At 37.0% G+C, this 72,089-nt stretch overlaps 2 pseudogenes across 2 annotated transcripts; both read left to right on the plus strand.

Annotated features, from left to right (window-relative positions):
* Positions 1 to 7,074: 7,074 nt before the first annotated feature.
* LOC307064937 (olfactory receptor 5J3-like) lies at positions 7,075 to 32,051 on the plus strand (annotated as a pseudogene). Its single transcript has 2 exons — positions 7,075 to 7,975; positions 32,046 to 32,051. The product of its transcript is annotated as an olfactory receptor 5J3-like (transcript).
* Positions 32,052 to 32,062: 11 nt separating this feature from the next.
* On the plus strand, positions 32,063 to 33,015 carry LOC307064947 (olfactory receptor 5V1-like; annotated as a pseudogene). Its single transcript has one exon. The product of its transcript is annotated as an olfactory receptor 5V1-like (transcript).
* Positions 33,016 to 72,089: the final 39,074 nt, after the last annotated feature.

Below are 72,089 nucleotides of genomic sequence, written 5' to 3' on the forward strand. Positions count from 1 at the left end.
TCTGTGTTTTTTTGACTTCAGTGACTGTTTCCTTTCCCATGTTAGGGAAATTTTCAGCTATTATCTCTTCAAGTTTTTTCTCAGGTCCTTTCTCTCTCTCTTCTCCTTCTGGGACCTTTATAATGTGAATGTTGGTGTTTTAAATTTTGTCCCACAGGTCTCTTAGACTGTCTTCATTTCTTTTCATTCTTTTTTCTTCTGTTCTGTGGCAGTGATTTCCACCATTCTGCCTTCCAGTTCACTTAACTGTTCTTCTGCCTCACTTATTCTGCTGTTGACTCCTATTGTATTTTTCATTTCAGTTATTGTACTGTTCATCTCTGTTTGTTCTTTAGACCCTCTGGCTCTATATTAAAGACACCTTGTACCTTCTTAATCTGTGCCTACATTTGTTTTCTGAGATCTTGGATCATCTTCACTATCATTACTCTGAATTCTTTTTCTGGTAGATTGCCTATCTCCACTTAGTTTTTCTTCTGGGGTTTTATCTTGTTCCTTCATCTGGGACATATTCCTCTGCTGTCTCATTTTGTTTAACTTTTTGTGATTGCGGTTTCTGTTCTGTAGGCTGCAGAAGTGTAGATCTCCTTGTCCCTGCTGTCTGCCCTCTGGTGGATGAGGCTGTCTAAGAGGCTTGTGCAGAGTTCCTGGTGGGAGGGACTGATTTCTGCTCAGTGGTGAGTGGAGCTGGGTCTTGTTCCTCTGGTGGACAGGGCCATCCAACACCATTTATTTGAACGACTGCTCTTCCTCCATTAAATTTCCCTTGTACATTTGTCAAAAATCAGTTGTGTTTAGTAGTGTGAGTCTGTCTGAGTTCTCTATTGTGTTCCATTAATCTAACTCTACACCAATACAACACAGTTTAGTTATAGGGTAGAATTCTTCCCACTTTATTCTTCTTTTCAAAATATTTTAGGTATTCCAGTTCCATTTAAATTTTGGAATAATCTTATCTACATCTACAAAAAAATTCTGCTGGAATTTGATTGGAAATGCATTAAACCTGTATATCAATTTCAGGAGAATTGACATCTTTACTATGTTGAGTCTTCTAATCCATGAACACTATATGTCCCTCTATTTATTTAGATTTTTCTTTGATTTCTTTCATACACATTTTATAGTTTTCAGCATACAACTCCTTGTAAATGTTTGGTTAGGTTTACATCTAAGCATTTTTTGTGAAAAAATGCAAATGGTATTGTATTTCTAATTTTGGTTTCCACATGCTCATTGATAGTACATAAATGAACAGTTTATTTCTGTTTGTTTATCTGTGACATTGCTAATTGCACTTATTCATTGCAGGATGTTTTTGTTGACTTCTTTTTACATAGATCATTGTATTATCAGAAAATAACAATTTTTTTTCTTCTTTCCCAATATATCTGCTTTTTATTTCCTTCTCTTTCCTTACTTCACTGACTAGAACTTCCAGGAATATGTTGAATAAGAGTAGAGAGTAGACATCCTTACCTTGTGCCTGATCTTAAGAGGAAAGCATTCAATCTTTTACCACTAAGTATAATGTTAAATGTAGGGGTTTTTTTTGTAGCTTCTTATTATCACTTGATAAAGAAGAAGTTGAGTAAGCTCCACTTTATTTCTGTTTTTTTTTTCTGAGAGTTTTTATCATCCATGGGATTTGGATTTTATCAAATGCTTTTTCTGCATTGATCAATATAATCATGTAATTTTTCTTCTTAGGTGTTAATATGGTGAGTCACACAGGTTGATTTTAATATTGCATCACTAATAAACCTCACTTGGAATTAGTGTATAATTATTTTTATATATTTCTGAATTCTGTATGCTAACATGCTATTAAGGATTTTCACACCTATATTCATGAATATAGGTGTGAAAATATATTTTCACACCTATATATATAAATATATATCACCTATATTCACACCTATAATCAATTCATATTGATCTATAGTTTTCTTTTGCTGTGATGTGTTGCCTAGTGTTGGTATCAGAGTAATACTTCATAAAATGAATTGCTAAGTATTCCTTCCTCTTCTATTTTCTGAAAGAATTATATGTTAATTCTTCTTTAAAATTTTGGTGGAATCCTCCAGTGTACCCAACTGGGCATAGAGCTTTCCTATTTTGGATTTTTAGGGTTAGGAATTTGATTCCCTTAATAGTTATAGATGGGACTAATTAAATTATTTTTAAGATATCAGGTAAGCTGTGGTAGTTTGTGCTTTTTGAAGAACTGACCCATTTTATCTAAGTTGTCAAATTTATATGTTTAGAGTTATTTGTAGTATTCCCTTATTACCTATTTGATGTCTGCAGGTTCTGTAATAATGTCCCTTGTTACATCACTGATATTGGTAATTTCTGTCTTTCTTTCTTTGCCAGTCTTACTAAGTTTGTCAATTTTATCAATCTTTTCAAAGAATCAGAGTTTTTCATAGATTTTCTCTATTATTTTCTGTTTTCAATTTCACTGATTTCTGCTCTTAATTTTGTTACTTCATTCCTTCTTCTTGCTTAGGGTTTATTTTGCTCTTCTTTTTCTAGTTTGTGTGTGTGTGTGTGTGTGTGTGTGTGTAGAGTTTAGATGAATAAATTTATACTTTTCCTTTTTTCTAATGTATTTAGTGTATAAATTTCCCACTCAGCACTGCTTTAGATACATCCCAGAAAGTTTGATATATGTATTCTTATTTTCATTCCATTCAATATATTTATTAATTTCCCTTGAGACATCTACTCACAGACTATTTAGAAGTGTGTTGTTTGCTTTCCAAGTGCTTGGAAACTTTACAGTTATCCTTCTGTTATTGGTTTCTAGTGTGATCCTTTTGTGGACAGAGAACATACTATGAATGATTTCAATTCTTATAAACGTATTGAAGTTTTTTTTATACCCAGAATATAGTCTATCCTGGTATATGTTCTGTGGCACTTGAAAAGAAGGTGGTATCTGATATTGGATGGATTGTTCTATAAATGTATGTTAGATCTTGTTGGTTGATTATGTTGTTGAGTTCTTCTATATTCTTACTGACTTTCTGTCTTGTTGTTCGATCAATTGTTGAGGGATAACTATTGAAGTCTTCTACTATAATTGTGGACTTGCCTCTTTCTCCTTTTAGTATAACAGGTTTTGTTTAATATATTTCAAAGCTCTGGGGTTTTTTGGTGCATGTACATTTAGAATTACTTGGTCTTCCTGATAGATTGACTCATCATGATGTAATATTCCTCTCAACTTCTAGTAATTTTCTTTTCTCAGAAATATAATATTAATGCAGCCACTCTTGCTGCCTTTTGGTTAGTATTGGCATGGTATATTTATTTTCATTCTTTTACTTTCAGTTTCTCTTTGTTGCCACATTTAATGTAAGTTCTTGTAGACACATACAGTTAGCTTATATTTTTAAATCTACTCTACCAATATCTCTCTTCTATTGGTATATATAGACCAATAGAATTTAAATTTAATATACTTATTGATATGTTAGGGATTAAGTCTGTATTTTTTGTTTTGTAATGCTTTCTCTGTTGTTTACTTCTCTAGAGGTTTTTTTCTGTGCCTTGAACTTTTAAAAATTCCATTTTGATTGACCTATAGTGTTTTGACTGTATCACTTTGTATAATATTTTTAGTGGTTGTCTAGGTATACCATTATATATGCATAACTTATCACAGTCTACACATATCAACATTTTATCAATTCAAGTGATACAGAGAAATCTTACCATGCTTCTTATTCTTTTGCTCTCACCCATTTATTACATAATTATCTTAAATATTTCTTCTATATACATTAAGAACTACCTCAAAACCCCAGGAAAACTGCAGCCATATAGTCTGCCATGGCAGGAACCAACATACCAGTCAGCAGGCCTGCACCTGCCCTGGGACTGGCTGGCCCTGACCCCACCCACCAAGGGGCAACACAAGCTTTGGGACACCCCAAACCTTACAGCCAGCTATGTCAGGCACTGACCCAACCTAACAGTGGTCTGCATGACCTGTCGGAACTGTAGACCCTGTGCCAAGATCCCAGGACCCAGCTCTGCCCACCTGTGGGCTAGAACTAGCCCTAGGACCTGGCTTCACACAACTGGTCAACAGGCACCAACCCTGGGATCTCCTGGAACCTGACTCCACTGACCAGTGAGCCAGCACTAGCCTGGGGGCCCCCTGGGGTTCCACAGACACCTGCCTCATGATCCAGCCCCAACAAGTGGCTGGCAGCCCCACACAGGCAGGACCTGGAAACCAACTGGACCAGAGCCAGCTATGCTTTCCAGACCACTCATAGTAGCCAGCCTGTCACAAAAGAAGGACCTACACAACCCACAAAATGGACATCCCTAGAGCATATAGCTCAAATGACCAGAGGAGAGTGCACTGTTGGAGTGCATAGGATGTCTCCTACAAAAGGTCACTTCTCCAAAATTGGGAAATATAACCAACATACCAGATAAATAGAAAGAACAACAGCAAGTTAGGCAAAATGAGATGACAGAGGAGCATATTCCAAATGAAGGAACTAGATAAAACCCCAGAAGAATAACTAAGTGATGTGCAGATAGGGAATCTACCTGATAAAGAGTTGAAGGTAATGATCATAAAGATGATCAAAGAACTTCAGAGAAGAATGGATGTCCACAGTGAGAAGTTAGAATTTTGTAACAAAGAATTAGAAAATATAAATAACAACCAAAGAGAGACGAAGAATACAATACTGAAATAAAATATACACTAGAAGGAATGAACAGGAGACTAAATGATACAGAGGAATGAATCAATGAGCTGGAAAACAGAGAAGTGGAAATCACTGAAGATGAACAGAAAAAATAATCAAAATAAATGAGGGCCGTTTAAGAGACCTCTAGGACAACATCAAGTATACTGCCTTTTGCATTATAGGAATCCCAGAAGGAGAAGAAAAAGAGAAAGGGACAGGGAACATATATGAAGACATAATAGCTGAAAATGTCCCTAACCTAGGAAATTAATCAGACATCCAAGTCTATAACCAAGATTATAATGATACAAGCTTACCTCAGGAAACAAGGCAATCTCAATTAAACAACCTAACCATATACCTAAAGGAACTAGAAAAGAAAGAAAAAAACCCAAAAGTTAATAGAAGAAATCGTAAAGATCAGAGCAGAAATAAATACAGTAGAGAGTAAAAATACAATAGAAAAGATCAATGAAACTAAGAGCTGATTCTTTGAAAAGATAAACAAACTTGATAAACCTAGAGCCAGACTCATCAAGAAATAAGAGGGCCCAAATCAATAAAATCGGAAATGCAAAAGGGGAAGTTACAACTGATAACACAGAAATACAAAGGATCATAAGAGATTACTACAAAGACATATATGCCAATAAAATAGAAAACCTAGAGAAATGGACAAATTCCTAGAAATACACTAATCTGAGAAATACAGAAATCTCCTAAGACTGAATCAGGAAGAGATAGAAAATATGAAAAGACCAATCACCAGTAATGAAATTGAACCAGTAATAACAAACAAAAACAAACAAACAAACAAAAACTTCCAACAAACAAAAGTCCAGGACCAGATAGCTTCACGGGTGAATTCTAACAAACATTTAGAGAAAAGTTAATGACTATCCTTCTCAAAATATTCCAAAAAATGGCAGAGGAAGGAATGAACACATTCTATGAGGCCAATGTCACCCTGATACTGAAACCAGGCAAAGATATCACAAGAAAAAGAAAATTATAGGCCAATATTACTGATGAACATAGATGCAAAAATCCTTAACAAAATATTAGCAAACTAAATCCAACAATACATTAAAAGGATCATATACCTGGATCAAGTGAGATTTGTCACAGGGCTGCAAGGATGGTTCAATATCTGAAAATCAATCAATGTGATACACCACCTTAAAAAACTGAAGAAGAAAAACCACCTGATCATCTCAATCGATACAGAAAAAATTTTTGATAAAATTCAACATCCATTTACAATTTAAAAAAACTCTTAACAAAGTGTATATAGAGGGAACACAACTCAACATAATAAAGACCTTATATGAGAAGCCCATAGCTAACATCATACTCAAAGGTGAAAAGCTGAAAACATTTCCTTTTAAAGCACTTACTTATTATCTCACAGTTTTGTGGGTCAGAAGACCAGGCACAGCATGGCTCAGCTGGGTGCTCTGCCTCACTGAAGTACAGGCACAGCATGAGCCTAGCTCAAACCTGAAATCATGGTGTGTCATCTGGACTGGGTTCTTATCTAGAGACTCTGGGGAAGATTCCACCTTCACGTTTATTCAGGTTATTAGAAAAAATTAGTTTCTTATGATTTTAGGACCAACCATTAAACTGTTACCTTAACACATGGCCCCCTTCATCCTCAAGCCAAAAATGACACATAAAATTCAACTTGTGATTTGAATCTCTGAATTCATCTTCTGCTCTGCTTTTAAGGGCTCATGTAGTTAGATAAGGCACACTTGAATAATACAGGATAATCTCTGTATTTTAAAGTCAGGTGATTAATAACCTTAACTACATCTGCAAATTCCCTTCTGCCACAGAATGTAACAAATTCTCATGAATAACACCAGGGAGCAAAGGTCATGGAGGCTATTTCATACCCAGTAAATTAGAATTTGATATTGTGACTTCTTCCCAGGGTAGAAAGAGGTTTGGAGGAAAAATATTTTGGTTCTAGTTTAATTCATCAATTGCTATTTTTCAATGTCAGTGCTTAAGACTGAATTTCCTTCCTTCCTTAATTCTAACAAAAGTTTTATAGAGTACATATGGATTAATGAGAGAGATAAATCCCTCACCTAATAGAAATTATAGACTGATAGGGGAGTCAAACGAACTAATAGGTAATAGTGAAAGCATGACAGGTAAACACAGGGGCAAAGGAGCATGGGAATGAGGTGGAATGCATATATCCTAGTCTCAAAGTGTCAAACTACACTATCTAGAAGAGATGTAATTTAATCCATGAAATAAAGGATGAGTGTTAGTTCTCCCAGTGTTTGTCCCTGTATCTAGTTGTATTTTCATTTCAATTGAGAAAGAACTCAAAGAAATGGAAAATCAAGGTGTGGTTGCTGTATTCATCTTCCTAGGACATTCCAACCATCCTGAATTATAAGGGTCATTCTTCCTGGTCTTCTTGATCATTTATCTGATAACTCTTCTGGGAAATACTTTCACATTAACAATGGTCAGAGACAATCCTGCCCTCCCTAGTCCAATGTATTATTTTCTCAGCACTTTGAGTTTCTTGGACATCTGCTACTCATCTACCACCATTTTGGTCATGCTGGTGAACTTATTCTAGGAGAAGAAAACCAACTTGTATGAGCTCTGTCTTTCCCAGATCTTACTCCTTGTGACCTGTGCTGGTGCTGGTGCTGACGCTGTCTTGTTGGCTGCTGTGACCTGACTAATATGTAACCATTTGCCACGTTCTTCAATATCTTCTCCTCATGAGTCTGAAGGTCTGTGTATATTTGTTGAGTTGAACTTAACTGTGTGGGCTAGAGAATTCTGTGAAACACACAGTGCTGACACTTTCTGTGGGCCCAACCAGGTCAGCCACTTTCTCTGTGACATCCCATTGCTCCTAAAGCTCTCCTGCTCAGACACCTCTCTCAATGAGTCTATGTTCCATATGGCCAGCACCACCACTGGCCTGAGCTCCTGCCTATTTACTGCAGTGTCCTACATGCTCATCATCTCTGAAATCCTTAGCATTCTCTCTCTCAGGGCAGGAGTAAGGTCTTCTCTACCTGTGCATCCACCTCCCTGTGGTGGTGGTCTTCTTTGGAACAGCCAACTTTAACTATTACAGACCCAATATAGGCTACATCCTGGACATCCTGGTCTCTGTGCCATTCTGTGTTGTGACCCCTGTGTTTAACCCTGTCATCTACAGCCTGAGAAAAAAGGAGATCAAGGGGGCCCTGAGGAAGTGGATGGAAAAGGTGAATTCTCTAGTAATATCAGTGAATAGATCAATATTTTTCATTCTGGAGAATTTCTTTTTGTCTTTTCGTTTTCTCTTTTTCCCTTTTTCCAGTTGGTCACATTTATTTGTATGATAACTTTTTAATTTACTAAAATATCATTTTAAATAATTCTTTTTAACCATTTTTAAATTGTGTATATTTAAGGTGTACAACATGTTGATTTGATATGGATATACATATCATATCATATCATATGAAATAGTTATTACAGTCAAGCAAATTAACATACCATCTCCTCAAAAAGGGAATCCCCCTATACTGTTGGGAATGAAAACTGGTGCAGTCACTATGGAAAACAGTATGGAGGTTCCTCAACAAAACTAAAAATAGAGTTGTTATGCCAGCAATCCCACTCCTGGGCATATATCTGGAAAAAAACTATCATTTAAAAAAGATACACGCACCCCTATGTTCACAGCAGCACTATTCACAATAGCCAAGACATGAAAACAACCTAAATGTCCATCAACAGATGAATGAATAAAGCATATGTGGTACATATATACAATGGAATACTACTCAGCCATAAAAAAGAATGAAATAATGCCATTTGCAGCAACATGGATGAATCTAGAGATTATTATACTAAGTGAAGTAAGTCAGAAAGACAAAGATGGATACCATATGATATCACTTATATGTGGAATCTAAAATATGACACAAATGAACTTATCTATGAAACAAACAGATTCACAGACATAAAAAACAGACTTATGGTTGCCTAGGGGAAGGAAGGGAGGGGAGGGATGGATTGGAAGTCTGGGATTAGCAGATGCAAATTATATATAGAATGGATAAAGAACAAGGTCTTACTGTATAGCAGAGGGAACTATATTCAATATCCTGTGATTAACCATAATGGAAAAAATTTGAAAAAGAATGTACACATATGTATAACTGAACCACTTTGCTGTACAGCAAAAATTAATACATCACTGTAAATCAACTATACTTCAATAAAATAAATTTTAAAAACATATCATCTCCTCACAGTTACCAAATTTTTGTGATAAGAGCACCTGAAATCTACTCTCTTAGCATACTTTCAGTATTCAATACAGTATTATTACCTATAATCATGATGAAGTACATTAGATCTCCAAACTTATTCATCCAAACTATATAACTACAACTTTGCACTCTTTGACAAACATCTCCCTGTTTTGCCCACCACACATTCCCCAGCTCCTGGTAACCATCATTCTATTCTCAGCATCTATGAGTTTAACTTTTTTAGATTCCACATATATGTGAGATCATGCAGTATTTGTCTTTCTGTGCCTGGTTTATTTCATAGCATAATGTCCTCCAGGTTCATCTATGTTGTCACAAATGACACAATTTTCTTCCTTTTTTAAGGCTGACTATATCCATTATACATATATATCAAATTTTCTTTATTCATCTGCTCATGAACACTTAAGTTGATTCCATATTTGGCTATTGTGAATGTTTCAATGAACATAGAATATCTCTTATAGACTCTTTTCATTTCCTTGGGATATAGACCCAGCAGTGGGATTACTGGGTCTTATAGTAGTTCTATTTTTAATTTTTTGAGGAACCTCCATACTGTTTTCCATGATGGCTATATCAATTTACATTTCTACCAACAGTGCACAAGTATTTCCTTTTCTCCACATTCCTGCCAACAATTGTTATCTTTTGTCTTCCTGATAATAGCCATTCTAACAGACATGAGGTGGTATATCACTTTTATTTTGATGTGCATTTCTCTGATGAATAGTAATGTTTAACATTTTTTCATATACCTGTTGGCCATTTGTATGTCTTCTTTTGAGAAATGTCTATTCAGGTCCTTTACCTATTTTTTAATCAGGTTTTTTTTCTCAGTATTGTGTTCTATGAGTTCCTTATATATTTTGGATATGAGCTTCTTAATCATATGTATGGTTTGAAAATATTTTCTCTTATTCCATAAATTTCTCTCCACTCTATGGATTGTTTCCTTTGCTGTGCAGAAGTGTATTTAGCTTAATGTAATCCCATCTGTCTATTTTGCTTTTGTTGCTTGTGCTTCTGGAGCCATATCTAAAAATCATTGCCCAGACCAATGTCAAGAAGTTTTTGCCCTATGTTTTCCTCTAGTAGTTTTAGTTTCAGATTTGACATTTAAGTTTTTAATCATTTTTAGTTGATTTTTATATACAGAGTGAGATGTGTCCAGTTTCATTCTTCTGCATGAGGATAATGTTTTCCCAATACCATTTATTGAAGATACTGTCCTTTCCCCATTTTGTGTTTTTGTACCTTTGCCAAAGATCAAGTGACCATAAATGCATGGATTTATTTCTGGGCTCTCTATTCTGTTCCGTTGGTCCATTTGTTTTATTTCATTTATGATCATGCTATTTTGGTTACTATAAATTTGTAGTCTATTTTGAGATCTGGTAGTGTGTTGCCCCCAGCTTTGTCCTTTTTGCTCAAGATTGCTTTGGCTATTTGGTGCCTTTTGTGATTCCATACAAATTCTATGATTATTTGTTCTATTTCTGTGAAAAATGCCAATGGAATTTTGGTAGGGATTGCAATGAATCTGTAGATCACTTTGCATAGTATGGACATCTTACAATATTCATTTTCCTAATTCATGAACATAAATATCTGTCCATTTATTTGTGTTTTCAATTTCTTTCATCAATGTTTTATAGTTTTTAGTGTACAGATCTTTCACCTCTTTGGTAAAATTTTTTCTAGGTATTTTTTGATGCTATTGTAAACAGAATTGTTTTCTTAATTTCTTTTTTCATATAGTTTGCTATTAGCTCATAGAAATGAAACTAATTTTGTAAACTGATTTTATATACTACATCTTTATTAAATTGTTTATTAGTTCTAACAGTTTTTTTGGTGGAGTCTTTAGGGTTTTGTGTATACAATATTATGTCATCTGCAAACAGAAACAATTTTACTTCCTCCTTTCCAATTTGGATGTCTTTTATTCCTTTTTCTTGCCTAATTGATCTGTCTAGGACTTCCAGTATTACAGTGAATAGAAGTGATGAGAGTTGGCATCATTGCCTTGTTACTGATCTTAGAAGAAAAGGGTTCAGATTTTCACTGTTGAGTATGATGTTAGCTGTGGGCTTGTCAATATATGGCCTTTATTACGTTGAGGCACATTCCTTCCATACATAATTTGTTAAGACTTTTTATCATGAAAGTGTGCTGAACTTTGTTAAATGCTTTTCCTGCACCCATTGAGATGAACATATAATTTTTATTCTTCATTCTATAATGTGGTATATCACATTTAATGATTTACATATATTGAACCAGCATTGTACCCCAGGGATGAATCCCACTTGCTCATGGAGTATGATCCTTTTTAATGTGCTGTTGGTTTGTTAGTTTTTTGTTTTTTTTTTTTTAGGGATTTTGTATCTATGTTCAGAGGGATATTGTCTTGTAATTTTCTTGTAGCATACTTGTTTAGCTCTGGTATCAGTGTAATGCTGGGAATTTGGAAGTACTCCCTCCTCTTCAATTTTTTGGAAGAGTTGAGAAGAATTGGTATTAATTCTTCTTTAATTGCTTGGCAGAATTCACCAGTGAAGCCATACTGACCTTCTCCTTGTTGGGAGATTTTTGATTACTGATTCAATCTCCTTACTTGTTGTTGGTCTCCTCAGATTTTCTTTTTCTGATTTGGTCTTAACAGATTTTATGCTCTATGAATTTATCCATTTTTTTCTAGGTTGTCCAATTTGTTGGTGTATAAATGTCTATAATGCTATCTTACAATTCTTTGTATTTCTGTGGTAACTGTTACAATGTTTCCTCTTTCATTTATAATTTTATTTGTCTTCTGTCCTTTTCTTCTTGTTAGTCTAGCAAAAGGTTTGCCAATTTTGTCTATCTTTTCAAAACCCCAACTCCTAGTTTCATTGATCTTTTCTATTTTTATCTAGTCTTTATTTCATTTATTTCTTCTCTGATCTTTGTTATTTTCTTCCTTCTGTTAACATTAGGTTTAGTTTGTTGTTTTTCAAGTTTCTTCTGGTACAAAGTTACATTACTTTTTGAGATCTTTATTTTTTTCCTAATGTAGGCATTTATCAGTAAAAATTTCCCTCTTAGAACTGCTTTTGCAGCATCCCATAAGTTTTGGTATGCTGTATTTTCATTTTTTTGATCTCAAGACATTTTTATTTCTCTTTTGATTATCTTCTTTGACCCACTGTTTACTCGAGAGTGTGTTAATTTCTACATATATATGAATTTTCATAATATTCCTCTGTTACTGATTTCTAAACATTATGGTTGGAAAAGATATTTGATATGATTTCAATCTTCTTAATTTTGCTGAGATTTGGTTTCTGACCTATTTTATGATCTATCCTGAAGAATGGTCCGTGTGCACTTAAGAAGAATGTATATTCTACTGCTGTTGGATGGAACATTATGTATATGTCTGTTAGGTCAATTTGGTCTATAGTGTTGTTCAAGTTTGCTTTTTTCTTACTGATTTTCTGTTTGGATGATCTATCCATCACTGAAAGTGACAGATAGAAATTTCCTACTATTATTGTAATACTAATTCTCCTTTCAGTTCTGTTAAAATTTGCTTTATATATTTAAGTGCCCTGACATTGAGGATATATATATTTATAACAGTTATATCATTTTGATGAACTGACCCCTTTAGCATTATACAGTTGTCTTCTTTGTCTTTTGTGACAGTTTTTGACTTAAAATCTATTTTCTCTGATATAAGTATAGCCATTCCTGCTCTCTTTTCATTGCCACTTGCATGGAATATCTTTTCTCATCCCTTCACACTCAGCCTACGTGTGTTCTGAAAACTAAAGTGAGTCTCTTGTAGACAATATATTGTTCTAGCTTTTAAAAAAAAATCCATTTAACCACTCTGTGTTTTTTGATTAGAAAATTTAATCCATTTATATTTAAAGAAAATTTTGATAAGTGAGGATTTGCTATTTCCATTTTGCAAATTTTTCTTTACATTTTGTAGTTTCTTTCTTTCTCTCTTATTGTCTTTCTTTGTGATTTGATGCTTTTTTGAGTAGAGGTATGCTTTGATTCCTTTCTCCTTATCTTTTATATGTATACTTCAAGTTTTTTATTTGTGGTTACCATGAGACTTACATAAAACGTTTTATAGTTATAACAGTCTATTCTAAGCTGATAACAACTTAACTTTAAGTGATAACACTTAACTTTGACCGCATACAACAACTTTACGCTTTTTCTCATAATTCCACGTTTTATGTTATTGACATCACAATTCAAATATTTTATATATTATATATCCATTAACAAATTATTGTAGCTATAGTTATAATGAATACTTTGTCTTTTTACTTTTATGATAGTTAAAAGTAATTTTTGGGGCTTCCCTGGTGGTGCAGTGGTTGAGAGTCCACCTGCCGATGCAGGGGACATGGGTTCGTGCCCCGGCCCAGGAGGATCCCACAAGCCATGGAGTGGCTAGGCCCGTGAGCCATGGCCACTGAGCCTGCACGACCGGAGCCTGTGCTCCGCAATGGGAGAGGCCACAACAGTGAGAGGCCCGCATATCACCAAAAAAAAAAAAAAAAAAAAAAAGTAATTTTTGTACCACTATTACAGTATGAGAGCATTTTGAATTTGACTATGAGTTTCATACTTTCATATGTTTTCATGTTGTTAGTTAGCATCCTCTCATTTCAACTTAAAGAACTCCCTTTAGCATTTCTTGTAAGGCAGGTCTAGTAGTGATGAACTTAAATATGGAGAATTTCTTGTGTGTAGAAAAAAATGGATGTTCTGGCTGACATTGCTCTCTCAATATAGTATCTCTTTACAACTGTTATGTTCCATTCTACCAGGGCAAACAATTACAACTGTGCTAAGCATTCGACACATTGCAATCTCATGTTCATTGTGTGCTTTCCAGTGAACTGATTTTCACAACCCCAAAACAAGTACCATATCCATAAGAAGTCACTCATACTTTCCCCCCAAAACCTCTAACCCTAGGCAAGTATTAATCTACTTTCTATCTCTATGGATTTGCCTATTCTGGGATTTAACATAAATGGAAATATACAATATGTGGGCTTTTGTGTCTATTTTCTTTCCTTTAGCATCATGTTTTCAAGCTTCATCCATGTTGTAGCATGTATCAGTACTTCATGCCTTTTTATGCCAAATAATATTTCACTGTGTGGATATATCACAATTTATTTATCCAATTATCAGTTGATAGACATTTGGATTGTATCCACTTTTTGGCCATTATGAATAATGCCGCTATTAACATTGTGTACAAGTTTTTGCAGATTTATATTTTTATTTCTTTTGAATATGTATCTATGAGTGGAACCGCTGGGTTTTATAGTAACTATGCATAAACTTTTGAAGAACTGCCAGGTGGTTTTCCAAAACAGCTGCATAATTTTACATTACTACTAACAGTGTTTGAGGGTTCCAATTTCTCCACACCCTCACCAACACTTGTTATTAGTTTTTTTGGTGATAGCCAAATGGCTAATGATTCTAAGGTCTTTCATAAGCACCATTTCTGTACTTCTCCTTAACATATGGAAAAACCCATGTTGCTAATGGGATTTTTTAAACTTTAGAGACTTAACTCTTCACCCTGTCTAATGTTTATATTCCAATTTTTGTGGGGTAAAATACTGCAAGATTTTCAAACGTATAGCCTTCTCCCCTTCTATGACCTACAGAGCTGTTTGATGGCTCTGCAATTTTTCCTTTAGAACTCACATCAACAGTGTCATCACCAGGTCATGAGAAATGGCAGAACCAGAAATCAGGGGACATGAAGACATAAGGATGCTGGTGAGGAAGAAAGGAAGCACCACGTCTATGTGAGCAGACTCAATTAGGAATGACTTCGTGCCAAGAGAGCAGATATGCTGTTAGTACTGTAGCTCCAGATACATGTCCAGTTGAACATGCAACATGAGGAGTCTAGTTCCAAGATCCAAGGCCATGGCTACCAGAACAAGTGGAGAAAGTTCCCTGGTGCTTTGTAAAATCCCAACTAAATGAGCCTACATCCATGCATCTCCTTTCTTTTCCTAATGGGAAGGAGGAGAAGGCAGTCTCTCAGGCTTTAGCCACCCACATCCTAACAAAAAATCTAGCACTGAAATTCACCCACAAATGTCCCAAAAGAGATGAGAAGCTGATCTCCTCATTGCATGCTGGGAGAAAATGATTGCCACGAGGTTAATGAATCACAAGAGAATCAACTGCTCTTAATTTCTACAGTTTCTATTCAGGCTTTTGCCCTTGAGTTGTGTTTGCACTCTGAGGAGTCCCGGAATAGCTGCTTAGAGAGAGATTACATGGGTACTCCCAAAAGGTCAGTCCATAGGCACTTATAAATATCCATTCTAGAAAAATGAGTTACTAGAGATATCAAAGAAGGATTTTCAACTCTTGCATTAGGAAATGAGCATGCTCAGGGCAGCTCCTAGAATGGAAGGTCCCTCTCATGATACATGGCAGTCAACAGCCTGTTTTACAAAGAGTGACCTTTCCAGTCCAGGAACTAGAGTGAGAGCACCAAGCCCTACCACCAAAGCCAGAAATTCAAGGCTTTTGGCAAGAGTCAGTGGTAAGTAGTTTAGTTACCATCACAGTTGAGAAAAACACTGCCAAGTGTCAGGATATACTTACTTCTTAAGAGCATATTATAAAATATTAAACATATTTTCATGGCATTTATGTAATGCATAGGTTTAATATCATTTTTGTGTATATCAATGCCTATAATAGTAATAATAAAACCAGAGTTGAAATTATGTTAGTGATTACCTATTTGAAAGCCTGAGGGAGGCCTGAATACCTTAAGTAAGATAATATGAGGAGAAAATTTTTCATGGTAAATAATATATAATGCACAGTATTACTCCTACTCTAATTTTGATAAGCAAGACAGAAAGAAAGCATTATCTCTCAGGCTACATTATAGTATGACATTAAAGGCACACTTGTTTAAATAAAATGTAATTAAATTTGCATAAAACATATTTGGAAACTCCCTTTGTTCACTAACTAGGGGGTTCTCATCTTTATGTTTCAACACACTGGTGTTTGGGAGATGTGTTGCAAGCAATTTTTTAACTGTAATAAAGCCTTGTAGCTTGTGAGTCATTTGCTTCTCCTACAGTTTCTTTTTAGAAATCTCATTGATTCAGGGTTATTCCTATATAATTTCATTCTCACTCATTTGCCTTTGAGATGATTTATTGATCGGGAAAGAATGAAGCAGAGTTGCTGCTCTCTGGTTGGGAACTGAGCCATAGCCACCACCTGGTCTCCACTGGAATCACTGCTCTTATGGGAAAGGAGAACAGTAAGACCACCACAGGCAAAGGGGCCATGGTGCCACATTTATAACCCCATATAATGTTATTTTTCTCTGGTCAGAAAGCTGTTTGCACCAGAACTGCTGGACAGAAATGTCCTCCTGATTCAGCTGAGATGTTTTTTCTCAATCTCTTCTTTCTCTTTGGGCCTGACTACAGTGCTGGATTTTGTATTTTCCCTTTTCCACTGACTTCAACCTGGGTTTTTTGTAAGTGGTCTCTGCACCCCAAGGCTTGGTTCTGCATTCAGCTTCAGTAGGCAGTGGGATCAGATGCCACTGAGAGTATGAGCCTCCATGATGGTGGGGTCAAGGACCTGAGATTCCCTCTCCTGGAGAGGTCATCAGTGGAGGCCAGCCCTTCTCCACTCTGACAATCACATTCATGAGAAGGAACTCAAATTTTAACAATGGCTCTCTGCTGTCCATGGGATAGGCTGGCGGACAGGTGCAGTTTCCTGTTGGATCCCTATAGAGCCACCCGTTTCTCAAACCTAAGACTAAATACACTGGTTAGGAAATGACCATCTATATCATATTTGAGGCAGAGATGTATGTTGAGAAATCCTTGTCTGATAAACACTTCCTGCTCTCATGCTGGGGCTGCCTAGGGGTAGGGATAATGGTAGAAAAGCAAGAGTCAGTCACTCAACTCTTTCTGTAAGTATAGTATAAATTCAAGAAATTGGTTTGACCGATATTACCAGTAACTCTTTTTGTTTTTATGGGGGTTTTTTAATGCTGATTTTATTGAATTGCCAGGAAATTTAAAAGGTGTAGATATTTTCCCTATTTGGTTCTCTTTTGTATTTCTTATTCCATGGAAAGTTCTAGCAGTACAATGAACTTTAGATTATAGCCTTCAAAGTCAGATAGATGGGATTAAATTCCAAGTTATGATAATAGTGGCTGTGCAACCTTAAGCATCAGTTCCTCCCTTGCAAAACCCAATAAAATACATAAATTCGTTGTGATAAATACTTGAGATTGTGTGTATAAAGCACCCTACCCAGTGCCTGGTACATCAAAAGTACTCCATAAGTAGTAGCCACTAATATATTTGGGGCTACTGTTTTTGACAATCATAGGACCTTGGGCAAAACTATGCAGGGATGGAAAGGAAGCTGGGATTATTTGTACTCTGGCTTCTTTTATATAGTCAAGCATATATTCATATTAACAAAGGACTTGAAAGACACACACAAAACTGTTTAACAGTGTTGCTGGGCAAATGGTGGTGCAAAGGTGAAGATATTCCATTTTCATTTGATATGTCTTTGACTCAGGGAAATTGCCCCATTTTGTCCTCAGGGATGGGCTTCGAATCATATTGTAAAACATTTAAAATAAGCAGGGTGCACAACTTCAGAAACCATATTTTAAAAAATCACTAAACATTTTAAAATTCACTTTTATAATTTAGCTATACACAGATGATGCATCATTTTCTCTTTGTGGAATCACTTCCATGAAAGATTTCATTTCTTTCTAAGAATAAACCTAAATATCTACCTACAAAAGAAGTTGTTTATCTATCTTTTCAATATCGTGAGTTAAGAGAAAATGCACGTTACTGATTTTTAATGAACTGAAATCCATCTATGCAGTTGATAGAGAAAACAAATAATAGTACACACATATTACATAAGGATTTTCTAAAGAACATGAAGATTGTCAGCCCAACTCTAACATTACTTTACCATGAAGGGATGCCTACAGCTAGCATGGAGAGAATGGTGAGTATCAGTAAACTATCTTGGATACATCTTCAACCAACCTTCCTGTGAACTTTTGGAGATCACAGGAGTCCCACCTTAGCCTACTTCTCTTCTTACTTTATCTATTCTCTGGTTGATTTCATGTTCAGCTATGGATTCAAAAGCTACCTTCAAGACAATGATTCCCAATCCATTTCCAAACAGGTTTAGCCTGTCTCCTGAGGTTAAATCCTTTATTTTCAACTGTCTATTGGGCATTTCCACGTGGATATCCCACAGATACCTAACACTCAACATCACTCAGATCTAATCCACTGTCTCATCTCCCTACTATACCTCATTTATTTCCTGTTTTAATTAATTACCCCAGCCTGCCCAAACTGATTCAGATCCTCACCACCCATAAACTTCAAAGTGCTCCAAGTATGTCTCCTTCTCTGTGATTGAATGCACATGGATTTTCTCCAACCTCCAAAACTCTACATCTTCAGTTACAGACATTTTCATTTTGATATGGTTTTAGTTTTCAGACTACTCTCTTGGACAACCAAAGGTGTTTAACATGAAGGCACGTGGACTATGAAGGGCTCTGGGGATGGGTTTCACAATTATATGACCCCACTGGGATTACATGGAAGATTCCGTGCATGGGTACACGTACATTTTCTGGATCTATAGAGTTTTATCAGTTTTTTAAGCTGATAATTTTCGAAAACACAGGCTATTACCTTCCAGATGTCCCCTGCTTCCAGTCTGCCCTCACCTAGTATGTGGTCTCTGGGCCATTGTTGATACCCTGCAACATTCCTGCCTATTCTCACACCAAAGTCTGGCTTCCAGGCAGCATAGGCACCTGGACTCCATGCTGCCCATGAGGAAGGAGAGGATATTTTCTGAGACCCCTGTTGGAGGACTTTTCAGTTTTTGTTTTTTCCCAATGAGCTTGCTCAGAGGGCAGGTCTAACACAGCCTCCACATGCCAGTCCTATTCCCCAAAGCAGCTGCTTCCCTAACACCTCCTCTGGGGTAGCTAATATGGTTGTGCTATAACTGAAAATCACGAGCTTCTTAGAATTAGTGATGGAGTTTGGTAGCAACCAGCCAGGGCTGACTTACCAGGTCTCTGCAACTAACAGGAATCTCCAGGGATTGGGGATGCAGCTGTAGGTGAACAGGCTGCCAGCAAAGCTCAGAATCCTGCAGTCTTCCTTCCTCTGGCAGGAGCACAGCTCTCAGGGAAGTTCACTAGTGTCCCAGAGACCTCTGGATCCTTTCTCCTGTAAACATGAGGACAACAGAAGTCCCATGGGCTTGTTTGCCCTTGGCTGGACAGACCCATGTTGTCTGTTTTACTTGAGATTTCTGCCATCAATATTGCCTGGGTTGCCAACCTACTTATGGGACAGTGTTCTCACACATGGCACCTCTCCCAGTAAAACACACATACACATACACACACACACACACACACACACTGTGAACATTACTTTTCATCTGTAGTCTAAGGCTCATGGGACTAACAACCAGGTTCACTCCAAATTAATCATTGAGGAGAGTGAATTAATCATTGTGAATCCTTAATTATTACGCTTGTATATGCCTGAAGAGGCAAGACTGTAGGCAGGGAAACAATCTAAAGGCAGTTACAATGGCCCAGATAAGAGGTGATAAGTTTCTGAACTGTAACCGTAGTAGAGGGGAAGTAGAAAGATGAGAAAATGGAAGAATATATTTAAGAGGTCTTAGTGATTGGTTGCGCTTGGCTCTGACCAATACTGAAATGAAAATTGCATGAAAAATATTTCCTGTTTTTATCTTTTTCTTACTTTATTTTTAAAAAGTGAATTATATTTCACATACAGTAAAATGCACAAAACTTAAGTTTATAGGTTGATGAATTTTTACAGATATATGCACCCATGAACCACTACTCAAATTAAGATGTAGAATATTTCCATCACCTCAGAAAATTCCTTCATACTCCTTTCCCATCAGTGTTATCCAGAGGTAACTTTGAACTTATTTTAAATGGCTACCACAGTACAAATTATTTTAAGTCTTTCTTCCTTTATTTGTTAAAAAATTTGTCTTAGATTCATCAGTGTTTATACATATATTGGTATTCTAAATAACCGTGTAGTATTCCATTGTATGACTATACCACACTTTTGTATCCATTCTCCTGTTGATAGGCATAGTGTTTATTCCTAGTTTATACTATTATGAACAAATTGGTTTTGATTATTATTATACAAGTCATTTTGTTTACATATGCACTTACTTTCCTCAGGTATGTGCCTAGGAATGGTGTTTCTGGGTCACAGAGTAACTGTATGTTTAACTTCGTTAGAAACTTTCCAAATAGTTTTCAGAAGTGGTTGTATAGACCTCCAACTTCAGCTCAGAGGTTTAGAGAGCTGGAAAGAGTGTTGCTTCTAGCATTGCAACAACAACAGTAAAGTTGGACATAACGCAAATTAATGACTTTTCTTGAACACATTAGGGAATTGAAATTGCAGGGCAAACAACTAAACAGAGAACTGGGGAGGCATAGACTCTTGCAGGGAGAAATAGGAACCAAGCATTTTTTTTTTTTTTTTACCTGGGACAGAAGCCATCGGATGCCATGTAAGCTGATAAGGCTCAACTTCTCTGTTAATTTAATGAATTACTAAACACTAAGTGTGGGCCAGAATGAGTGTGTGAAATCCCTGGGTACCATAGGCAAGAAGGTATTCACCCTCTTGCTTTCCTCCATGAACTCCATCAGATGCTCATAGCAAAGACCAACAAGTATTGAGAAAGCTTCCCTATATGGGGCTGTCTGGGGGAGGAAGGCAGAGGGAACAGCAGCGACTGCAAAAACTTCTTCCAGGTCCATTTACCATATTTTTTCCTACAGAAGTAAAGCTGTAATCTGCAGGGCAAAAGCAACAAAAAGTATCACCTTAGGACTTTGTAGAAAAACACTGCAGCTGGGAAGGGACAGGGACACAAATTCTACCACTCGGGGAGAGGTTATGTGCTAGGACCAGCACTAGAGCTGGCAGAGGGGCAGGATCACTCATGAAGGCCACACCCCCAAGACCCAGGTTCGCAGTACCTAAGACTAAGCCTTACCAGGACATCAGAGGATATCTACCCACTCCCCCGCCTCCCACCCCACCCCCCAGTTCCCCACCAGCCCACTAAAAAGCAATGAGTAAAATTAACAGTGGAATACAATTGTTACAGTGGCATCAAGAAACAGATTATCTCTGGGGATAGTAGTAGGAAAGGTAGACACAAAGCAGGCAGGGAGAGTAAAAATTGAGAAAAATAAAACTCTGGCAAACTTGCCTAACCCTAAGCACAAGAAATCAGTAGAGAAATTTGAAGCCTGTAGTGCACTGAAGGTAACGATAGCAACAACAAACTCCAAACTCAGGCCAATTCCTCTCTAGATTAACCCAAACTCCCATACTAAAGGTCTAGCAGAAGGGAAGACATGCTCATCTCCAAGCCTCATCCTCCCCAAATTTACCTCAGTCTCTACTGTCCTAACTGTTCAGTTTCAACCAAAAGTTATAAGGTATACAAAAAGGTAAAAAAAAAAAAAGCAACCCAACATTCTGAAGACACAAAACCAACATCAGAAGTAGACTCAGATATGACAAAGATGGTAAAACTACCAGACACGGAATTTAAAATAACAATGATTAATAGATTAAGGCTTTCAATGAAAAAGGTAAACAACATGCAAAATCAGAGCTAATTTCAGAAGAGAGTTGGAAACAATAAGAAAAGATCAAGTAGAAATGCTAGAAATAAACATAGTGACAGAGATAAAGAATTACATTTATGGGCTCATCAGCTGAAGAAAAGAATCCATGAACTTGAAAATATATTAAAGAAATTACCCAAACCAAAACACAAAGAGAAATAAAAGTAAAAAACCAAACCCCTCCCAAAATCCAGAGTATCTGAGAGCTATTTTACAGCACCAAACATAAACATAATTGGAATCCCAGAAGTAGGATTATTAAAAAATACGTCTCAATAGTTGTATTTAGAAAAAAAATTCAACAAAATTTAATGCCCATTCATAATAAGAGTCTTACCAAGTGAAAAATAGATGGAACTTCCTTAACTGGTAAGGGCACATTTTTAAAAACCCTATATTAACATCATATTTAATGGTAAAATGCTGCATGCCTTCCCCCCAAGGTGAGGAACAGGCAAGGATGTCCTAACCCCTCCTATTTCACATTGTTTTAATTTGCATGTTGATGTATCTTTTCTTAAGTTATTGGCCATTTAGATATAGTCTTTTGTGAAGTGTCTGTTCATGTCTCCCAGTTTTCAATTGTGCTGTTCTTTTGTCTTTTGTGTTTTTATTATTGATTTATAGACATTTAAAATATTTTGGATATGACTCTTGTGAGATAAATATAAATATTTTCACAGTCTCTACACTGCTCTTTATCCTTTAATAGTGTTTTTTGAAGAATAAAAGTTCTTAATTTTGATGAAGTAGGTTAGCAATTTTGTTCTTCAGGTAAGTTGGGAGTCAAGATTCTTTATTTTTCATACATATATTCAGTTGCTCCAGCTCCTTTTATTTAAAAATATTCCTTTAAGAGGATATGGGGAGGGGGAAGGGTAAGCTGTGACAAAGCGAGAGAGAGGCATGGACATATATACACTACCAAACGTAAGGTAGATAGGTAGTGGGAAGCAGCCACATAGCACAGGGAGATCAGCTTGGTGCTTTGTGACCACCTAGAGGGGTGGGATAGTGAGGGTGGGAGGGAGGGAGACACAAGAGGGAAGGGATATGGGAACAGATGTATATGTATAACTGATTCACTTTGTTATAAAGCAAAAACTAATAAAAAAATATATTCTTTTAACATATTGAATGGCTTTGGTAACTTCATTGAAAATCAATTGCCAGTATATGTTATGTGTCCATCTATGAGCTCTGTTTTGTCCCACTGATCTATTTGTCTTTCCTTACAATAGTGCCACACTGTCTTAATTATTTAAAGTTATTTAACTCTTGAAATATGAAATACGTTCTCCAACTTTATTTTTATTCTTCAATAATATCTTGGCTATCCTAGGTCCTTTAAATTTCCAGATAAACTTTAGAATCAGTTTGTAATTTCCTCAAAAAGAACTACTGAAATTTTTATTTGGACTGTGTTGAATCTGTAGGATGATTTTTGTCTCTAATTTCTCTAAGCAATATTTTGTGCTTTACAATGGAGAGAACTTGCAACTTGTTTGTTAAATTTATTTCTACACACTTGTTGATAAAGCTATTGCAAATAGTATTGTTTTAACTTACATATCCAGAGTTTGTCGATTATAGAAATACAATTAATCTTTGCATATTGACTTTGCTTCCTGAGATTTTCTTAAATATTACTTCATTAATTCCTCTTGATTTTCTACATACACAGTCATGACATCTGTGAATAAATGCAGGTTGACATCTGTCCTTCAAACATTTATGCCTTTTACTCTTCTCGTCTTGTTACATTAGTTAGGACTTCTAGTACAATTCTAAATATAAACTGTGAGAGTGGACATCCCTGTTTTTTTTATATGTTACACAGAATGTGTCACCATTAAGTATAATACAAACTGTAGGGTTTTTCTAAATATATTTTACCAGATTGAGGAAGTTCCCATTTATTCCCAGTTTGTTGGATGTTTATTTTTTATTATGAATGGGTATTGAATTTTGTCAAGTGCTTTTTCTGCATTTATTGAGTTGTTCACAGTTTTTCTCCTTTATTCTATTAATATAAGGATGGCAATGATTAATTTTTAAATGGTAAAACAACCTTACATTCCTGTAATAAACCATAATAAACTATGGTGTATTATCCTTTTCAAGTATCATTGGATTGGATTGGATAGTATTTTTTAGGCATTTTTGTGTCTATGTTCATGAGGGATATCAGGTGTAATTTTCTTTTTTTATAAAAAACCTTATCACATTTTGGCATCAAGATTATGCTGTTGTCATAAAACAAGCTGGGAAGTATTCCCTCTGTTTTTATTCTATGAAGAGTTTTTGTAATACTATATTATTTCTTCTTAAAATGTTTGATAGAATTCACCATGAAACAATCTGGGCCTGGAGTTTCTTTTTGGCAAGGTTTTTAATTGCAGGTTAAATTTCTTTTAATAGGGCTTCCCTGGTGGTGCAGTGGTTGAGAGTCTGCCTGCCGATGCAGGGGACACAGGTTTGTGCCCCGGTCCGGGAAGATCCCACATGCCATGGAGCAGCTAGGCCCATGAGCCATGGCCGCTGAGCCTGTGTGTCCAGAGCCTGTGCTCCACAACAGGAGAGGCCACAACAGTGAGAGGCCCACGTACCGCAAAAAAAAAAAAAAAAAAAAAAAAAAAAAAAAAAAAAAAAAAAATTCTTGTAATAGATTCACACCATTCATATATTCTGCTTCTCCTTCTGTCAATTACTTCTTACATTTTCAGAAGTTGTGTTTTTCAAGGAATTTGTCCATTTTATCTAAGTTGTCAAATTTAACAGAATAAAGTTGTTCCTTGTATTTTATTATCTTTTTAATGTTTGTAGAATCTGTAGTGGTGTCCACATTTTTCATTCCTGATTTTGGTAATTTGTGTTTTTTATTTCTTTGATCAGTCTTGCTAAGGGTATATCAGTTTTATTAAACTTTTCAAAGAACAAAATTTTGCCTTTATTGATTTCCTGTTTGTCTGTTTTCTTATTTTATTAATTTCAGGTCTGTATCATTAAAAAATTTTTTTATTTGGGTTTAATTTTATCTTCTGTTTCTAACCAATAAGTTAGAAATACTTCTACCCAATAGGGTTAAAAGCCTAGATTATTTATTTTAAACATTTATTTTCTTATATAGGCATTAAAAGCTATAAGTTTCTCTTTAAACCTTGTTTTAGCTACACCCCCCACTTTTTTTAAAAAATTTTTGGCTGGGTTGGGTCTTCGTTGCATGTGGGCATTCTCTGGTTGCTGTGAGTGGGGGCTACTCTTCGTTGCAGTGCATGGGCTCTAGGCACACAAGCTTCAGTAGTTGCAGCACATGGGCTCAGTAGTTGTGGCTCATAGGCTCTAGAGCACAGGTTCAGTAAGTTGTGGCACTTCAGCTTAGTTACTCTGTGACATGTGGGATCTTCCTGGACCAGGGTTTGAACCCATGTCCCCTGCATTGAGAGGCAGATTCTTAACCACTGCACCACCAGGGAAGTCCCCACCCCACAAATATTTATTAGCTGTGTTTTCATTATCATTACATTTAAGATATTTTCTATTTTCCTTATGACTCCTCTGACCCATAAGTTTCATGGAAATGTTTGCTACATTTCTAAATATTGGGGGATTTTTCAGATATCTTTTTGTTATTAATTTATAATTTAATTCCATCATGGTCAGGAAATATACTCCATATGAAACTTGCTTTGTAACCCAGGTCAGGAAATATACTCCATACAAAACTTGCTTTTGTATGGTCTACTTTAGTGAATATTACATTTGCATTCAACTGGAATGTTTATTCTGAAATTATTGGATATAAAGTAGTGTTAATTACATCAAGGCAATTGTGTTGTCACAAAATATATTTGTGACAAAAATCCAAAATATATTTTAATAATTAAATATTCTATATCCTTACTAAATTTTTTGTTAACTAATTTCATAATTTTCAATGAGAAAGGAGTATTAAAGTTTCCAACTATTATTGTGAACTTGTCCAACTCTTTTTTTGTCAATATTTTATTTATTTTTCAGTTATTTTAATAGATGCTTTTACACATTTGTGATTATTATGTCTTTTTGATGAACTGATCCTTTTATTATTACAAATATTCCTCTTTACTTTTGGTAATCTCTCTAACTTAAAGCCTACACATCAACTTTTTTTTTCACTTCAACTTTTTTTACATTTGGTTTTACATAGTATATTTGTCCCTATCCTTTTATTTTGAACATATTCAAAATCTAATATGTCAAATGAGTTTCTTAAAAAGGGGATATACTTGGTTCATTTTAAAAACCAGTCTGAAGCTCTGTCTTTTTATTGGAGTGTTTATTCTACTTACATTTTCTGGTATTACTGATGTGATAGACTTAAGTCTAGTATTTTATCATTTGTTTTCCATTTGTCCCATCTGATCTTTTGTGACTTCTTTTGGATTGGGTTTTAATTTTTATTATTATTCCATTTTATCTCTTCTATTGGTTTTTGGATATACTTCTTTGTATTATTTTTTAGTGCTCACTCTATTGTACTATACATTGTTTACTTAATATGATCTATCTTTAATTTATGTTTTACTACTTAAGGTACAAGGCAATACTACAAAACATTTTTCTATTTTTTTCACCCTCTCACCCTTTGTGTTGTTATTGTTATGTATTTAATTTCTATCTATGTTATAAGCTCTCCAATGCATGTTATTATTTTTTTAAACAGTTAGTAGTCTTTTAAAATTCTTTACAAAATATATTTGCCCATTTATTTGTCCTTTTGGACTGAGTAAATTTTTTATGATTCCATCTTAAATATGGTCTCTTTTCTTTCAATTTTCATTTTAGACATGGAAATATTAAGCAAAGAGAGAAGAAGTAACTTACCCAGGTTCTCATAACTAAAGAATTACAATGATGAGCTTTGATCCCAAGAAATCTAACTCCAGAGTTCACAACTTAACCAATGTAGTATATTGGCCATGAAAGGAGAGTTTACCATAAGCAACTGAAACTTAAACTTCAGGGCCCTAATTTGCAGAGACATTTTCTAAAACCTTGGGTGGTGCCCTAGAAAGCTATTCACATAATCATGCTACGAAGATTTACAAAAGTAAGATATTTTCAAAAATTTTAAAAGGCTCCCTCACACCAAAAAAAAAAAAAAAAAAAAGTTTCTGGACTTCAGAAACGTGGATCTTCTTCCTGAAGCCATGTGAAATAATCTGAACTTCATTTGATAGAGAATGGAGGCCACTGAAAGAGTTTTAAGATAGGGAGTGATTGGATATATTTTAGGGTTTAAAAAATCACTGCTTTCAATAGGATAGCATCCTAGGATAAGGTTCCCAGTTTAATATTGATTGGACAGTTTATGAAGGCTGCCCTTCAGGTTGCAAAGTTTCTGATTAAATAATTCAATAAATACTTGTGTTCCTTTAGTAGTTTAGAAACATGAATCATGAACTTAAGGGCACACATAAAAGCCCATCAAGTAATATATATATTACAATCAAGTTATATATATATATATATATATATATATATATATATATATATATATCTGTTGGGGTTCTAACAGAGTAATATTTTGCTTTAATTGATAACTTATATGGGAGAAATAAAAACAAGCTAGGTTTTATCTTTATTCTTAAGGAGAATTATTTATTATGTAAAAAGTTGATATGGAAGAAGATGTTAAAATTTCCAATGAGTAAAGTTTTCTACTCTAGAGAATAAAATGGGCTGATGAGCATGATAGGCTGATATCACAGGTCAGGAGAAAGATATAAGGAAGAATAATTAAACATAATTAGGCAAAATGAAAAATAATTAGACTAGATTTTCTCAAAGGAAATATATTAAAATCCAGAATTATCTAAAAATATAGATTCATTTATTCATTCAACACATAATTACTGCACACATACTGTATGCCAGGCACTGTCTTAGGTATGAGGGATAGAGAGGGAGCAAAACTGAGCTCCTGGCCTCACTGAACTTATACTACAAACAGATTCAAATAGATAAATAATTTCATGCCAGATGTAGCATAATGCTACAAAAGAAGTAAAGCAAGAGAAGAGGATAAAATGATGGAGCTGCTATTTTAGATAGAATTTTCAGAGGAAGTTTCCTTAAGGAAGTAAGAGTTCAGGAAAAACTGCAATGAAAATAGGAAACAGACCATACAAATATCTGGGGGAAAGTTTCTAGCTGAAGAAATATCAAGTACAAGCCCTTACAATGGGCATGTGTTTGGTAAACTTAAATGGAAAGCAGCCCTGTGTAGCTCAAGCTGAGTGAACAATGGGGAATAATGGTGGAAAGTAATATTAGAAATGTAGTCAGAGGTCAGATCCCATGGTCTTTGTATGCTAAGGTGAGATCTTTAAATTTTATTCTAAGTGAGATGGGAAACTATCAGAAGGTTTTGAGTTTAAGAGTGGTGTAATTTTGTTTATGCTGTAAAAACTCACTCTGGTTGCCGCTGTGTGGAGATTGACTAAATGAGAACAGGGGAGTGGAAAGAAAATAGGAGTCTGTTGTAGAAGTCTAGGCAAGAGAAAATGATAGCTTGGACTGGGGTCTCTGTGGTGACAGTAGTGAGAATAATATTTATTCAACTTGGAAGGTAGAGCCAAAGAAAATATTTTACCTTAATATATTTTTGTATGGATTAAAACAATAGCATTGATAGCCACGGTTGATTGAACACCTATTATATAGCAGGCACATTACTTATATTATCTCATGTTACTTCTCCCAAAAACTCTGATATAGGCAGTATTAATATCAGAATGCAATGAGCAAACTGAGGAACAGAGAAGTCTGCTAACTTATCCACCATTCACATCTAGCAAGCAGTAGAAGTAGGATTTGATTTTACATCTATCTGATTCAAGAGCCCACCCTTTCCACTATATCATCTCACCCCCAAGATTGATAAAGGTGCAGAAATCCCTATTCACAGTTATTGTGAACCTGTCAGCATGGATAATTTAAAAGAAAGCTAATAACTGTATCAATTATTTTTTCAGAAAACATACAATGTTTGAGAGTAAATCTTGGTGTCATAAAGTTTACTTTAATAAGTTAACATACTTAAGTATGTTTGATTACTTAGAATTTTTCCATCTGCAGTATATTTAAAAACATGGAGACCAAATTTATTCTGAAGAGGTAACCAGAAAGGCTCACATATACTTATGTATAAAAATGTTCATTCCAGTATTTATAATAGTAAAAGGTATCACCAAGACTGATGTCAAGGAGCTTACTGCCTGTTTTTTTCTAGGAGTTTTATGGTTTCAGGTCTTATATTCAAGTCTTTAATCCATTTTGAATTAATTTTTGTGTATGGTATAAGACAGTAGTCCAGTTTCATTCTGTGGCTGTCCAATTTTCCCAACAGCATTTATTGAAGAGATTTTGCTTTCCACAGTGTATATGTTTGGCTCCTTTCTCATAAATTAATTGACCACATATGTGTGGGTTTATTTCTGGGCTCTCTATTCTGTTCCATTGATCTACGTGTTTCTCTCTTTTTTAAAAATATTTATTTATTTATTATTTATTTGGCTGCATTGGGTCTTATTTGCAGCATGCAGGATCTATTTTGTGACATGAAAAATCTTCTGTTGTGGTGCACAGACTCTTCATTGCAGTGCATGGGCTTCTCTCTAGTTGCATCTCGTGGGCTCCAGAGTACACAGCCTCAGTAGTTGCGGTGCATGGACTTAGTTGCCCCGCAGCATGTGGGATCTTATTTCCCCAACCAGGGATCAAACCCATGTCCCCTGCATTGGGAGGCAGACTCTTAACCACTTGACCACCAGGGAAGTCCCCTATGTGTCTGTTTTAATGCCATACTACACTGTTTTGATTACTATATTAACTTTGTAATATGGTTTAAAGTCAGGGAGCATGATGCCTCCAGCTTTGTTCTTCTTTCTCAAGATTTCTTTGACTATTTGGTGTCTTTTGTAGTTTCATACGAATTTTAAAATTATTTATACTATTTCGGTGAAAAATGCCAATAGGAATTTTGATAGAGATTGCACTGAAACTATAGATTGCTTTGGGCAATATCAAATTTTAACAATATTAATTCTTCCAATTCATGAATACAGAATATATTTTCATTTGTTTGTGTATTTTTCAATTTCTTTCATCAATATCTTATAGTTTTCAGTGTACCTGTCTTTCACCTCTTTAAATTTATTTCTAGGTATTTAATTCTTTTTAGTACAATTGTAAATACAATTGTTTTATTTCTCTTTCTGAGAGTTTGTTTTCAGTGCATAGAAATGCAACATATTTTTGCATATTGATTTTGTATTTTGCAAATTTGCTGAATTTATTTTTTGTTGTTGAGTTGTAGGAGTTCTTTATATATGCTGGATATTAATTCCTTATCAGATATATGACTTGTAAATATTTTCTCATATTCTATAGGTTATCTTTTACTTCTTGTTAGTGCCCTTTGATGATACTTTAATTTTCATGAAGTAAAATTTATTTTTCTTTTGTTTCCTGTAATTTTGGTGTCATATCTATGAAATTGTTGCCAAATATAATGAAATCAAGGTTTCCCCTCAATGTTTTCTTATAAAAGTATTATAGCTTTAGCTCTTAAGTTTTGGTCTTTAATACATTTTGAGTTAATTTTGTGTATTATATAAGGTAAGGGACCACTTCTTTCTTTTGCATGTGGATATCCAGTTTTCCCAGAACCACTTGTTGAAAAGAACTTTTTTTCCTCCCATTGAATAGTCTTGGTACCCTTGGTGAAAATCAACATGTATGTGAGAATTTATTTCTGGGCTCTTTATTCTATTCCATTGGTCTATAAGTCTGTCTTATGCTAGTACAATATTGTTGCTTTGCAATACGTTTCAAAGTCAGGAACTGTGAGTCCTCCAACTTTATTGTTCTTTGCCAAGATTGTACTGTCTATTCAGGGTCCTTTACAATTTCAAATGAATTTGAGGATTGGCTTTTCCATTTCTTTGGGAAAGATCTATAGAATGTTGATATTGATCAAAATGTGTAGATCAGGACTTCCCTGGTGGCGCAGTGGTTGAGAGTCCGCCTGCCGATGCAGGGGACACGCGTTCGTGCCCCGGTCCAGGAAGATCCCACATGCCGCGGAGTGGCTCGGCCCGTGAGCCATGGCCGCTGAGCCTGCGCATCCGGAGCCTGTGCTCCACAACGGGAGAGGCCACAACAGTGAGAGGCCCACACACCGCAAAAAAAAAAAAAAAAAAAAAAAAATGTGTAGATCATTTTGGATATACTGACATTTTAACAATGTTAAGTTTTCTTAACCATGAACATGGGATGTCTTGCCATTTATTTATGTCTCCTTTAATTTCTTTCAGCAACGCTTTGTGGTTTTCAGTGTAAAAAGTCTTTCACCTCTTTAGTAAGACATTATAAATACTTAATTCTTCTAGAGGTCATTGTAAATGGAATTGATTTTTTTAACTTCCTTTTTGGATTGTTCACTGTTAGTGTACAGAAACACAAATGATTTTTGTGTGTTTAACTCTGCTGAATTTGTTTATGAGCTCTAGTAGCTTTCTTGTGGATTCTTTGGTATTTTCTCTATATAAGATCATGTCTTCTGTGAATGGATAGTATTACCTCTTTCTTTCCAATTTGGGAAATTGTACTCCTAATATTTTAAAACTATAAGCAGAGCTCAATATTTACATAACTGGAAAAAACCTACAATGGAGTACACTGAAAAGTAGCACTGATTCTGATTCTGCAGGTGATTAAATTCTTTATATTTTTCTAATTTTCCTGAATTTTTACAATTAAATTTTATTTCTTAGAAAAATTAATATGCTTACCAAAAAGGGCAAGGATAGGAGGTATATATTACCAAGGTAGTGAGAAATGAGTTCATACTAATGAAGGGTTTAGTGGCTTGTTGCTAGTTTTAACCAAGTCTGCTTTTATTTTCACACACCAGTAGCCATGCAAATTTGTGGGTGGTCCCTGGGCCTGAGCTGGTTAGATCTGCTGAGTGAGAAGTTCTGGTCTCTCTGAAGGCATTTCTGCACACCTCCCTCCACAGTCCAAACTGTCTATATCTAACATTATTTTACATGGCCCTATAAGTTTACAAGTCCATTTGGGGTGCTCTTTGTACATTCTCATTATGGCTTCTTTTTTCTTATTGTTTTGTAGCTGTGATGCCACTTGAAATGAACAGTCAAACAGATGTCGCTGAATTCATCTTCTTGGGATTTTCCAGCCACTCCAACCTACAGGGCTTGTTTTTCCTGGTCATTTACCTGACAACTCTTTTCAGGAACACACTCATAATAATGGCCACAAGAGTCAGTCCTGCCCTCCACACCCCAATGTATTATTTCCTCAGCAACCTGAGTTTCTTGGACACCTGCTACACATCTACCACTATTCCAGTAATGTTGGTGAACTTCTTCCAGGAGAAGAAGACCATCTCCTGTGAGGGCTGCCTTTCCTAGATGTTCTTCCTTGTGACATGTGCTGGCACTGAGCGTGTTTTATTGGCAACTATGACTCATGACTGCTACATAGCCATCTGCCACCCTCTTCAATATCCAGTCCTCATGAATGTGAAGGTCTGTGTTTGTTTGTTTGGCAACTGGGTCCTGGCTAGGTGGGCTGGTGAATTCTGTGACATACACAGTGCTGGCAGCTGTACTCACTCTGTGTAGGCCTAACCAGATCAGCCACTTTCTCTGTGATATCCCATTCCTCCTGAAACTCTTCTGCTCAGACACCTCTCTCGGTGAGTCTGTGCTCCATGTTGCCAGTGCAACCATTGGCCTGAGCCCCTACCTGTTTACTGCAGTGTCCTACATACTCATCATTTCTGCCATCCTTAGGATTCCCTCTGCTCAGGGTGGGAGCAAGGCCTTCTCTACCTGTGCATCCCACCTCACTATGGTGGTGGTCTTTTATGGAATGGCCAACCTCAACTAGGACAGACCCAGAGTAGGCTACTCCCTGGATATGGATATCCTGGTCTCTGTGCTCTTCTGTGTTATGACTCCCATGTTAAACCCCATTATCTACAGGTTAAATCCCTTGTTTGAGAAACAAGGAGGTCAAATGTGCCCTGCAGAAGCTGGTTGGAGGGTGTGTGTTCCCTGGCAATATTAGTGTCTAGCTCACTGGTCTTCAAACTGAGGTATGCAGCCACCTGAAAAAATTTCCAAAGTATTTGTAACATACATAGTTTTAGAAAGCCTATATCCAGATCCTCAGTTCCTATATATACACCAGTCCCTAAAATTTATCTTCCCAAGAACTCCTCTTTTTCCACAAATACTGTTTTTCCCCTGTACAACCAAGGCAGTAAGGAAAATTCACACAGAATTGGGTAGAAAGGGAAAGGAAGTGATGAGGTTGAGACCTGAGAGGAGACTCAGAGGGAAAGGGAGAATGCACAGGTGGAGATCTTCCCTGAGGAGTAGTTTGAGCCACATACTGGGCACCTTACCCCTGGGGTTGACAAAGGGAAGATGAGTCCCCCTGAATGCTTGGAGGGCCAGTGGTACTAACAGGAGGGCTGGGAGTCCAGGGAAGCCGGACTCTGCTTGTGAGGAGCATGCACATGCTTGCTTGATCCTGAGCAGGGCAGAGAGAGGATTGAAAATTGTATAGGTGACTAGCTGGTTTCCCATTACTGCTCTGGTGTGTGCCCCAGCCTAAGCTGAGCACACATTTCAGCCCCACTTGGGAGACAGGCTGTGAGAAACAGAGGTGGCTCTGACCCGAAACGGTGCCTGAGCAGGGCAGCAGCAGCCATTATGGGCACTTAGACAGCACATCAGAAGCAGCTCCAATCTCTATCTTCAACTAGACTGCCACAGCCCACACTGCAACCCATGCTGGGAGCCCGCATGGGCCCTGCCTGCCCTGTGGCTTCAACTCGATCCTCAGGGCTTCTGCTCCAGCAACTTGGAACCCATCCCCACTTGCAATAGGGTGGTTATAGCCACTTAACAGAGAGGAAGTGCTGGCTCAAATCTGGCTCCATCTCTAGCCCCTCCATCTCCAGCCCCACCTCCTAGCAAGGTGATAGCTTCCAGCACACCCTGAGGAAAGATATGACTGCTATTCACATCAAATCCAGCTCTCCCACCAAAGCCACTGGGCTCATGTAGACTGTGTAGGGATGCTCCCACATAAAGACACTGTTTTAAGACCACAATAGGTAACTGTTTCAACTAATTTCACAAGAAACAGAAAGTTACATAAAATAAGAAGACAGAGGAATTTAGTTCAATTGAAAGAGCAAGAGAAAACCCCTGAAAAGCAACTAATGAAACAGAAATAAATCATTGACCAGATAAAGAATTCAAAACACTAGTAATAAAAATGCTAACTGAATTACAGAAAAGAATAGATGAACACAGTGAGAATTTTAAGGAACTAGAAAATATAAAAAAGAACAAGTCAGAACTAAAGAATATAATAATTGAAATGAAAAACACACTAGAAGGAATTAATAGCAGACTAAGTGATACAGAAGAATGCATACCTGATCTGAAAGAAAGAATAATGGAAACTGTTCAACCAGAACAGCAAAAAGAAAAACAAATTTAAAAAAATGAAAACAGTTTAAGCGATCTATGGAACAACAAGAAGCAAACCAATGTGAGCATTATGGACATCCCAGAAGGAGAAGAGAAAGAGAAAGGGGTTGAAAATGTATTTGATGAAATTTTGGCTGAAAAATTCACAAAACTGAAGGAGGAAAATATCCAGGTACAGGAAACACAGAGAGATCCAAACAAGATGAACGAAAACAGATCCACACCAAGACATCTTAAATAAAATGGCAAAAGTTAAAGAAAGGACTCTAAAGGCAGCAAGAGAAAAACAAAGAGTTGTATAAAAGGAAACACCCATAAGGCTATCAGCTGATTTTTAAACAAAAACTTTGAAGACCAGAAGGGAGTGACATCATATATTCAAATTACTGAAAGGGAAAACCCTGTAACCTAGGAAACTCTACCTAGCAAGATTATCATTTAGAATAGAAGGAGAGATAAAGAACTTCTCAGACAAGCAAAAACTAAAAGAGTTTATCGATACTAAATCTACCATAAAAGAAAATTTAAAGGTCTTATCTAAGGGGAAAAAAAAGCTATAACAAGAAGTAAGAATCTATAGGAAAGAAAAAACCCACTAGTTAAGGTTACAGTAAAGGCTGAGGATCAACCACTTAAATAAGCTACTATGAAGATTAAAAGGCAAAAAATCATAAAATCAACTATTACTACAATAATCAGTTAAGGGGTAAACATGAAGTGTAAAATATAATATCAAAAACACAAATGTGGGGACTTCCCAGGTGGTCCAATGGTAAAGAATTCACCTTCCAATGCAGGGGGCACAGGTTCGATCCCTGGTCAGGGAACTAAGATCCCACATGCCGCAGGGCAGCTAAGCCCACGTGCCACAACTATTGAGCCCATGCACCACAACTAGTGAGCATGCATGCCTCAACTAGAGAGCCCTCATGCCACAAACTACAGAGCCCATGCTCCCTGGAGCCCATGCACCACAACTAGAAAGAGAAAACCCACACGCCACAACTAGAGAGAAGCCCGTGTGCCACAACAAAAGATCCTGCATGCTACAATGAAGATTCAATGTGCTGCAACTAAGACCTGACACAGCCAGAAAAAGAAACCAAAAAAGAAAAAAAAAATGTGGGGAGGGGAATAAAAAATGTAGATCTTCTAGAATGCATTTGAACTTAAAGAACTACCTGTTTAAAACAACTAGATATAGTTATAGGTCAACATATATGAACCCCATCATAACCACAAATCGAAAACCTACAATAGATACACAAAAACTAGAGAGAAAGAAACACAGCATACTACTAAAGAAAATCATCAAACTACAAGGAAAGGAACAAAAAGAACAGGGAAAAGTATAAAAAGAATTGGAAAACAAGTAGCAAAATGGCAATGAGTACATACCTATCAATAACTCCTTTAAAAGTCAATGGACTAAATGCTCCAGTCAAAAGACATAGAATGGCTGATTGGATTAAAAAACAAAATAAGACCCATCTATATATTGCTTACAGAAGACTCACTTCAGAGGTAAAGACACACACAGACCAAAGGTGAGGGGATGGAAAAAGATATTTCATGCAAATAGAAATGACGAGAAAGTGGGAGTAGTAATATTCATGTTAGCCAAAACAGACTTTAAAACAAAGTCTCAACTAACACAACATTGTTAATCAACTACACTTCAATGTAAAATAAAAATTTTAAAAACTCTAAATTTCTAAACCATTAAAAATTAAATTTTCTGAAATAAAAATAGAAATAAATAAATAATAAAAAACAAAGTAACAAAAGACAAAGTAGTGCATTATATAATGATAAAGGGATCAATACAAGAAAAGGAAATTACACTCATTAACATATATGCACCCCAAACAGGTGCACTAAATATATAAAGCAAATATTAACAAACTTGAAGGGAGAATTTGGCAATAATACAATAATAATAGGTAATTTTAACACCCCACTTACATCAATGGACAGGTCATACAGACAGAAAATCAATAAGGCATAGTATTGGGCTTCCCTGGTGGCGCAGTGGTTGAGAGTCTGCCTGCCGATGCAGGGGACACAGGTTCGTGCCCCAGTCTGGGAGGATCCCACATGCCACGGAGCGGCTGGGCCCGTGAGCCATGGCCGCTGGGCCTGCGCATCCGGAGGCTGTGCTCCACAATGGGAGAGGCCACAACAGTGAGAGGCCCACGTACCGCAAAAATAAAAAATAAATAAAATAAAATGAATAAGGCATAGTATCTATTAAATGACACAGTAGACTGTTGGACTTAATAGATATCTATAGGACATTTTATCCAAAAATAGCAGAAAAACATTCTTTCCAAGTGCTCATGTAATGTTCTCCAAGTCTCAAAAATTTAAGAGGATATAAAGTATATCAATCATTTTTTCCAACCAGAATGGAAATCAGTACAGGAAGAAAAATGGGAAGATCACAAATATATGGAGACTAAACAACATGATACTAAAAAACCGGTGGGTCAATGAAGAAATCAAAGAGAAAATCAGAAAAAAACTTGAGAGAAATGAGAGTGGAAACACAACACTCCAAAATCTATAGAATGCAGAAAAAACAGTCCTAACAGGTAAGTTTATAGTGATACAGGCCTACCTCAAGAAACAGGAAAAATCTCAAATAAACAACCTAACCTAGCATCTAAAGAATGTTAGAAATCACCCAAAAGGAATTAGAAAAGAAGAAGAAACAAAGTGCAAAGATAGCAGAAGGAAGGAAATAAAGATCAGAGAGGAAATAAAAGAGACAAAAGAAAGAAAGAGAGAGAAAGAAAGAAAGAAAGAAAGAAAGAAAGAAAGAAAGAAAAGAAAGGAAAGAAAGGAAGGAAGGAAGGAAGGAAGGAAGGAAGGAAGGAAGGAAGAAGAAAGAAAGAAAGAAAGAAAGAAAGAAAGAAAGAAAGAAAGAAAGAAAGAAAGAGGGAGGAACCAAGATGGCGGAGTAGAAGGATATGCTCTCACTCCCTCTTGCAAGAACACCAGAATCACAACTAGCTGCTGGACAGTCATCAACAGGAAGACACTGGAACTCAGCAAAAATCATACCCCACATCCAAAGACAAAGGAGAAGCCAAGTGACAAGGTAGGAAGGGCGCAATTACAGTAAAATCAGATCCCATAACTGCTGGGTGGGTGACTCACAGACTGGAGAACACTTAGACCACAGAAGTCCACCCACTAGAGTGAAGGTTCTGAGCCTCACATCAGGCTTCCCAACCTAGGGGTCTGGCAATGGGAGGAGGAATTCCTAGAGAATCAGAATTTGAAGCCTAGTGGGATTTGATTGCAGGACTTTGACAGGAATGGGAGAAACAGAGACTCCACTCCTGGAGAGCACACACAAAGTAGTGTGCGCATCAGGACCCAGGGAAAGGAGCAGTGACCCCTGGGGAGACTGAACCAGACCTACATGCTAGTGTTGGAGGGTCTCCTGCAGAGGCGGGAGTTGGCTGTGGCTCAAAGTGGGGACAAGGACACTGGCAGCAGAAGTTCAGGAGGCACTCCTTGGCGTGAGCCCTCACAGACTCTGTCATTAGGCCCATGAAAGAGCCCAGGTAGGCTCCAGTGTTGGGTTGCCTCAGGCCCAACAACCAACAGGGAGGGAATCCAGCCCCACCCATCAACAGTCAAGCATATTAAACTTTAACTGAGCTATTCCCATCAGAACAACAGTAAACTCTACCCACCACCAGTCCTTCCCATCAGGAAACTTACACAAGCCTCTTAGATAGCCTTATCCACCAGAGGGCAGACAGCAGAAGCAAGAAGAACTACAATCCTGCAGCCTGTGGAACAAAAACCACATTCACAGAAAGATAGACAAGATGAAAAGGCAGAGGGCTATGTACCAGATGAAGGAACAAGATAAAACTCCAGAAAAACAACTAAATGAAGTGGAGATAGGCAACCTTCCAGAAAAATAATTCAGAATAATGATAATGAAGATGATCCAGGACTTTGGAAAAAGAATGGAGGCAAAGATGAAGAAGATGCAAGAAATGTTTAACAAAGACCTAGAAGAATTAAAGAGCAAACAAACAGAGATGAACAATACAATAACTGAAATGAAAACTACACTAGAAGGAATCAATAGCAGAATAACTGAGGCAGAAGAACAGATAAGTGACCTGGAAGATAGAATGGTGGAATTCACTGCTGTGGAACAGAATTAAGAAAAAAGAGTGAAAAGAAATGAAGACAACCTAAGAGACCTCTGGGACAACATTAAACACAACAACATTCACATTATAGGGGTCCCAGAAGGAGAAGAGAGAGAGAGAAAGGACCCGAGAAAATATTTGAAGAGATTATAATCTAAAATTTCCCTAACATGGGACAGGAAATAGCCACCGAAGTCCAGGAAGCACAGCAAATGCCCTACAGGATAAACCAAAGGAGAAACATACTGAGACACATAGTAATCAAATTGACAAAAATTAAAGACAAAGAAAAATTATTGAAAGCAGCAAGGGAAAAATGACAAATAACATACAAGGGAACTCCCATAAGGTTAACAGCTGATTTCTCAGCAGAAACCCTAAAGCCAGAAGGGAGTGGCATGATATATTTAAAGTGAGGAAAGGGAAGAACCTACAGCCAAGATTACTCTACCCGGCAAGGATCTCATGCAGATTCGATTGAGAAATCAAAAGCTTTACAGACAAGTAACAGCTAAGAGAATTCAGCACCACAAAACCAGCTCTACAACAAATGCTAACAGAACTTCTCTAAGTGGGAAACACAAGAGAAGAAAAGGACCTACAAAAACAAACCCAAAACAATAAAGAAAATTGTCATAGGAACATACATATCAATAATTACTTTAGGGCTTCCCTGGTGGTGCAGTGGTTAAGAATCCACCTGCCAATGCAGGGGACATGGGTTTGAGCCCTGGCCTGGGAAGATCCCACATGCTGCAGAGCAGCTAAGCCTGTGCACCACAACTACTGAGCCTGCACTCTAAAGCCCATGGGCCACAACTACTGAGCCACAGTGCTACAACTACTGAAGCCCGTGCTCCTAGAGCCCATGCTGTGCAACAAGAGAAGCCACTGCAATGAGAAGCCCACACACTGCAACAAAGAGTAGCCCCCACTCACTGCAACTAGAGAGAGACCGTGTGCAGCAACGAAGACCCAACACAGCCAAAAATAAAAACAAATAAATTAATTAATTTAAAAAAATTACTTTAAACGTGAATGGATTAAATGCTCCAACCAAAAGACACAGGCTTGCTGAATGGATACAAAAACAAGACCCATATATATGCTGTCTACAAGAGACCCACTTCAGACCTAGGGACACATACAGACTGAAAGTGAGGGGATGGAAAAAGATTCCATGCAAATGGAAATCAAAAGAAAGCTGGAGTAGCTATACTCATATCAGATTAAATAGACTTTAAAATAAAGAATGTTACAAGAGACAAGGAAGTACACTACATAATGATCAAGGGATCAATCCAAGAAGAAGATATAACAAATATAAATATATATGCACCCAATACAGGAGCACCTCAATACATAAGGTTACTGTTGACAGCTATAAAAGAGGATATTGACAGTAACACAATAATAGTGGGGGACTTTAACACCTCACTTACACCAATGGACAGATCATCCAAAGTGAAAATAAATAAGGAAACAGAAGCTTTAAATAACACAATAGACCAGGTAGATTTAATTGATATCTATAGGACATTCCATCCAAAAACAGAAGATTACAATATCTTATCAATTGCACATGGAACATTCTCCAGGACAGATCACATCTTGGGTCACAAATCAAGCCTCAGTAAATTTAAGAAAACTGAAATTATATCAAGCACCTTTTCTGACCACAATGCTATGAGATTAGAAATGAATTACAAGGGAAAAAAACGTAAAAAACAAAAACACATGGAGGCAAAACAATACGTTACTAAATAACCAAGAGATCATTGAAGAAATCAAAGAGGAAATCAAAAAATACCTACAGACAAATGACAATGAAAACACGATGATCCAAAACCTAATGGATGCAGCAAAAGCTGTTCTAACAGGGAAGTTTATAGCTATACAAGCCTACCTCAAGAAACAAGAAAAATCTCAAATAAACAATGTAACCTTACACTTAAATGAACTAGAGAAAGAAGAACAAACAAAACACAAAGTTAGTAGAAAGAAAGAAATCATAAAGATCAGAGTAGAAATAAATGAAATAGAAACAAAGAAAACAATAGCAAAGATCAATAAAACTAAAAGCTGGATCTTTGAGAAGATAAACAAAATTGATAAACCCTTAGCCAGACCCATCAAGAAAAAGAGGGAGAGGACTCAAATCAATAAAATTAGAAATGAAAAAGGAGAAGTTACAACAGACAACGCAGAAATACAAAGCATCCTAAGAGACTACTACAAGCAACTCTATGCCAATAAAATGGACAACCTGGAAGAAATGGACAAATTCTTAAAAAGGTATAACCTTCCAAGACTGAACCAGGAATAAAGAGAAAATATGAACAGAGCAATCACAAGGACTGAAACTGAAACTGTGATTTAAAACCTTCCAAAAAACAAAAGTCCAGGACCAGATGGCTTCACAGGTGAATTCTATCAAACATTTAGAGAAGAGCTAACACCTATCCTTCTCAAACTCTTCCAAAAAATTGCAGGGAGAGAAACTTTCCCAAATTCATTCTATGAACCCACCATCACCCTGATACCAGAACCAGAAAAAGATATCACAGAAAAAGAAAATTATAGACCAATACCACTGACGAACATACGAGCAAAATTCCTGAACAAAATACTAGCAAACAGAATCCAACAACACATTAAAAGGATCATACACCATGATCAAGTGGGATTTATCCCAGGGATGCAAGGATTCTTCAATATATGCAAATCAATCAATGTGATACACCATATTAACAAATTGAAGAATAAAAACCATATGATCATCTCAGTAGAGGCAGAAAAAGCTTTTGACAAAATTCAACACCCATTTATGATAAAAACTCTCCAGAAAGTGCACATAGAGGAACCTACCTCAACAAAATAGAGGCCATATATGACATACCCACAGCAAACATCATTCTCAATAGTAAAAAACTGAAAGCATTTCCTCTAAGATCAGGAGCAAGACAAGGATGTCCACTCTCACCACTATTATTCAACATAGTTTTGGAAGTCCTAGGCACGGCAATCAGAGAAGAAAAAGAAATAAAAAGAATACAAATTGGAAAAGAAGAAGTAAAACTGTCACTGTTTGCAGATGACATGACACTATACATAGAGAATCCTAAAAATGCCACTAGAAAACTACTAGAGCTAATCAATGAATTTGGTAAAGTTGCAGGATACAAAATTAATGCACAGAAATCTCTGGCATTCCTATACACTAATGATGCAAAATCTGAATGAGAAATTAAGGAAACACTCCCATTTACCACTGCAACAAAATGAATAAAATACCTAGGTATAAACCTACCTAGGGAGACAAAAGACCTGTATGTAGAAAACTATAAGACACTGATGAAAGAAATTAAAGATGATACCAACAGATGGAGAAATATACCATGTTCTTGGATTAGAAGAATCAATATTGTGAAAATGACTATATTACCCAAAGCAATCTACAGATTCAATGCAATCCCTATCAAATTACCAACAGCATTTTTTATGGAACTAGAACAAATCATCTTAAAATTTGTATGGAGACACAAAAGACCCCGTATAGCCAAAGAAGACTTGAGGGGAAAAAAACGGAGCTGGAGGAATCAGACTCCCTGACTTCAGACTATACTACAAAGCTACAGTAATCAAGACAATATGGTACTGGCACAAAAACAGAAACATAGATCAATGGAACAAGACAGAAAGCCCATAGATAAACCCATGCACCTATGGTCAACTAATCTATGACAAAGGAGGCAAAGATACACAATGGAGAAAAGTCTCTTCAGTAAGTGGTGCTGGGAAAACTGGACAGCTACATGTAAAAGAATGAAATTAGAACACTCCCTAACACCATACACAAAAATAAACTCAAAATCAATTTGAGACCTAAATGTAAGACCGGACACTATAAAACCCTTAGAGGAAAACATAGGAAGAACATTCTTTGACATAAATCACAGCAAGATCATTTTTGATCCACCTCCTAGAGTAATGGAAATAAAAACAAAAATAAACAAATGGGACCTAATGAAACTTCAAAGCTTTTGCACAGCAAAGGAAACCATAAACAAGATGAAACGACATCCCTCAGAATGGGAGAAAATATTTGCAAACGAATCAACGGACAAAGGATTAATCTCCAAAATATACAGACAGCTCATGCAGCTCAATATTAAAGAAACAAACAACCCAATCCAAAAATGGGTCGAAGACCTAAATAGACATTTCTCCAAAGAAGTCATACAGATGGCCAAGATGCACATTCAAAGTTGCTCAACATCACTAATTATTAGAGAAATGCAAATCAAAACTACAATGTGGGGCTTCCCTGGTGGTGCAGTGGTTGAGAGTCCGCCTGCTGGTGCAGGGGACAAGGGTTCGTGCCCCAGTCCGGGAGGATCCCACATGCCGCGGAGCAGCTGGGCCCGTGAGCCATGGCTGCTGAGCCTGCGTGTCCGGAGCCTGTGCTCCGCAGCGGGAGAGGCCACAACAGTGACAGGCCCACGTACCACAAAAAACAAAAACAAAGCCAAAAAAACTACAATGTGGTATCACCTCACACCAGTTAGAATGGACATCATCAGAAAATCTACAAACAACAAATGCTGGAGAGGGTGTGGAGCAAAGGGAACTCTCTTGCACTGTTGGTGGGAATGTAAATTGATACAGCCACTATGGAGAACAGTATGCAGGTTCATTAAAAAACTAAAAGTAGAATTACCATATGTTCCAGCAATCCTACTACTGGGCATATACCCAGAGAAAACCATAATTCAAAAAGACACATGTACCCCAATTTTCATTGCAGCACTATTTACAATAGCCAGGTCATGGACGCAACCTAAATGCCATGAGTGGGGCATGGTGGGGTGGGAATGGTGGTGTGTTGAATTGGGTGATTGGGGTTGACATGTATACACTAATGTGTATAAAATTGATGACTGGGCTTCCCTGGTGGCGCAGTGATTGAGAGCCCGCCTGCCGATGCAGGGGACACGGGTTCGTGCCCCGGTCCGGGAAGATCCCACATGCCGCGGAGTGGCTGGGCCCGTGAGCCATGGCCATTGAGCCTGCGCATCCAGAGCCTGTGCTCCGCAACGGGAGAGGCCACAACAGCGTGAGGCCCACATAACGCAAAAAATAAAAAATTAAAAAAAAATTAAAAAAAAATTGATGACTATTAAGAACCTGCTGTATAAAAAAATAAATAAAATAAAAATCAAAAATTAACAAAAATGAAAGAAAGAAAGGGAGTGAGGGAGGGAGGGAGGGAGGGAGGAAGAAAGATCAATGAAACCAAGAGCTGGTTTTTTGAAAAGATATCAAAATTGATAAACCTTTAGCCAAGGTCACCAAGAAGAAAAGATTTAAGACCCAAATAAACAAAATAAGAAATGAAAGAGGAGAAAGAACAACCAATACCACAAAGGTAAAAAGAAATTACAAGAGAATACTATGAAGAGTTATATGCCAACAAATTGGACAACCTAGAAGAAATGGACAAATTTCTAGAAATATACAACTTGCCAAGACTGAATCAAGAAGAAACAGACAATTCGAACAGACTAATTACTAGTAACGAAATTGAATTTGTAATTTGAAAAACTCCCAGCAAACAAAAGTCCAGGACTGGGTGGCTTCACAGGACAATTCTACCAAATATAAATGAGAGGTAATACCTATTCTTCTCAAAAAATTCCAAAAATTTGAAAAGGATGGATAACTCCCAAATTTATTCCATGAGACCACCATTGCCCTGATACCAAACCAGACAAAGACACTACAAAAAAGAAACTTATAGGCCAATATCATCAATATTTGATGAATATAGATGCAAAATTCCTCAACAAAATATTAGCAAATTGAATCCAACAATAAATAAAAAAGGATTATATACCATGATCAAGTTGGATTTATTCCAGGGACATAAGAACAGTTCAATATTCATGAATGAATCAATATGATATACCACATTATAAAAGGAAGTATAAAAATCACACTATCTCAATAGATGCAAAAAACAGCATTTGACAAAATTCAACATCCATCCAAGATAAAAACTCTCATCAAAGTGGGTATAGAGGAAATATATCTCAACATAATAAAGGCCATTTATGACAAACCCATAGCTAACATCATACTCAATAGTGAAAAACTGAAATCCTTGACTCTAAATTCAGGAAAAAGACAAGGATACTCACTCTCATGACTTCTATTTAACATAATATTGGAAGTTGTAGCCATAGCAATTAAACAAGAATAAGAAAAAAAAGGCATCTAAATTGGAAGGGAAGAAGTATTATAAAGTGGTCACTATTTGAAGATGACATGATACTTTATATAGAAAACTCTAAAGTCTCCATCAAAAGACTATTACAATAAATAAATTCAGTAAAGTTGTAGGATGTAAGATTAATATACAGAAATATGTTGGTTTTCTATACACTTATTAATGAACTATCAGAAAGAGAAATTTTAAATGTCCTGTTTAGAATTAAATTAAAGAATGAAATACCTAGGAATAAACTTAACTAAGGAGGTGAAAGACCTATACTCTGAAAACTATTAAACATTGATGAAGGAAATTGAAGATGATACATCAAAATGGAAAGATATCCCATACTCTTGGATTGGTAGAATTAATATTGTTACAATGGCCATACTACCCAAACTAATCTACAGATTTAATGTAATCCCTATCAAAATGCCCATGACATTTTTCACAGAATAATCCTAAAATTCATATGGAACCATAGAAGACCCCAAATTGTCAAAACAATCTTGAGAAAAAAGAACAAACCTGGAGATATCGTGCTCCCTGACTTCAGACAATACTTCAAAGCTACAGTAATCAAAACAACATTGTACTGGCACAAAAACAGACACATAGATCAATGGAACAGAATAGATAGTCCCAAAGTAAATCTATACACCTATGATGAAGAAAAGACAGTCTCTTCAATAAGTGGTGCTGGGAAAACTAGACAGCTACATGTAAAGTAATAAGATTAGAAGATTTCCTCACACCATATACAAAAATAAACACAAAATGGATTAAAGATCTAAATATAAGACCTGAAACCATAAAAGTTCTAGAAGAAAATATAGGCAGAACACTCTTTGACATGAATCAGAGCAATATTTTTTTTTGATCTGTCTCCTAGGCAAAAGAAATATAAGCAAAAATAAACAAATGGGACCTAATTAAACTTAAAATATTTTGCATAGCAAAGGAATCCATCAACAAAATGAAAAGACAACCTATGGAATGAGAAAAAATATTTACAAATGATATGATTGACAAGGTGTTAATATCCAAAATATATAAACAGTTCATACAACTCAATATCCAAAAAAACAAACTACCCAATCATAAAAGGGCATAAGACCTGAATAAACATTTTTTTCATAAAAGAAGACATATATAGATGACTAACAGGCACATAAAAAGGTGCTCAACATCACTAATTATTAGAGAAATGCAAACGAAAACTACAATGACTAACCTCACACCAGTTAGAATGGCTATCATCAAAAAAATCTACAAACAATGAATTCTGGAGAGGGTGTGGAGAAAAGGGAACCTTCCTACACTGTTGGTGGGAATGTAGTTGGTACAACCATTATGGAGAACAGTATGGAAGTTCCTTAAAAAACTAAACATAGAACTACCATATGATCCAGCAATCCCACTCCTGGGCATATATCTGGAGAAAACCATAATTCAAAAAATACATGCAACCCAATGTTCATTGTAGCACTATTTACAATAGTCAGGACATGGAGACAACCTAAATGTCCATCAACAGAGGAGTGGATAAAGAAGATGTGGTACATATATACAATGGAATATTACTCGGCCATAAAAAAGGAACGAAATAATGTCATTTGCGGCAACATGGGTGGAGCAAGAGTTTGTCATACTGACTGAAATAAGTCAGACACAGAGAGACAAATATAATATTGTTTATATGTGGAATCTAAAAATTGTAAGATGAACTTATTTACAAAACAGAAATAGAGTCACAGTTGTAGAAAATAAACTTATGGTTACCAAAGGGGAGGGGGTGAGGGATAAATTAGGAGATTGGGATTAACATATACACACTACTATATATAAAATAGGTAACTAATAAGTATCTACTGTATAGCACAGGGAACTCTACTCAATATTATGTAATAAGCTATATGGGAAAATAATCTAAAAGAGAGTGGATATATGTGGATAACTGATTCACTTTGCTGCACATCCGAAACTAACACAACATTGTAAATCAACTATACTCCAATAAAAATTTTTACAAAATAAAAAATAAAATAAAATAAGCAGTGTGACCAATCCCAAAAGACAACCAACTTTGACCCCTAAAACTTTGTGTTCTTTTTGTTAGTTTGGCTATTTAAGAACTAGGCAAGAGTCTCAGAGTAACTCTGTAAAGAATGTCCTTCTATAAGAGACCTTTTCTTTCTATAAATATACCTGGATTAAGTTGGGATATTAAGTTGTTTTTTCCATATCATGGGATAAAGTAATATACCAGCTATCAAGATAGGAGGAAGTTGAGGTTCATCTACAGAGATTATAAAGACCACAAAAGCAGTGCCCTCATTACAAAGGAATTTATTTCAAGTACACACAGATTCCTAACCCATTTCAGATATGAATTTACTGAAAAAAATCAATGCCTAAGAGTTGGGGATTTCAGTGCCTTTAGCCACTCTGGAGACTGAAGTGAGCATCTGGGAGGCTACTGCAGATCCTTCGTTGACAAATTTTTCTCCCTTTTAAATGTGTGAGGATCCCATCCTCAACTCCATTTTTCTCATTTTAACTACCCTTCCTGCTGCATTTCACACACAGGCATGGCTTCAGCTTCTACTTTCATGCAATGACTCTTAAACTGTTAACTTCTGCCTTTCCCCTGAAGCCTTGGTAAATCCTGTGTTTTCAGTTGCAGACTCATGGATGTCCCACAGCACCTTAAATTTCCAAAATGATTTCATTATCTTCATTCTGAAACCTGTTCCCTCTCAATTATTTTCTAATAATAATGTCATCTAATGACACCTCCTTATTCCTGGACTGTCCAAATTGACTCAACAAACAAATCTCATGGGCTCCAGGATGTTCTAAAAATTGCTCCCTTGTAAGCTACTGCTTCAGGGATTCTCTCCAAGCTCCAAAACCTATGTCTTCACATTACAGATCATTCTCCTCAAATATAGTTCTAGATCTACCCACTTCCTAGGTCTAAATGAGGAATTTTAAACCTCAGGATCCACTGACCACTATGAAAAATTGACGGGTTTCAAGACTCTGAAACTTCCTCTTGAATTCATGTGCAAAATTACATGAGTGTAGAGAAGTTAATTTTTCTTAGTCCTTGGATTTCATCACATCATCAGAGCAGATCATGATCCAGTAAATGTAAACAACCTCAGGATATGTCCTTCTAGATATCCTCTGTGTCCCAGTCTCCCTTTGTCCCCTTGCAGATGCCCCACTCCCCCACCCAAACCTGGTTTCCATGAAGATTCTTGGACAGGAAGTACCATTCTTCATTGAATTAGATGTATAGGACAGCTTTAACTTCATTTTCTTTCAGAGAGTGGAAGACAGCCTTCCAGATATGTCTATTGGTGTGAGTTCACCATGATGTCCTCTGGGTTATGCAACATCTCAACCAATGTCCTTACATGAGGAACAGCATTTTGAGTGACTTTTTGGTAGAATCTACTCATGAAACATTCTAATATACTTATCTATGCTGATATCCCATGAACCCTTGGGCAGTGCTTAATCACCTATTTTGAATCTGCCTCCAAATCAGTTGCAAGAGAATTTAAGAGACTGAAGGTAGAGTCTCTGGACACACTGTAATTACCCATGCAGTCTACATTTCCTGTTGCTGCTGTAACAAATTACCACAAATTTAGTGGTTAAAGAAAACACAAATTGGGACTTTCTTGGTGGTGCAGTGGTTTAGAATACGCCTGCCAATGCAGGGGACACAGGTTCGAGCCCTGGTCCAGGAAGATACCACATGCCACAGAGCAACTAAGCCCATGCACCACAACTACTGAGCCTGTACTCTAGAGCCTGTGAGCCACAAATACTGAGCCCACGTGCCACAACTACAGAAGCCCACACGCCTAGAGCCCGTGCTCCATAACAAGAGAAGCCACTGCAATGAGAAGCCAGTGCACCACAACTAGAGAAAGCCCATGTGCAGCAATGAAGACCCAACTCAGCCAAAAATAATAAATTAATTAATTTTTTTAAAACCACATATTTATTATCTTCCAGGTCTGGAAGTCATATGTCCTAAAGTCGAGATGTCAACAGGGCTACATTTCTTCCCAGTGCTTTAGGGGGGAATTTGTTTCCTTGCCTTTTCTACCTTCTAGAGGCCACCTGTATCCCTTGACTCATGGCCACTTCCTTCATTTTCAAAGTACGTCATTCCAACCTCTCCTTTTATCATTTCATCTCCTTTCTCTAACTTTAACCTACCTGTCTCCCTCTTATAAAGACCCTTGTGATTACACTGGTCCTATCCAGATAATCCAGGATAATCTTCCCATCTCAAAGTCCTTAATTTAATTCTATCTGCAAAGTATTTTTGCCATATGTGGTAAAATATTCACAGGTTTGAGGGATTAGGACACTTGGGGGCCATCATTCTGCTTACCACAGTGAAAAAGGCCACAGTCTTTTTAGGATAAAAGTCTCTCTTCTTCCTAATAACAAGAGTGTTAAGTATTTCCTGGGTTTACCAGTTACTACCAGCAGCTCATCTCATTCCTTATTCTTCTACCCTGAGATCCCTAAAACTGACACCTTTCAGAAAGGAATGAGAGTTTTCTTATAGGTAGAGAATGATGTAACGTTTCAGCATATTTCTCTCTGCCCTGATTAAAGCTTGCTCTGCTTATGCATGGCCTCATTGGTAGAACCATACATCTTCCACAGGTGAATCTCAGTTTCCCCTATGTTTATTTCTTACAAATACTAACCCAGATAAAAGTTAATCAACTGATTTGAGTGAGTGGGTTCAGTGTGCTGGACATATTGTTTGAAAGAAATAAGTAGATTGATCTGGCTGCAGCAGAGTGAGCAAGAGAGACACATATACCACATTTTATTTATCTATTCAGCAGTTGCTGGACATATGTGCCCACTATTTTGGTATTATGAATAATGCTGCTATGAACATTCATGTTAACATTTTTGTGTGAACATATATTTTCATTTCTCTTGGGTATGTATTGGGTTGGCCAAAAAGTTCATTCGGCTTTTTACAGAAAACCCCAAACTAACTTTCTGTCCAACCCAATACCTGGAATAGAATTGCTAGGTCATGTGTTAACTCTATGCCTACTTTTTCAAGTCTTTTGAAGACTGCCAGATTGTTTTACTAAGCAGATGTACCATTTTATATTCCCACAAACGGGACTTCCCTGGTGGTGCAGTGGTTAAGAATCCGCCTGCCAATGCAGGGGACACGGGTTCGAGCCCTGGTCCAGGAAGATCCCACATGCTGCGGATTAACTAAGCCCATGCGTCATAGCTACTGAGCCTGCACTTTAGAGCCGGTGAGCCACAACTATGGAAGCCCGCGTGCCTAGAGCCCATGCTCTGAAACAAGAGAAGCCACTGCAATGAGAAGCCCACGCACTGCAACAAAGAGCCCCGCTCACCGCAACTAGAGGAAGCCTGCATGCAGGAACAAAGACCCAACACAGCCAAAAAATAAATAAATAAAATAAATAAATTTATTAAAATAAGTAAATAAAAAAATATGTATATATTCCCACAAGCAACGCACAAGTGTTCCAATTTCTCCACATTCTCATTAACACTTGTTGCTATCTGTCTTTTTGACTGTAACTATCCTAGTAGGTGTGAGGGATCAATTCAAATTCTTTGCTCATTTTAAAATAGGGCTAGGGCTTCCCTGGTAGCACAGTGGTTGAGAGTCCGCCTGCCGATGCAGGAGACACGGGTTCATGCCCCAGTCCGGGAAGATCCCACATGCAGCGGAGAGGCTAGGCCCGTGAGCCATGGCTGCTGAGCCTGCGCATCCAGAGTCTGTGCTCCACAATGGGAGAGGCCAGAACAGTGAGAGGCCCACGTACTGCAAAAAATAATAATAATAATAAATGAATAAAATAAAATAGGGCTATCTTTTTATTGTTGAGCTGTTAGAATTCTTTGTTTCCAAATAAAAGACCCTCATTAGATACATAATTTGCAAATACTTTCTCACATTCTATAGGTTGCCTTTTCACTTTCTTGATGATTTCCTTTGAAACACAAACATTTTTCATTTTTATGAAATCTAATTTACCTAATTTTTTTTCTTTTCTTTTATCATGTGCTTTTGGTGTCATATGTAAGAAGGTTTTGCCTCACCCAAGGCCACAAAGAATTATTTCTGTATTTTTTCTAAGACTTTTATAGTTTTTGCTCTTACATTTAGGTCTATGGTCCATTTTGAGTTAGAGTTTCTGTATGGTATAAGAATTTAAATTCATTCTTTTGCATATGGATATTTAGTTGTCCCAGAAGCATTTGTTGAAAAAAACTATTCATTCCCCATTAAATTGTCTTTTACTCTTATTGAAAATCAACTGACTGTAAACAGATGGTTTCACAGGTTCTCAATTCTATTCCATTGATCTATATATCTCTCCTATGCCAGTATTACACTGCCTTGATTATTGTAGCTTTATAGTAAGTTTTGAAATCAGAAAGTGTGAGTCCTCCAACTTTTTTATTTTTCAAGATTATGTTAGCTGCTTTAAGTTCCTTACATTTCCATATTAGTTTTAGGGTTAGTTTATCAATTTCTGCAAAAAATAATCCAGATGGGATTTTGATAGGAATTGCATTGAACCTGTAGATCAATTTGGTGAGTACTGCCATCTTAACAATTTAAGTCTTCTGATCCATGAATATGGGATATCTTTCCATTTACTTAGTCCTTCTTTAATGTACCTCAATGTTTGTAGTTTTCTAAGCATACATATTGTACTTTTTAAATTAAATTTATGCCTAAGTATTTTATTATTTTAAAAATATTTATCTATTTATTTGGCTGCATCAGGTCTTAGCTGCAGCTCAGGGGCTCTTTGTTGCAGCATGCAGGCTTCTCTAGTTGCAGTGCACAGGCTTCTCTCACACACTTCTCACTGTGATGTGCAGGCTCCACAGTGCATGGGCTCAGTTGCTGCAGTGCATGCAGGCTCTCTAATTGTGGCATGTGGGCTCTGTAGTTGCTTTGTGCAGGCTTAGTTGCCCCATGGCACATGGGATCTTAGTTCCCTGACCAGGGATCGAACCTGTGTCCCCTGCATTGGAAGGTGGATTCTTAACCACTGGACTACCAGGGAAGTCCCAAGCATTTTATTCTTTTTCAATGCTATTATAAATAAAATTGTTTTTCTGAATTTCATTTTTGAATTATTTACTGTTGATGTATAGAAATACAATTAATTTTTGTATATTGATCTTGTACTCTGCAAGTTTGATTAAAGTGTTTATTAGTTTTAATAGTTTTTGAGGGGATTCCTTAGATTTTGTACATACAAGATAATGTCATCTGAAAATAGAGATAGTTTTACGTTTTCCTTTTCAATATGGATGGCTTGTATTTCTTTTTTTTTTTTTTTTTTTTTTGTGGTATGTGGGCCTCTCACTGTTGTGGCCTCTCCTGTTGCAGAGCACAGGCTCCGGACGCGCAGGCTCAATGGCCATGGCTCACGGGCCCAGCCGCTCCGCGGCATGTGGGATCTTCCCAGACCGGGGCACGAACCCGTGTCCCCTGCATCGGCAGGCGGACTCTCAACCACTGCACCACCAGGGAAGCCCTGTTTTTTTTCTTTCTTTTTTTTCCCCCTAATTACCCTGGCTAGAGCCTTGAGTATGATGTTGAAAAGAAATGATAAGAGCAGACATTCATGTCTTGCTCTTGATTTTAAGTGGAAAATATTGAGCCCTCCATTATTAAGAATGATGTTAACTATGGGTTTTTCATAGATGCTCATTATCAAGTTGAGAAAATTTCCTTCTATTCCCAGTTCACTGAATGCTGTCATCAATAATGGGCATTAGACTTTGTCAAATGGCTTTTCTGTATCTACTGAGATGATTTTTGTCCTTTATTCTGCTCATATGATGTATTACGTTAATTGATTTTTGGATATTAGGCCAACCTTGCATTGCATATAATTCATTTCATATGTTAGATTTGGTTTGCTAGTATTTTGTTGAGGATTTTTGAAACCTCATAAGATATATGCATAAGTGTTGGTCTGTAGTTTTCTTATTTTTGTGTGATATTTGTCTGGTTTTGGCATCAGGTAATATTGGCCTCATAGAACGAGTTGGGGAGTTTTCCCTCATTTTCTGTTTTTGGAAGGAGCATGTGAAGAAGTGATATTAATTTTTCTTTAAAAGTTTGACAGCATCCAACCAGTGAAGTCGTCTGGGCCTAGGCTCTTTTTCGTAGGAAGTTTTAAAATTACTAATTTAATCTTTTTACTTATTATAGTTCTATTCATATTTCTTCTTGACTTATTTTTGGTATTTTGTGTTTCTAGAAATCCATCCATTTCATTTAAGTTATCAATTTTGTTGACATGTACATGTTCATAGTACTCCCTTATAATTCTTTTTATTTCTTTAAGATAATTAGTGATGTTCCCTGTTTCATTCCTAATTTTAGTATTTACAGTCTTCTCTTTTTCTTCTTAGTTAATTATGTAAAGATTTTTCAATTTCATTGATTTTTTTAAAGAACCAACTTTTGGATGTCTTGATTTTCTTTATTTTTTTATTCTCATTTTATTTATTTCCACTTGAATCTTTATCCTTCCTTCCTTCTGCTTGCTTTAGGTTTATTTTGTTCTTCTTTTTCCAGGGTGTTTAGCAGGTTACTGAGTTGAGATCTTTGTTCTTTCCTAATTTGCACCTATAAATTTCCCTCTATCACTGCTTTTGCTGAATCCTATGTTTTGATATTTTGTGTCTTCATTTTTATTCATTTCAAAGTATTTTCCAATTGCCCTTCTGACTTCTTCTTTGATTCATTTGTTATTTAGGAGTGTGTTGCTTAATTTCCATACATTTGTAAATTTCTCAAATGTCTTAGTGTTATTGATTTCTAATTTTATTTCATTGTGGTTGGAGTATATACTTTGTATAATTTGAATCCTTTTAAATTTATTAAACTTATGAAAAGATACATGCACCCCAATGTTCATAGCAGCACAATTTACAATAGCAAAGACATGGAAGTGACCTAAGTGATCATCAAAAAATGAATGGATAAAGAAGTCATGGTATGCATTACAATGGAATATTACTCAGCCATTAAAAAGAACGGAATATTGCCATTTGCAGTAACATGGATGGACCTAGAGATTATCATACTGAGTGAAGTAAGTCAGAAGAGAAAGACAAATATTATATGATATCACTTATAGGTGGAATCTAAAAAATAATACAAATGAATTTATTGACAAAACAGAAACAGATTCATGGACGTAGAAAACAAACTTATGGTTACCAAAGGGGAAAGGGGAGGGGTAAGGGAAAAATTAGAAGTATGGGATTAACAGATACACACCACTATATATAAAATAAACAACAAGGATTTACTGTATAGCACAGAGAACAATATTCAATATCTTGTAATAACCTATAATGGAAAAGAATCTGTATGTATATATATATATATATATATATATATATATATATATATATATATATATGTTTGTATAACTGAATCACTTTGCTGTACACCTGAAACTAACACATTGTAAATCAACTGTACTTTAATAAAAAAAGTATTAAGGCATACTTTATGGCCTAGAATATGATCTATACTCAAGACTGTTCCATGTGCACATGAGGAGAATGTGTATTTTGCTGTTGCTGGGTGATATTATGGACTGACTTGTGCTCTGCTAAAATTCATATGTTGAAGCCATGCCCTCAGTATGTCAGTATTTGGTGACAGGGCCTTTAAGGAAAAAATTAATGTTAAATAAGGTCATAAGGATGGGGCCCTGATTTGATAGGGTGGTAGCCTCATAAAAAGAGGAAGAGACATCAGAATTCTCTCTTTCTCTCCATGAATGCACAGAAGAAAGGACATGTGAGGACACAATGAGAAAGTGGCCATATACAAGCCAGGAAGAAAGGTTTCACCAGAAATTCAATATTCTGTCACTTCTAGCCTCTAGAACTGTGAGAAAGTTAATGTATGTTATTTAAGCCACCCAATCTGTGGTATCTTATTATGGCAACCCAAGTGGGCTAATATAGGTGAAATGTTCTATAGATATCTGTTAGTTCCTGTTAGTTTATAGTGTTGTTCAAGTCCTCTATTTCCTTGTTGATATTCTGCCTAGTTGTTCTCTACATTATTGAAAGTGGAGTACTGTAGTTTTCAGTGGTTATTGTTGAATTGTCTATTTCTCTTTTCCATTCTGTAAGTTTTGCTTCATGTATATTGGGGTTCTATTGTCAGATACATATATATTGGAACCTCCATTTTAACTGTTACCAGTCAAAAATCTTACAGCCACCCTCGACTCTGCTCTTTCTCTCACAATCAATGGCCAATCCACCAGCAAATCTTGCCTTATTTAACATAAGTATATATTGAGTATCAGATTACATTTACCATCTCCACTGCTACCACCCTAATTCAAACCATTTGGATGTATGAGTATGGAGTTCAGCAAGAGAGGAAAGGGTTGGAGATATAATATATGCATCGGTATATAAATGTAAAGGCATGGGAATGGATGAGAACACATAGAGTGTATTCTTGGTAGCAGGGTGATAGCATCATCAGGAGGGCTTCCATTTTTATGTTGATCAGACAGTTTATAAGTTGTACTCTTTAGTTGTCAAGCAAGGTTACATTAAGAGACTTAATGTTTCTTCTGTTATTCAGAGAAATGAGTTTGAGGTATTTTTAATGACCATACATAATATTCACATAGAGTCAAAACTGAAAAAGCAAACTATGCTGGTCAGCTCATTAGGAAGAAGAAAAAGTCCAGTTCAAAGAAGAATAATTAGAATGGTGATGACAAAATAACTGATATGGAAGGTAATACTGAAACTCTTAAAAGTCATAATACTTTACAGTTTAAAGATTAAAATACACATGATTACTGCTTTCCTAAAGTAAAGGAAGAACACCCAGGAAGACTAACTCAACAGAATTAGATAAAATAGAAAGGAATTAAGCTAGACTTTGCCCAGAAAGATATACTGGATTCCAAAATCATGTTTAAACATATACTGATTTACTTGTTCATTCATTCCTTTATTCAAGAAAAATTGTTGAGCACCTTTCAGTATGCCAGATATTGTAATACTAGGCACTAAGGCTAGAGGGGTGAACAAAACTGAGGAAGTCCCTGGGCCTCACAGAGCTTACATTCTAGTTGGGGAGATAGAAATTAAAGATACATCTATGTCATATTAAATGCCATATAATATTTAGTGTTATAAAAATAAATAAAGCAGAATAAGGGGAGAACAAGGGGTTCTATTGTACTTGGAGAGATCAGGGAACCCCTCTTCAAGGAGGTGACTTATGAGGAGAGGCCTGAATGAAGAGAGGAAAAGAACTATGCAAATATCTAGAGGGCAAATTTACAGGCAGAATGAACATCAAGTGGGATGGGCTTGGTGTCGTTGAAAACAGCAAGAAGTCTAGTGTGAGTGAAGCCAAGTGACAATAGGAAGAGTGGTAAGAATTAGTCTCCAAGTACTCAGGGACCAGATCATGCAGGCCTCAGAGGTCAAGACTTTGGGGGCTTTTTTCCTATATGTGATGAGAAAGCATTGGAGGACTGAGCACAGGAGTGAGATGACAGGATTTGTATCTATAAAGAGTCACTCTGGCTGCTGTGAAAAGAAGAGACTGATAGAGCCAAAAGTGGAAGTCAGGATGTCAATGGGGAGGCTGGTGCATAGTCCAGGGAAGAGATGATGGTACCCTGGACCAAGGAGTTAGCAGTAGAGCTGGTGAGAATGTACATGGGAAGCATTAGGAAGACAGATGAGAACGTTGTATTTTAAGAGATTTTTATGTGGCTTAATAATCAAATTTAATCCTTCTCCCCAAATTTATGGGGTAGATACTATAATACTTATCATTTAGATAAGTAAACTGAGATTTACAGAGGACAGAGTACTTGTCAGACCAGAATGGCAAAGCCAGGATTCAAATCTACCTGGCACCAAAGCCTACTCTTTCTGCTACAGTTCACTGACTACAAATCTAGAGCAGATACACTGGAAAAGAACCCAGCACTGGCTCAAAGTTTAAATAAATAAACTAATAGAAAATTGGTGTTTGAACTTACCTCGTAGTCCAGTGGTTAAGAATCCGCCTGCCAATGCAGGGGACACAAGTTTGATCCCTGGTCCAGGAAGATCTCACATGCCATGGAACAACAAAGCCTGTGCACCACAACTACTGAGCCCGCACTCTAGAGCCTGCACTCTAGAGCCTGCGAGCCACAACTACTGAGCCCACATGCCGTAACTACTGAAGTCTGCATGCCTGTAGACATGCTCTGCAACAACAGAAGCCAACACAATGAGAAGCCTGCACACCTCAACGAAGAGTAGTCCCCGCTCACCACAACTAGAGAAAGCCTGCGTGCAATGAAGACCAAGAGCAGCCAAAAATTAATTAATTAATTAATTTAAAAAAGAAAATTGGTGTTCATTTTGATTACTCTCTTAGGAAATATAAAATATTATAAATTTTAATTTATATTATATATTAATATAAAAAGAGGTAAGTCTTGGTTTAGTAACAGTTTTATCAATTAGGAAACAAAGAAATTGGCCTAAAACTAATGGGTTGATTAAATTTTCTAAATACAAACTCTGAAAAGAGAAGTAATCTTATTAAGAAAAATAAAATCCATACAAAACAAAAAATACTCCCCTCAAAAAAGAATCCTGAAGAAAACTGTTTAAAAATGGAACCTAAACATTTACCTTGAAGAAATTAGCAAAGGATCATGTATAATTATGTAAAAGATGCTCATCACAGTACTTCTATAATGGCAAAATCATGAAAGCAACCTGAATGTTCAACAATATGAGATTAATTAAATACATTTTTATGTGTACTTCCATATAATGGAATGTTATGCAGCCATAGGAAATTGTGTATTCATGTATATATTGAAAGCTATGGGAAGTGTTTGTGGTATGATATTAGTTTTAAAAAGGTATGAAATTGAGTATAAACTAAGATCTCTATTTTGTGAAGGTACAGATAACATATACAGATAAAGAGAGACACAGAGAGAGGATGGTGAGGGGAGAGGGGGCAGAAAAGAGAATGAGAATAGAAAGAAATGCATTGAAATGAAACATTGATTCTGTGGCTGTGAAGCATCTTTTTGTGTTGTTTTTTTATCCATAAAAGTCTATTATATGCATAATAATAAAAATACATTTATATAAATACATTTAAATAATATAGTGAAGACAATGCTAGGAGGGAGGTTTTTGCATAACTAGTGGGAAATGAGCTCATTCTAATGCAGAGTCATGAAGGTTTGAACCAAGTCTACATTCATTCTTACTCTCTGGCAGCCACAGAAGCCCACACAGGAGGTGGCTGTGCTTGAGCTGGCAAGGTCTATTTAGTGAGGAGTCGTGATGTTCTTCCTGAAGGGAGCCCTGCACTCTTCCCTCCACAGTCCAGGCTACTTTGGAATGCAAATCATTTGACACAACCCACAAGTTTACAAGCCCATTTGGGGTGCTCTCTGCACTTGTACTAGGTTTCTCTTTTCTCATTGTTTTGTAGCTGTGACATCATTGGAAATGAACAATCACACAGCTGTAACCGAATTCACCTTCTTGGGATTTTCTAACCATTCAACCTACATGGATTGTTCTTCCTGGTCTTCTCAGTCATTTACCTGGCAACTCTACTGAGAACATGCTCATAGTAACAGCCACCAGCTCATAGTAACCATCCTCCACACTCTAATGAATGATTTCCCCAGGAATCTGAGCTTATTGGACACCTACTATGTGTCCACTACCAACTCAGTCTGCACTAAACATTCCACATGCATAAGGCCAATGTCTGCTCGACCTTCCCTCATTTTTCAGAGTTAAATATTTATAAATAAAACTAAGAAATCTACCACATACCCTGCCTGAGGGAATGTCAAGTTTTAGTACTTTAACAACCCACCCCCTTAGGATTGCTTTATCCATTCCCATAACTTTAAAATCCATATGTATACAACTCTAGAATTTATATCTCCAGCCTATATATCTCTTTTGAGCTTGACACTTACATATTTGAAAGCCTACTTGCCATCTTCTTTTAGATATCTAACAAGCATCACAAATTCACTATGTTCAAAATAACATTTGAAACAATTCTTGATTCCCCCTGCCCTTTATCTGATCCTCTATTCATCTTCCACCAATCACTCAATTCCCAAACGATATTTAACATTCAATCTTTGACTAAGCTCTGTATTTCTGAAGACTATCTCATCTACCTTACCACAAACTTGGACCTAGACACTACTAGTCCTTACTCAGATCTCTGCAATATTCTTTCACTAGTTTTTCTGATTTCACTCTTATGTCACTCCAATTTATTTTCTACAGGGTAACCAAAATGATATTTTGAAAATACAGGTCAGAAGTCACAATACTCCTCTCCCCTCTCCCCACAAAAAGACACTTTCTGTAATGTCCTATTTTTTTTTACAATACAATAAAATAAATATATACTCCTGGAATTCCTCTTCCAGACATGAATAAGAATGTATACAATCATAAACACCTTAAAAACTAAAAATACAGGAAACAATAATTTTCAGACACTGAACAAGAGGCAGTACAGGACTGGGATCCCTAAGAAAAGGGACACAAACAAGATATGCCCTGCCATTCCAAGGCTTCCTGCCAGGAGGCAATTTTCTGACTGCAGTGCAGGGAGAAAGAATCCAAACAAAGCCCAGGTAGCTTACTCATTTGAGGAGACATAGGAGTACAGGGAAGTTAAGAAAGGTGGAATTTGTGGGACATGATATTCAAGAGGAGGAAATTATAAAGAGAAAGAATTCCAGAAATTTACATGAACATCCCCTTGAGTCTGACTGAATACCAGTTTGTGCATGCACAGGGTAAAACCCCATGAAGCTGGGCAAGAATAACTTTGGGGGAAGACCAATTACTGAAGAGACATAAAGAACTGTAAGCCAAATAATTCCCAGTGCCAGAAGTCATTCTAATTTTTACCATCTGAAGTATAGAAACATCAGTGAATACATAGGGCAGTCAGTAGAGATACCAGAAGAGCCACACCTTAGGAGTGTTGTTAAATTAGTCTTAGAGCAAAGGCTCCTGTAGATCTGTCTTAAAACAACTTAACAACAGGTATTGAAAGGATCAAATTGATCTGCACCTAACTAAACTAATGGACAGAAAAAAATCAAAAACTGTTTAAAAAAACAAAATATAGAACTCAAGAATATAAAATTCATTATTTCCAGCATCCAGCTAAAAATTTAAGATGATGGTGAATACTGATCTCACCTTGTCCCACCAGCACACCAAAATTACAACTATGTACAGAGCAAGAACCAATAAGAAAGGTCCAAAGACTAGCATAAAAGATCTTCTACAACCAAAGATATAAAGAAGGAACCACAATGAGACAGGCAGGAGGGGTGGAGATGCAGTATAGTCAAGACCTAAACCCCCAGGGGGGTGGCCCATAAATGGGAGAATAATTACAACTGCAGAGGTTCTCCCCAAGGAGCTAGGGGTCTGAGCTCCACATCAGGCTCCCCAGCCTGGAGGTCCTATACCAGGAAGACAAGCCCCCAGAACATTTAGCTTTGAAGGCCAGTATGGCTTACTTTGGGGAGAGCCAGAAGACTAGGGAAAATAGATTTCACTCTTAAAAGACACATACAGAATCTCACACACTCTGAGACCCAGGGCAGAAGCTGTAGTCTGAAAGGAACCTTGGTTGGACCCTCCTGTTGATATTGGAGAGCCTCCTGGAGAGGCAGGAGGCAACTGGGACTCACCTTGGAGACATAGATACTGGCAACAGCTATTTTGGGGAGCTTATCCCACCACGAGGACACTGGTGCTGGCAAGCACCATTTTGGAATCCTCCTTCTAGCCAATTAGTGCCAGAACATGACCCTGGCCCCAACACAGTTGGTACCAATCCTGGGATGCCCCAGGCCAAGCAGCTAACTGGGCAGGGACAGAGCCTACCCATCACTAAGTTGGCTGCAATAGGATGCCCTAGCTGCCAGCTTCCCTGGGACCCAGTCCTACCCACCAGAAGACCTAGCACTCAGACCCAGCCACCAGAGGGCTGGCACTAGCCCTGAGACCCAGCCTCACCCACCAGGGGGTGAACACCAGCCCTGGGACCTACTGGGCCCCAGCTCTGTCCACCTATAGGCCAACACTAACTCTGAGACACCTAGGGCCCTATAGCCAGAGAACCAAGAACACAGCTCCATCCAGCAGTGGGTCGGCAGCAGCCATGGGACCTGTCCTTATCCACCCATGTGCAGACACCAACCTCAGGACCATTCTACAGGCAGCCAGCTGTGTCACTGAGCTGGCCCACTCACCAATGAGTTGGCATCAGCAGTGGGAGCCCCTGGGCCTTGGCCCTACCTACCAGTGGGTTGACACCAACTCCAGGACCCCAAGGCCCTGCAGCCAGAAACTCTGAACCCACCCCCACCTATGACCAGGCTTCAGGACACCCTGGACCCCAGAACCAGTCATATTAGGAACCAGCCCCACCCATATTAGGCCAACACTAACCTCAAGATCCCTGAACACATAGCCAGCTGCTCTGGACCTTGCTCTGCACACCAATGGGCCAGCACTAGTCCTGGGACCCTCCAGGGTGTCATATCCAGCTTACTCATGACCCAGCATGACCCACTAGTGGGACAAAACCAGGACTGGGACTCCTCTAGACATGCAACCAGCCATGCTAGGACATGGACCCACCCACAGGTGGCTAGCAGGCTCTGAACAAGGCAAGGTCTTGTACCTACTGGAATGGGGGTCAGCCACATCTACCAGCATGCCCACAGTACTCAGTCCACCACAACAGAAGGAAACACTCAGCCCACATAGAGGACACCCTTCACATGAGGCTCTAGAGAGCAGAAGGGTGTGCACTGCTGGGCCCCATGGGACATTTCCTATATAAGGTCACTTCTCCAAGACTGGGAAACATAACCAACCTAACAATTACATAGAAGTAAAAACAGCAAATTAGACAAAAGAAGGCAACAGAGGACTATGTTCCAAACAAAGGAACAAGATAAAACTCCAGAAGAACTAAGTAAATTGGAGGTAAGCAATCTACTAGGTAAAGAGTTTAGGTAATAATCAAAAAGATACTCAAAGACCTCAGGAGAAGATTGGATGAACAGAGTGAGAAGTTAGACATTTTAAACAAAGAATTAGAAAATATAAAGAAGAACCAAACAGATGAAGAATACAATAACTAAAATTTAAAAATACACTAGAAGAAATCAACAGTAGATTAGATGATACAGAGGAACAAATCAGTGAACTAGAACAGAATAGTGGAAATCACTGAAGCTGAACAGAAAAAAGAAAAATGACAAAAATAAGGACAGCTTAAGAGACCTCTAGGATGACATCAAGCATACAAACATTAGCATTACAGGAGTCCCAGAAGGAGAAGAGAGAGAGAAAGGGGCAGAGAACATATATGAAGACATAACAGCTGAAAACTTCCCTAACCTGGGAAAGGAAACAGATTATCTAGGTCCAGGAGGCACAAAGACTCCCAAACAGGATCAACACAAAGAGGACAACACCAAGACACATAGTAATTAAAATGGTGAAAATTAAGGATAAAAAGAGAATATTAAAAGCAGCAATGGGGCTTCCCTGGTGGCACAGTGGTTGAGAGTCCGCCTGCCGATGTAGGGGACATGGGTTCGTGCCCCGGTCTGGGAGGATCCCACATGCCACGGACCAGTTGGGCCTGTGAGCTATGGCCACTGGCCCTGAGCATTCGAAGCCTGTGCTCCACAATGGGAGAGGCCACAACAGTGAGAGGCCCACGTACCGCAACAAAAAAAAAAAAAAAAAAAGACAAGATAACAAATGCTGGTGATGATGTGGAGAAAAGGGAACCCTTGTGTGCTGTTGGTGAGATTGTAAACTGATACAGCCACTATGAAAAACTGTATGGAGGACGTTCAAAACATTAAAAATAGATTTAGCAATTTCACTTCTAGGGAATAGATCCAAAGGAAACCAAAACACTAAATAGAAAAACATCTACACCCCCATGTTAAGCATTATTTCCAATAGCCAAGACATAGAAACAAACCTAAGTGTCCACTGAAGACACAGAAATAAACCTAAGTGTCCACTGACAGATGAATGGGTAAAAAAACTTGTAGTATATAGTATATATGATGGAATATTATTCAGCCATAAAAAATGAGAAAATCCTGCCATTTGCAACAATATAGATGGGCCTTCAGGGATTTATGTTAAGTGAAATATGTCAGACAGAGAAAGACAAAGACTGTGTGATCTAACTTATATATGGAATCAAAAAAAAAAGACACAAGGTAAAAATTTGGATTTACATATGTAATGAAAATACTGAAAATTGTATATATGTGCATAAATATACAAGAAATTTTTTCTCATCTTTTTATTTCTTCCAAAGATAATTGACTATTTAAAACAAAACCAATAGCAATGTATTGTGGGGTCTATAGCATACAGAAGTAAAATCTTTGGTGACAATAGCACAAAGAATGGTAGGGGAATATAGAAATTCCTCTTACAATTCTAACTATTGTAAGATTCAGACATTAATTGTAAAGTGGTATCTTGAGGTAGATTATGATAAATGAAGGATGTGTGTTGTAAAACTTAGAGCAACCACTAAAAAAAGAAAAGCATAGCTAATAAGAAAACAGTAGAGATAAAATGGAATTAAATATCTGGGTAGATGCTAAGTATATGCTTATCTTTATAAGAAATTGCCAAAGTGTTTTCCAGAGTAGTTGCACCCACCACCAGCAATATAGGAACATTCACATTGCTCCACATTTTTGTTCATACATGTATTGTCAATCTTTTTTTTTTACAGTCTTTTAAATTTTATCCATTCAGTTGGATATAAACTGATATCTCATTACAGTTTCAATTTTTGGTTTTCTAGCAGCTCAAGATATACAGCATATTTTCATGTTTTTGCTGGCCATCATGTACCTTCTTTCGTGAAGGGTCTGTTCAAAGTCTCTCAGCCATTTTTATTAAAATTTTTCTCTTGTTGAGTTAAAAGAATTCTTTGCGTATTCTATACAGAAATCTTTGTCAGATATACATATTGTGAATATTTTCCCCCAGTCTGTGGCTTGCTTTTTCATTTTATAACAGTTTCTTATGAAAAGCAGACATTTTAGAGGTTTTGAATTTTGATGAAGTCCAATTTTATGATTTTTAATTTTATTTGTCCTTTTAATGCCCTAACTAGGAAACTTTGCCTTCATCTGAGTTGCAAAGATTATCTGTGTCTTCCTCTAGAAGTTTTATAGTTTTACCATGCTTAGCTCTACGATTAAATTTGAACTGTCTTGAGTATGCTGTGAGGTGAGAGTTGAGGTTTATTTTTCTCCATATGGATATACAATTGTTCCAGCACTATTTGTTGAAAAGACTATCCCCTTCCAATTGAACTGTATTTGCATTTTTGTGCTGAGCAAAGTAAGCTCAAACACAAAAGAGTACCTTCTGTATGATTTCATTTATGTGAAATTCTAGAACAGGCAAAGCCAATCTATGGTAATAGAAATAAGAAAGTGGTCACCTGGGACTGAGGATGGAGGAGACTGACTAGAAAGAGGAAGGAGGGAAATTTTGGGTTATGGAAATGTTCTTTATTTTGATCTTGTTTGTGGTTACTCAAGATAACCATATTTGACATTGTTAAACTCATTAAACGGTATGCTTTAAATGGGTGCATTTTATTACATATAATAAATATATATTATATCCTTATATAATATATAATGCTATATCCCAACATATATGATATATATAAATTATATAATAAATGTGTATATATTTTATCCCTGTATGTAATGTATACTTTACCCTAATATATAATAATATATTATATTATATAATAATATATTACTAATATATAAGTAAATTACACATATATAATTTTACATAATTATTATATAGTATATTTATTTATAAATATATAGTATATCAATATAAAGTTATAAATATTTATAAATATAATATTAATTCATATATATTTATATAAAATAAATATATATAATACCCCAATAAAGTTGATTTTAAATGTACGCTTCTTACCACAGGTTGTAGAACTGTACATAATCTGGTTCCTGCCTCTGTCTCCAGCCTTATCTCATACTACTCTCCATCTAGCTCATAATTAGACTTCTTTCTGTTCTTCTGCTTTGGCCACAGGAGGTCTCTCTTCTTCCTTTCCTGACTCAAGGCCTTTGCACTTGCTGTTCCTTTAACCTACAGTACTTTCCTCTAACTCTTCTTATGGCTGGTTCATTCTCATTCTTAAGATCTTATCTCAGATGTTCCCATCTCAAAGAGACTGTCCTTTCCATTTTAACATAGCCAGGCCTTACACCTTACCCCAGCCCACTCCCCTTTATGCCTTCCTTGACCTTCACAACCTAGTGAAGGTCGACATGTAAATATGGATCTTCCAAATGTGACCAAAGTTTTTGAGATTCTGTGTATCAATAATTTGCTATTTTAAAATTATAATTAGTATTCCATTTTAGAAATATACCATGACATGTTTATCTATTCACTTTGTTGATAGAAATTTGGGTCAATTCCAGTTGGGTCTATTATGAATAAAATTACTATAAATATTTGTGTATAAGCATTTTGTGGAAATATTTTTCATTTTGCTTGCAACACTCACTCAGAAAAGGATATTTGCAAATTGTCACATGTTACAGGATACTCTTAATTATTTTATTTTGAACTACCAAGTACTTTTGGTGGAGAAAGATTAATCAGCTTTAAATGACATCAAACAAATAAAAATATCTGGACATTCAAGAGGTATCCTGACTGAAATGGTGAGAGGGAGGGAGGGAGGGAGGGGAAGAGAGAGAGAGAAATTTATGGATTTAGTAATTTCCTAGAAGTATGACCTCACAATTTTATCTGTTTTATGAAAGCATAAATAAGCATTTTAAATATCAGTTTAAAAAGCAATAGGGCCCTGTTGGTTGTTTGGCCTGAAGTGACCCAACACTGGAACCTACCCAGCTCTTTGTTGGGGTTAATGGTGGACTCTGGGAGGGCTCACGCCAAGGAGTACTTCCCAGAACTTCTGCTGCAATGTCCTTGTCCTCACGGTGAGCCACAGACACCCTCTACCTCTGCAGGAGACCCTCCAACACTGGCAGCCGTGTGGAGGACAGTCTCTTGGTGCTCCAGCCAGGCGTCAGGGCTGTGCCACTGAGGTGGGAGACACTTCAGGACAATGGTCCACAAGAGACCTTCCAGCTCCATGTAATACCAAACGGCGAAAATCTCCCAGAGATCTCCATCTCAACACCAACACTCAGCTTCACTCAACGACCAGCAAACTACAGTACTGCACACCCTATGCCAAACAACTAGCAAGACAGGAACACAGACCCATCCATTAGCAGAGGGGCTGCCTAAAATCATAATAAGGCCACAGACACCCCAAAACACACCACCAGATGTGGACCTGCCCACCAGAAAGAAAAGATCCAGCCTCATCCACCAAAACACAGGAACTAGTCCCCTCCACCAGGAAGCCTACACAACCCACTGAACAAACCTTAGCCACTGGGGACAGACACCAAAAACAACGGGAACTACGAACCTGCAGCCTGTGAAAAGGAGACCCCAAACACAGTAAGGTAAGCAAAATGAAAAGACAGAAAAACACACAGCAGAGGATGGAACAAGGTAAAAACCCACCCGACCTAACAAATGAAGAGGAAATAGGCAGTCTACCTGAAAAAGAATTCAGAACAATGATAGTAGAGATGATCCAAAATCTTGGAATTAAAATAGAGAAAATGCAAGAAACATTTAACAAGGACCTAGAAGAACTAAAGAGGAAACAAGCAATGATGAACAACACAATAAATGAAATTAAAAATACTCAAGAAGGGATCAATAGCAGAATAACTGAGGTGGAAGAACGGATAAGTGACCTGGAAGATAAACTAGTGGAAATAACTACTGCAGAGCAGAATAAAGAAAAAAGAAAGAAAAGAGTGGAGGGCAGTCCCAGAGACCTCTGGGACAACATTAACATTCGAATTATAGGTGTCCCAGAAGAAGAAGAGAAAAAGAAAGGGACTGAGAAAATATTTGAAGAGATTATAGTTGAAAACTTCCTTCATATGGGAAAGGAAATAGTTAATCAAGTCCAGGAAGCACAGAGAGTCCCATACAGGATAAATCCAAGGAGAAATACGCCAAGACACATATTAATCAAACTGTCAAAAATTAAATACAAAGAAAACATATTAAAAGCAGCAAGGGAAAAACAACAAATAACACACAAGGGAATCCCCATAAGTTTAACAGCTGATCTTTCAGCAGAAACTGTGCAAGCCAGAAGGGACTGGCAGGACATATTTAAAGTGATGAAGGAGAAAAACCTACAACCAAGATTACACTACCCACCTAGGATCTCATTCAGGTTTGATGGGGAAATTAAAACCTTTACAGACAAGCAAAAGCTGAGAGAGTTCAGCACCACCAACTCAACTTTACAACAAATGCTAAAGGAACTTCTCTAGGCAAGAAACACAAGAGGAGGAAAAGACCTACAATAACAAACCCAAAACAATTAAGAAAATGGGAATAGGAACATACATATCGATAATTACCTTAAATGTAAATGGATTAAATGCTCCCATCAAAAGACACAGACTGGCTGAATGGATACAAAAATAAGACCTGTATATGTGCTGTCTACAAGAGACCCACGTCAGGCCTAGGGACACATACAGACTGAAAGTGAGAGGATGGAAAAATATATTCCATGTAAATGGAAATCAGAAGAAAGCTGGATTAGCAATTCTCATATCAGACAAAATAAACTTTAAAATAAAGACTATTACAAGAGACAAAGAAGGACACTACATAATGATCAAGGGATCGATCCAAGAAGAAGATACAAAAATTGTAAAAATTTATGCACCCAACATAGGAGCACCTCAATACATAAGACAAATACTAACAGCCATAAAAGGGGAAATTGACAGTAACACAATCATAGTAGGGGACTTTAACACCAAACTTTCACCAATGGACAGATCAACCAAAATGAAAATAAATAGGAAACACAAGCTTTAAATGATACATTAAACAAGATGGACTTAATTGATATTTATAAGACATTCCATCCAAAAACAACAGAATACATATTTTTCTCAAGTGCTCATGGAACATTCTCCAGGATAGATCATATCTTGGGGCACAAATCTAGCCTTGGTAAATTTAAGAAAATTGAAATCGTATCAAGTATATCTTCCAACCACAATGCTATGAGGCTAGATATCAATTACAGGAAAAGATCTGTAAAAAAATACAAACACATGGAGGTTAAACAATACACTATTTAATAACGAAGTGATCATTGAAGAAATCTAAGAGGAAATCAGAAAATACCTAGAAACAAATGACAATGGAGACACGATGACCCAAAACCTATGGGATGCAGCAAAAGCAGTTCTAAGAGGGAAGTTTATAGCAATACAATGCTACCTTAAGAAACAGGAAACATCTCAAGTAAACAGTCTAACCTTGCATCTAAAGCAATTAGAGAAAGAAGAACAAAAAAACCCCAAAGTTAGCAGAAGGAAAGAAATCATAAAGGTCAGATCAGAAATAAATAAAAAAGAAATGAAGGAAACGATAGCAAAGATCAATAAAACTAAAAGCTGGTTCTTTGAGAAAATGAACATAATTGATAAACCATAAGCCAGACTCATCAAGAAAAAAAGGGAGAAGACTCAAATCAACAGAATTAGAAATGAAAAAGGAGAAGTAACAACTGACACTGCAGAAATAGGAGGGATCATAAGAGATTACTACAAGCAACTCTATGCCAATAAAATGGAAAACCTGGAAGAAATGGACAAATTCTTAGAAATGCACAACCTCCCGAGACTAAACCAGGAAGAAATAGAAAATATGAACAGACCAATCACAAGAACTGAAATTGAAACTGTGATTAAAAATCTTCCAACAGGGCTTCCCTGGTGGCGCAGTGGTTGAGAGTCCGCCTGCCAATGCAGGGGACACGGGTTCGTGCCCTGATCCAGGAAGATCCCACATGCTGTGGAGTGGCTGGGCCTGTAAGCCATGGCCACTGAGCCTGCGGGTCCAGAGCCTGTGCTCCACAACGGGAGAGGCAGGCCACAACAGTGAGAGGCCCATGTACAGCAAAAAAAAAAAAAAAAAATCTTCCAACAAAAGCCCAGGACCAGATGGCTTCGCAAGCGAATTCTATCAAACATTTAGAGAAGATCTAACACCCATCCTTCTCAAACTCTTCCAAAATATAGCAGAGGGAGGAACACTCCCAAACTCATTCTATGGGGCCACCATCACCCTGACACCAGAACCAGACAAAGATGTCACGACCAAAGAAAACTATAGGCCAATATCACTGATGAACATAGATGCAAAAATCCTCAACAAAATACTAGCAAACTGAATCCAACAGCACATTAAAAGGATCATACACCATGATCAAGTGGGGTTTATTCCAGGGATTCAAGGATTCTTCAATATATGGAAATCAATCAACGTGATACACCATATTAACAAATTGAAGGAGAAAGACTATATGATCATGTCAATAGATGCAGAGAAAGCTTTCAACAAAATTCAACACCCATTTATGATAAAAACCCTGCAGAAAGTAGGCATAGAGGGAACTTTCCTCAACATAATAAAGGCCATATATGACAAACCCACAGCCAGCATCGTCCTCAATGGTGAAAAACTGAAACCATTTCCACTAAGATCAGGAACAAGACAAGTTTGCCCACTCTCACCACTCTTATTCAACCTAGTTTTGGAAGTTTTAGCCACAGCAATCAGAGAAGAAAAGGAAATAAAAGGAATCCAAATCAGAAAAGAAGAAGCAAAGCTGTCGCTGTTTGCAGATGACATGATACTATACATAGAGAATCCTAAAGATGCTACCAGAAAACTACTAGAGCTAATCAATGAATTTGGTAAAGTAGCAGGATACAAAATTAATGCACAGAAATCTCTGACATTCTTATACACCAATGATGAAAAATCTGAAAGAGAAATTAAGGAAACACTCTCATTTACCACTGCAACAAAAAGAATAAAATATCTAGGAATAAACCTATCTAAGGAGACAAAAGACCTGTATGCAGAAAATTATAAGACACTGATGAAAGAAATTAAAGACGATACAAATAGATGGAGAAATATACCATGTCCTTAGACTGGAAGAATCAACATTGTGAAAATGACTCTACTACCCAAAACAATCTATATATTCAATGCAATCCCTATCAAACTACCACTGGCATTTTTCACAGAACTAGAACAAAAAATTTCACAATTTGTATGGAAACACAAAAGTCCCCGAATAGCCAAAGCAATCTTGAGAATGAAAAATGGAGCTGGAGGAATCAGGCTCCCTGACTTCAGACTATACTACAAAGCTACAGTAATCAAGACAGTATGGTACTGGCACAAAAACAGAAATATAGATCAATGGAACAGGATAGAAAGCCCAGAGGTAAACCCATGCACATATGGTCACCTTATCTTTTTTTTTTTTTTTTTTTGGTGGAATGTGGGCCTCTCACTATTGTGTCCTCTCCCATTGCAGAGCACAGGCTTCGGACGTGCAGGCTCAATGGGCATGGCTCATGGGCTCAGCTGCTCCGCGGCATGTGGGATCTTCCCGGGCCGGGGCATGAACCCATGTCCCCTGCATTGGCAGGTGGACTCTCAACCACTGCGTTACCAGGGCAGCCCAGTCACCTTATCTTTGATAAAGGAGGCAAGAATATACAGTGGCGAAAAGACAGTCTCTTCAATAAGTGGTGCTGGGAAAACTGGATAGGTACATGTAAAAGTATGAAATTAGAACATTCCTTAACACCATACACAAAAATAAACTCAAAATGGATTAAAGACCGAAATGTAAAGCCAGACACTATCAAACTCTTAGAGGAAGACATAGGCAGAACTCTCTATGACATAAATCACAGCAAGATCCTTTTTGACCCACCTCCTAGAGAAATGGAAATAAAAACAAAACTAAACAAATGGGACCTAATGAAACTTAAAAGCTTTTGCACAGAAAAGGAAACCATAAACAAGAGCAAAAGACAACCCCCAAATAAAGACCCAGACTTACTAGAGAATGGACTTGAGGATACGGGGAGGGGGAAGGGCAAGCTGTGACAAAGTGAGAGAGTGGCATGGACATATGTACACTACCAAACATAAAATAGATAGGTAGTGGGAAGCAGCCGCATGGCACAGGGAGATCAGCTTGGTGCTTTGTGACCACCTAAAGGGATGGGATAGGGAGGGTGGGAGGGAGGGAGACTCAAGAGGGAAGAGATATGGGAACATATGTATATGTATAACTGATTCACTTTGTTATAAAGCAGAAACCAACACACCATTGTAAAGCAATTATACTCCAATAAAGATGTTAAAAAAAAAAAAGAAAGACAACCCTCAGAATGGGAGAAAATATTTTCAAATGAAGCAATTGACAAGGGATTAATCTCCAAAATTTACAAGCAGCTCATGCAGCTCAATAACCAAAAAGCAAAAAACCCAATCTAAAAATGGACAGAAGACCTAAACAGACATTTCTCCAAAGAAGATATACAGATTGCCAACAAAAACATGAAAGAATGCTCAACATCATTAATCATTAGAGAAATGCAAATCAAAACTACAATGAGATATCATCTCACACCAGTCAGAATGGCCATGATAAAAAAATCTAGAAACACTAAATGCTGGAGGGAGTGTAGAGAAAGGGGAATACTCTTGCACTGTTGGTGGGCATGTAAATTGATACAGCCACTATGGAGAACAGTATGGACGTTCCTTAAAAAACTAAAAATAGAACTACCATATGACCCAGCAATCCCACTACTGGGCATATACCCTGAGAAAACCATAATTCAAAAAGAGTCATGTACCAAAATGTTCATTGCAGCTCTATTTACAATATCCAGGACATGGAAGCAACCTAAGTGTCCATCAACAGATGAATGGATAAAGAAGATGTGGCACATATATACAATGG

The sequence above is a fragment of the Hyperoodon ampullatus genome (genome assembly GCF_949752795.1).
Source record: "Hyperoodon ampullatus genome assembly, chromosome: 2".
Taxonomy (NCBI): domain Eukaryota; kingdom Metazoa; phylum Chordata; class Mammalia; order Artiodactyla; family Ziphiidae; genus Hyperoodon; species Hyperoodon ampullatus.